Here is a 72,089-nt window from a genome sequence, read left to right as displayed (position 1 = left end):
TTTAAAGGTCTTACTCACATCGGCTGCGGAGAGCGTGATCACACAGTCATCCGGAACAGCTGATGCTCTCATGCATGTTTCATTGTGACTTGCCTCAAAGTGAGCATAGAAGTAATTTAGCTCGTGTGGTAGGCTCCTGTCACTGACGAGCTCTATCTGTGCTTCCCTTTGTAGTCTTTAATCGTTTTCAAGCCCTGCCACATTCGACGAGCATCGTAGCCGGTGTAATACGATTCGATCTTAGTCCTGTATTGACGCTTTGCCTGTTTGATGGTTCGCCAGAGGGCATAGCGGGATTTTTTATAGGCTTCCAGGTTAGAGTCCTGCTCCTTGAAAGTGGCAGCTCTACCCTTTAGCTCAGTGCGGATTTTGCCTGTAATTCATGGCTTCTGGTTGGAGTATGTACGTACAGTCACTGTGGGGACGATGTCATCGATGCAGTTATTGATGAAGCCAGTGACTGATGTGGTGTACTCCTCAATGCCATCGGAAGAATCCAGAAACATTTTCCAGTCTGTGCTAGCAAAATAGTCCTGTAGTTTAGCATCTGCTTCATCTGACCACTTTTTTTATTGACCGAGTCACTGGTGCTTCATGCTTGAATTTTTGCTTGTAAGCAGGAATCAGGAGGATAGAATTATGGTCATATTTTCCAAATGGAGGGTGAGGGAGAGATTTGTACGCGTCTCTGTGTGTGGAGTAAATGTGGTCTAGAGTTTTTTTGTTTTTGTTGTTTTCCCTTGGGTTGCAGATTTAATATGCTGGTAGAAATTTGGTAAAACGGATTCAAGTTTCCCTGCATTAAAGTTCACGGCCACTAGGAGCGCCGCCTCTGGATGAGCATTTTCCTGTTTGCTTATGGCGGTATACAGCTCATTGAGTGAGGTCTTAGTGCATGTTAGCTAACTCAAAATGTTTATACAGCATTCAGAAAGTATTCAGACCCTTTGACTTTTTCCACATTTTGTTACATTACAGCCTTACTCTGAAATGTATTAAATAGTTTTTTTCCCCCTCATCATTCTACACACAATACCCAATAATGAGAAAGCATTTTTGCAAATGTATAAAAAATGTAAAACTGAAATATCACAGTTACATACAGTTGAAGTCGGAAGTTTGTTTTTCAACCACTCCAAAAATGTCTTGTTAATTAACAAACTATAGTTTTGGCAAGTCTGTTAGGACATCTACTTTGTGCATGGTGTGGTTCATACAGTCCCACTCTGCATGTAAACTTCTGTGTCAGAGTCGTGTGTATAGGTGGCAGGGAAGTCAGGCGCAGGAGAATCAAACTGAGTGCAATGGAGTATTTAATAACAAATAAACAAAACATCCTCCAAACATTAAATGTAACAATAAATAAAGTGGGTACGAGGACCCGTCTCGCACCAATACAAAACACAACACTGAATAACAAACCATCTCTGACAAAGACATGAGGGGAAACAGAGGGTTAAATACACAACAGGTAATGAATGGGATTGAAACCAGGTGTGTAGGAAGACAAGACAAAACCAATGGAAAATGAAAAATGGATCAATGATGGCTAGAAGACTGGTGACGTCGACCGCCGAGCACCGCCCGAACAAGGAGAGGCTTTGACTTCGGTAGAAGTCGTGACATTCTCACCCACTAAGAATGTGATAAAATGAATAAAAGCTTAAATAAATCACTCTCTCTACTATTATTCTGACATTTCACATTCTTAAAAAAAGTGGTGATCCTAACTGACCTAAGACAGGGAATTGTTACTCTGATTAAATGTCAGGAGTTGTGAAAAACTGAGATGAAATGTATTTTGCTAAGGTGTATGTAAACTTCCGACTTCAACTGTAAGTATTCAGACTCTTTACTCAGTACTTTTTTGAAGGACCTTTGGCAATGATTACAGCATCAAGTCTTCTTGGGTATGATGCTACAAGCTTTGCACACCTGTATTTGGGGAGTTTATCCCATTTTCCTCTGCAGATCCTCTCAAGCTCTGTCAGGTTGGATGGGGAGCGTCGCTGCACAGCTATTTTCAGGTCTCTCCAGAGATGTTCGATAAGGATTCAAGTCCGGGCTCTGGCTGGACCACTTAGAGACTTGTGTCAAATCCATTCCTGCGTTGTCTTGGCTGTGTGCTTAGGGTCGTCGTCCAGACGCCACTCCTGCAAGTCAAGTACTGCCTACGAGATTCAGGGAGCATTTACTCCTGAGTCCCTTAGTCTCTCAGAGCACTCACACCCGGTTGACGCTCTGAGACAGAAGTACAGACACTTTATAGGTTAGCCGCTACAGAAGCTGAACCAGGTGGTCCATCTGCCATCAAGACCAGGCTGGACTCGACACTATAGGGACCAGCACAGGTAATACAGGAGCCTCCCCACTCAGCAGTGCCTTTTTACATCCGCGCCTTCCCCATTTCCGCAGCTGCAAGGTGAAGCACGACAGTAAAGCCAGCTTCATTCCTTCCTGGTGGAGGAGGGAAGTAGACACCAACCATCTGCGGCCACTCTGCTCCTCCTAGTTCTCCTTTACCAGGTACCAGCACTACAAAATCTCTGGTAAGAGTTCGGGAGCAACCACCCAGTTTCTCCACGGGCGGCGAGACAGCCGACATCACAGCTCTATTTGATGTGACCCCTAGCAACATCCTCATGGGGAGGCCCAACTCGCCTCTGTCCCTGGTATAGTGCACCCACCTTTTTAATCATATTGTATGCTGTTGGGGATAAAGTAATGCATCTGTTATTATTGAGTTAATTGCTTATGCATTGTCATTGATAGCTACTAGCCAGCTAGCAAGGCTAACTACTTCCAGCTAGTTTTTATGCATAGAAGTATTAGAATGTTCATGCCCTTGTCATAGAAGTGACATTCTATCAGTTTTGTTCTATTGTACAGCCTACTCGCTACTGCAGCAACTTAATAGAGACTCATCTTGACAGTTTGAGTTGTATTAGTGAGCGCTCACCCTTTGTCTGCCATTTCGTGGTTAGTTATGCAGTTTATAACACCTTTGCCGTCGTCATGTGTACCCGCGGGCCACTTTGTAGTTAACAGTCATTGTGAGCAGTGTCAAACTATACTGTGCAGTAGTGTATTGGCTGCAGTTGTATTCATATGTAATTCATGCTATCCTATTACGGCATGATCATTCAGTCCAGTTATGTAATAGTCAGGGTTATATTCATATCTATGCAAAGCCGTGTTTATTATCCTTTACATTGTATGTTGTGAAGTAACAACACTGAAGTCTATCCGTCTGTGGGTTAATGGTGCCAGTTAAGACTGCATCTCTACTGCAGCCTTGTGATGATTCTGCTCTCCAACACAGAAACCTAGCTTAGCTATCAGAACACAGGTTCTAACCTGTCCTATTCTACAACCTCGGGACCCATGGGGAAAAAAGAGCACCAGCTGCACAGTGTCACAGATGTGAAAGGTGCAAAAGGAGGGAGGGAGTGACAGACAGATAGACAGACAGACAGACAGGGTTAATCACAAACAGCTCTATTCCCTTTGGTGCATCCAGGATAGACCTCCACAAGCACGTTGATGTTACAAAAAAAATGACAGGTGTGTTCTGTTCTTCCATCTGTCTTCTTCCCCTCACCTTCTAGAATCACCCATCTCCATTTCGCACTCTGTTTGTCCTAGGGTTAGAGTTGTTTCAACATCGTCTTGAGCGCATGTCTGATGAATAATTGACACAGGGTCTGTGTGTGTGTGCGTGGGTGGGTGAATGAGAACATCCTCCTTTTTGATTGGCTGATCAATGTCATTCTATGATCCTCCATGAGAAAACAGAAATGTCCCTGCTACAGACATCTAAAGAAAATTACCCAGAGGTCCTCTCCACACATCCTGCTATAATTGGCCTCTTTGTTTATGAAGCAGTCTTAATAAACAAAGAGGCCAATAATAACAGGATATGAAACCTCAGATTTGACTTTTTAGTCATTTTATTGTTCTAAACAAATTTGACATTTTCTTGGACAGCTGAGTTCGTGGGAGGGTTACCACCTACCCACTGTGACATTGTAAAAAGGACCCCAGAACCCTTGTTTGCATGCAGCCAGACAGAGGACTGGAGAGGAGCCATTGATATGACATTTGATGGAACTATGGTGAGAAGGTTCCTCTGCTCAGATTGATGCTCTGGGGTCTGGCCTCAGCTGTATGAGCCTTGCTGTAATTCACCCTGGGCCCAGGGGGTAGGGATGTCTGCACAACGCATCACCGGGGGCAAACTGCCTGCCCTCCAGGACACCTACACCACCCGATGTCACAGGAAGGCCATAAAGATCATCATGGACAACAACCACCCGAGCCACTGCCTGTTCACCCCGCTACGATCCAGAAGGCGAGGTCAGTACAGGTGCATCAAAGCTGGGACCGAGAGACTGAAAAACAGCTTCTATCTCAAGGCCATCAGACTGTTAAACAGCCACCACTAACATTGAGTGGCTGCTGCCAACATACTGACTCAACTCCAGCCACTTTAATAATGGAAATTGATGTAAAAAATGTATCACTAGCCATTATATTATATTAAGTGGCAATGTGAAAGACTGGTGGAGAGCATGCCAAGACGCATGAAAGATGTGATTGAAAATCATGGTTATTCCACCAAATATGGATTCCTAAGTTAAAACATTAGTATTGTGTTGTTTAAAAAAATGAATATGAACTTATTTTCTTTGCATTATCCGAGGTCTGACAACATTGTATATTTTTTGTTATTTTGACCAGTTGTCATTTTCTGCAAATAAATGCTCTAAATGACACCATTTTTTACTTGGGAGAAATGTTGTCAGTAGTTTATAGAATAAAACAAAACATGTTAATTTTACCTAAACATACCTAGAAGTAGTAAAAACCAGAGAAACGGGTCATTTTGCAGTGCTCTCTTCAGTTTGTCCAGAGCTGTACTGTATTATATGCTAAAATACACCACCATATTTCACAGTAGGTATGGGGTTCTTTTCTGCTCATGCATTCTCATTTCGACTCCAAACCCCCCGGTGTGCAGGGCCAAAGAGCTCAGAGTAGCGGTTCCAATCGAAGTGCCAATCCCGTTTAGCAAACTCCAGGTGTTAACATCTGTTGTGCTCTTTGGGTTTGGTGTCGAAATGAGAAGGCATGAGCAGAAAATAACCCCATACCTACTGTAAATGTGGTGGTGGATCTTTGATGTTATGGGGATATTTGGCATCCGCTGGTCCTGGGACTCTTGTTAAGGTCAACGGCATCATGTACTTTACCCAGTACCAGGACATTTTAGCCAAACACCTGGTTCCTCTGCCAGGAGGCTGAAACTTGGCCGCAAGTGGATCTTCCAGCAAGACAATAACCCCAAGCACACATCAAAATCTACAAAGAAATGGTTAATTGGCCACAAAATCAACCTTTTGCAGTGGCCATCTCTGTCACGGACTTGAAACCTCGCAAGGTGAGGTATTGAAAGGTATTGAAAACAGGGGTATCAATTTTGACCCCAACCTTTTGGAAAAAGTATTACTTGTTAAACAAAATCTCTTTCTCTGAGCAATTGTATTCGTTAAAAATCATTTCCCAATTGTTTGAGCATTTTGATGTATTTTATACAATCATTTTTGCTCATCTTTATCAAGGGTGTCAATAAGAGCTGTTCCCTTCCGCACAACACAGCATCTCTGCACAACACAGCATCTCTGCACAACACAGCATCTCTGTCTCTCTCGCTGTCACTGTACTTTAAAAGCTGTGACACATGCTGTTACTGTTTGTACTTCACACAATTGAGTCTCTCTCTTCCCTTCCCTCTCCCTCTGTCTCTAATTACCATACCCTTGATTATCATATCACGCAACAGGACCTTAGATACAGGTAGTAAGCAGTGAGGTTCTTCACATTACAGACGCAGCAGCTTTAAAGTTCCAATGAGATATTATCAGAGCACGACTCAGGCAATTAAGGTAGCCTATTATGAGCGGGCATCAACTGAGATGAATCTGCAAATTACAGCGCCTGTGCTTTTAAGAGCTAATCAAAGTGGTTAATTATGTGTTACTCATTAATATTGTTGAAGGAGCAAACAGTGTATCTATTGCAGTATTATATATAGGCTCCTCAGAGGCATTGTGGAGAGACATGGGTTGGGAAGCCTTTGTTCCAGCACAATAGGTTGCACACACGAGGAGCACCACCATCCCATCCTGGTTAATTCTGTACAGTGGAAGAGCTACACAGTTCATGGAGATGTGATAGTGGGCTCAACATGGTCCTCTCACAGCAGAACAGGCACGAAGAAAGCACTACAATGCCTCTTCTCCCTTTTAGGAGGATGAATCGATTTGGCCTAATTGTATCACTGTTTGGTATGGCAACTGCACCACTCGCGACTGGAAGGCACTACAGAGTGTGGTGCGCACGGCCCAGTGCATCACTGGGGGTGAGCTCCCAGCCATCCAGGACATACATGCCATCCGGTGTCTGAGAGAGGTCTGAAAATTTGCCAAAGACTCCAGCCACCCGAGACATGGACTGTTCTCCATGCTCCTGTCCGGCAGGCGGTACCGGTGCATCAAGGCTCCGGCGAACACACTCTATCAGCTTCTTTCCCCTGGCCATAAGACTAATAAGTGGCTAACAACTACTCCCTCTCCCACAGACTATTCACACTGCCGCTATGCCCATCCACTCAGACACAACCTATGCTGCTGAAATTATCATTGCTTATATTTATCACTCCATTATGCTGCTGTCCATCGATTATTGATTACCATGAGTATTTCAATATTTATCCTGCTACTGGTCACTATTACTCCTATTTACATGTATATATTACCATTAGTATATTACCATGAGTATTTCAATATTTATCCTGCTACTGGTCACTATTACTCCTATTTACATGTATATATTACCATTAGTATATTACCATGAGTATTTATATATTCCTGCTACCAGTCACTTTCAGCCCTGTTTACATGTACAGTGCCTTCAGAAAGTATTCATACCCCTTGACTCATTCCAAATGTTGTTGTGTTACAGCCTGAATTCAAAATGAATACATTGATTTTGTGTCACTGGCCTACACACAAAACCCCTTAATATCAAAGTGGAATAATGTTTTTAGTGTAGACAAGAATAGATAATTGAGTAGTAATAAGTAGGCTATTGTTAATAAAGCATCATTTCAGGGGATCTACTGGGTGAGCCCAGCAATAGCACACTTGATTTTCAATTCATTCGATTTGATAAGTTGAATCATGTCTGTTATTGCTGGGCTGAAGCAGAACACTGCACATCCAGCAGACCTCTAGCAGAGTTGGCCTGCTCCAATTGTAATATGTTGATACATTCTGTGTGATGTTTAACTGCTCAGCATCTGACCGTAAGGCGCTACTTACATTGACCCCCCTCTCCCCCCCCTGAACACTGCTGCTACTCGCTGTTTGTTTGCTACTTATGCATAGTCACTTCGTCCACACCTACATGTACAGATTACCTCAACTAGGCTGTACCCCTGCACACTGACTCGGTACCGGTGCCCCCTGTATATAGCCTCCTTATTGTTATTCTTATTGTGTTACTTTTTATTATTACTATTTATTGTAGCCTACTTGGTAAATATGTTCTTCTTCTTGAACTTCACTGTTGGTTAAGGGCTTGTAGGTAAGCATTTCACAGTAAATTCTACACTTGTTGTATTTGGCATATGTGGCAAATAAAGTTTGATTTGATTAACTGTATTTTTTGTATACAACATTTTCTAACATAGGTAGGCTTCCACTTATAACCCATAGCATATAAGATATACCCTTAGTCTCTTGGGGCATTCAATGGGACCTCTATCTTCATCTGCAAACATGCTTTCACGGCTTTCCATATCTGAGGACAGAAAACATCACAAAGAAAAAGGCTTCATTATACTCAAATTAGACAGCACTAAATATTATGTTGCTCTCATCTCTCTGTCCTCAATGTTTTCCCATCTAGGGACTGGAACTGGAGAATCTTTTCATAATGTCCTCCCACAAAATGACCTGCCCTATCCAGTAGCTAGCCTAGGCAGCTGATTGTGCAGATCGGCTGCATAGGCCATCCAGTAGACTACACTCTCCCTTTACTGACAGCTGGAGCTGCAATTTCAACCCTCTTCCATTGCTGTTATCTACGCATTACATCAAGATAGCAAGCTAATAGGAAGTTAGCTAACTAGCTGACAACATTTAATTCACTTAGCTAAACAGTGTGTAAAGTTAGCGAGCTAGCTAGCAGCTCAGTTGAGTTGTGGCCTACTATAGCCAGCTAGCTAGCTAATAATACATTTACATTTAAAATATGGATTAATTTATTTGAATAAGTACTTCATTTGATACGTTTTTTGGTCCTTACAAAAACCATACAATGGGCAATCTTCACAACCTTTTTGGTGGTAGCAAAGCGCAGCCATGTGGACAAATGCAGACAAGGAAAAAAGTTTGTTTGTCACCAGAGCGGTTTAGAACGTGTTGTGACATTTGACTTCAATTTCAATAAATATAAATCGCAGACTGTCAGTCACACTTGATAACTTGAAAACTAGCATAGGCAATAACTACCAAGACGGAAAACAGTGACGCACATAACACACAGCACCCCTTGTATGGGCATGTGAGGGGGGGGTTTCTTGAAATGTAACATCCAATCAAAATCTTGCTGCTGTGGTTCATTCAAACTGTTTTTGCAATACGAAATTCTCCATACCTCCAAGCGACAGTTGTGAGAGGAACACTGCCAGTTTCTTGTATGTACGTGACAGGGGAAAAAACACAAACACTTGAATTTGCAATAAATGTGATGAGTGGGCTGTGGACCATGTGGGCAGTCTCCATGGTGTGGATCTTCATGTTGAAGCTCTGCTTCTATGGCTGTCTGTTCGGTCCACAGAGCATATCTCCGTGCTGCTGCTGGTGGTGGATGAGTGGGCAGATGACTGCCTGTACACCTCTGACCATGCTGGAGGGTTTTTCCCCCGAGGGTCCCATATCCAGCCCACAAGGCCCAGAGCGTGGCTGTTCCTTTAGGCACTGTGGGAACAGAACAGAAAACTGATGATGTGGTTCATACAGTCCCACTCTGAAGCCAACTGTATGACAGCCAATGGAACAGAACTCATCCTAATTAACCTTCTCACATAGAAGAAAATGGCTTGAAGAAATTAGGAATTTCACCTTTATAGGTGCGGATGGCTGCTGATGGGTATAATAATCCTGGGCTGTATGTTGGTGGATGGTTGTTGTTGTTGTTTTTTACAGAGGGATATGCGAGTGTACTCTGTGCTCCAGCTTCCTGTGCAGATGAAATTAGATTTCAAATCCTTATTAATGTCCTGATTAGAGCTATTTAATGTGGATTGTCTCTGTAATCCTGTTTTCATGTGGCATGGATTGAGCGAGATCAGGGATTCATAAATTACAACATCAGCAAATAGCAGAGGGCTATAAACAAAGAGAAAACAAGGAGATAAGAGGAGAGGAGATGAGAGGAGAGGAAATGAGAGAAGAGATAAGAGGAGAGGAGATCAGCAGAGAGGAAATGAGAGGAGAAGAAAGAAGAGGAGAGGAGGGAAGAGAAGAACCAATCCTTCCTACGGAGGAAGGGTGGAGATCTTGAAGAAATGAACGGTAGGAGATTTCGAAAACACATCTGGTATAATAAGGCTGGAGAACCTGGACCAAATTTAAAGAAGACAGATTAGAAAGGATTGTACTATTTCTGATTAAATGAACAGGATGGTCTTCTCTAATCTGGATGTGTTTTATTTTCAATTCCTAGTACCTTTTCCCTCGTTCCATGGCAGTCATGGGCTTGAATACATGAATATATCAGCACTGGGGACAAATGGTGCCAAATTGCACACCCACTCTCCAACCACCTCTCAGAAGGGATTAAGTTGTGCCAGCCTTGGTTATGCTACCCTTAGGCTAAGCATTAGCATGACCACAGTGTTGTCTTTGATTTTTTTCTAAATAAACAGCCTTATGAAACAGGTTATTTAGATCCTTGATGCTGATTGGTTGACAGCAGGGAGTCATAGCACCACAATCCTCACATTCTCTGGGTAATGCTTGCAGCAGTTCCATTAGATTTATCAAAGCACATCCACTGTCCCATAGCCCAGCCAGTCCATGTATTAACTTCATCTAGACAATATTTCCCCATGCTACTGGTCTTAGGCTTTCATTTGGGAGCCACATGAGAGCCACATGAACTCATCATGAGGGGCTGCAGTGACTCTTGGGTCTGCGTACACACATCCATACCCACCCCACACATTTTGCCACCTTGACAGCGGAGAGAAAAAATATGTTTTCAAGTTTTTTCCCTGCAATTCTACATATTTTGGGGTGTAGAGAAAATGTTGTGGTTTTAAAGAAAGTTTGCTGCAATTCTACACATTTTGCCATGGGAACAGAGAAGAATGAGCATTTGTATAACTAATTTCATGCAATTCTACTCATTTTGCCATGGGTCTAGAGACAAGTTAACAGTTCTACAGTACATTTTCTGCAGTTCTACACATCTTGCCATAGGTTGGAGAGAGATTTTTGTAGTTTTGCATATAATATCTGAGTGAGAGTGACTAACAAAATTAATGGGGGCCCCCCAGTCTGTAATGGGACCATGATTACTGCAAGTTTAGATCGCTGGCTAGACTAATTTACCAATATTTGTATATTTCTTGTTGTTGAAATGGGCTAATTGATTTAGAGAGAAAAACTGCTAAAGCTCAACCAAATTTCGAAATTGCACCTTGTGTATTCTACTATTCGAAGTCTCAACATTAAGTTGAGACCCCGACTGAGTTAATACAATGAACAATTTCAAAGATTTTGCTGAGTTACAGTTCATATAAGGAAATCAGTCAATTGAAATCAATTCATTTGTCCCTAATCTATGGATTTGTCATGACTGGGCAGGGGCTGTCCTGGGAGGGTCATAGGCCCACCCACTGGGGAACCAGGCCCAGACAATCAGAATGAGTTTTTCCCCACAAAAAGGGCTTTATTACAGACAGAAATACGCCTCAGAAGTTGTTCTATTGTGATCTCTACCGTGCCATGCATATGAACGTGATGAGACTGACAACTTCTCTGAGCCAGGCGAATTCATTGATCAGGATCATTAGAGTGCCAGATACTTCAAATGAGTCTTGATGGACAGCATTGTGAAACATCGCACTTGCCTTGATCTGACAATGCTGAAAAGAGTGGACAGGAAGGAAAAACATCAATGCCAATCAAACTCTAGACATGAATTCATGTTAACAATGCACAAGCCCTGGACACGAGGGCACGGCTACACCAATAGAAGCACGAGCTTCACTGCCAAAATAAGTGATTCAAGCTGTGAACACTGGGATGAGACTGACAGCCTGACTGAGTGAATTGGGTCTGGGAGAGCTCTACTCCAGAGGTTTACATCTACTACTCAGGGTACATGGTACATACATCCCGCCTGCACAGCTGGCTGCAGACCCCAGTGGGGATGACGGTAAGCTCCACTTTTACCAGCTCTCCGACTGAATCTACCCTGCTTCAGCCACCAGACAGACAGTTTGTCAGCCAACCCTCATATGGACCTGCTGGAGAAAGGGAGGGAGGCGTGGATATGGGGAAAGAGCAGCAGGGTGAGGGCTTCAGCTTTGAGAGTGATTGGAGTGTATGTGGTATTGAAAAGAGAAATGTTTGTGTTGGTAATTAAGTTGAGAAAACAGAGGAGTCTGTTGGGGATAATGAGGGGATGCCCAGCCTCTGAGAAAGCTGTTGGAGGTTTGAGCTCATTGATTCGTATGCAATTGAATTGAATTGCTGACAGTTCAACTGCAAGATGCACACAAAAGCGTATTACACAAATGTACACCCACTCTAAGGCGCACACTCCTCATTTAAATCCCAGTCTTACGTCAATCTTCTGGACAGTGAATGTATTGTCATGTGTTTCTGTACCATCCTTCGAGTGAATGTAACCAAATCCCTCAGTGCTATAAACACTAAGACACTGATGGCTTTATTTGCAATGCTGAGAAAGAACATTACTTCAGGTGCAGACTGTCTCATGAGGGGGAAGAGACACACAACTCAATGTGATGTATAATCAGGCTATTACTTTTTGAGCAATCATTTTAGGGGCTGCTTCCATTTTCTACATTGAATTCCACTGGATTGAACTAGAAACAAACAGACGAGTTCAAACAAGGTAAGAGCAAGGCCAGTCTTGACAAGAGGTAGAGGAACAGGTGCAGGAGAGTGGATGGGTAAGAGAGAGTAGTGCTGCTGAATACGGGGCTGATAAATGCAAAACGAATGTCGGCAGAGCTGCTGAGTAAATAAGCAGGATTAAAGAGACGCTCAGCTGGATAAACAATTTGAATTGATCAATGGGAAAATGAAAGGAATTACAAAGGAGTTCTTCAGTCATTTGACGTTTGTAATAATTGCTAATGGTGTTTGGAGGAGCTGAGGTTGGGGGCCAAAGGGACAAATCGTGAAGGGAGCCATCAGAGTGACCCACTTGCAATAAGTTTGACACTCACACGAGGCAGCTGCTGTGTGTCAGATCAAGAGCTTTGACTGATGTGATGTCCACACACACAGGGGGGGGGGGGGGGGGGGGGAATCAGACAGACAGAGACCGACAACCACAGAATTGTCACAACCAGTCTCCAAGGATTCTCAGCGACAGTCGCCAGTACCATCATCACCATCATCCTGTATGTGTGTGTGTGTGTGGGGGGGGGGGGGGGCAGGCAACTACAGAGAATAAAATAATTGACCGGAGAAAGAGAGAGAGAGAGAAAGAGAGAGGGGGGGGGGAGAGACAGAGAGCCTCTTAAAGGGCCTCTGGCCTCTGGGCCACTCCAGCCGGTGAGTGGGGTGCTTTTGGAGCATCATCACAAAGTGAAAAAAGCTCTGAACACAATGCCCAGAGAAGCGGAGAACAACAGGGAACGACAGAGAACAACAGGGCGATTCCACACCGTCGTAGCCCTAATTTTTGTTGTGGTATCTCAGATTGTTCTGGCAATTCTCACATAAAAACGTCATTGTAGACTAGTGCCAATCCTCAAAAAGGGCTTTCATTTTTTAGCAGTGGAGGCTGCTGAGGGGAGGGCGGTTCATAATACTGGCTGGAAAGGCGCTCATGGAATGGCATCAAACACATGTAACCCATATGTTTTTGATACCATTCCACTGATTCTGCTCCAGTCGTTACCACGAGCCTGTTCTCCCCAACTAAGATGCCACCAACCTCCTTGAGAGACCCCTACCCGAGGTATAACAAAGCACAACCATGTTTGTCCATATCTCTAAGGCCTCCCATATGTGAAATGGATGGTTGTATACACATATTTTAGAAATTGTTAAATTGATATTGTGACACCCCCTAAACTCAAAAGTGCAGAATAATGCCTGGCTGTAGGGGGGGATGGTCCACCGAAGCTCATGTTATCCAAAGTTGCAAGCTCGGATAATGCACAAAAGTTGGATACAAGTAGTAAAATGTCTAGCTTACATACACAAATAAGCAACATCAGGATATCTTCATGCATCTTGGAAAAATAGAACTATAAACACATAGACACAATAGTTGGAAATATCAACTATGAACATTGATGAACTTCACTTTTTGGTAGCTGTTCAATAGACACATTTCCAACTCAGATTTGTTGTCATTCAGTGCTGTGTGGTCCTGGCTGACAAACATGCATACAGTTACACATGGTTTTTTTTTATGTCGTGGCTATTGTAATCGTCTCAAAGGCAAGTGGGCTCAGACATGGAAAAGTTATTTTTTCAGTCAAGGGTTCCCCTGTGGATTGTATATGTTTAGCTCCTACCCTTGTAATTACGTTAGCCCCCCCCACTCTTATAATTACATCAAAACTATGAAATAACACAAATGGAATCATGTGGTACCAAAAATCAAGAGTGTGCAAAGCTGTCATCAAGGCAAAAGGTGGCTACTTTGAAGAATCTCAAATATAAAATACATTTTGATTTGTTTAACACTTTTTTTGCTTACGGCATGATTCCATATGTGTTATTTCATAGTTTTAATGTATTCACTATTATTCTACAAATAAATTTAGAAAAACGCTAGAATGAGTAGGTGTGTCCAAACTTAACTGGTACTGTATATGTGTGTGGAGCCCTGCCATGTACGTCACCACCAACACTTCTTAGTCATAGTCTATGACCTAGCTACACTCTAACTAAACTCTACATAACCTGACTGTCACCCTTACAGGTTCTGTCACTCTCCACAACTGCTGCTGGGCGTGCCCCAGTCCGTAATCAATGCCAACCACATAGTGTATAAAATGGGCCATACCATTAAATGTATCAGAAAGTCCACTCTGACATATTTGAAGAGTATATTGTTCCAAACCAGGGTTCTCCAACCCTGTTCCTGGAGAGCTACCGTCCTGTAGGTTTTCGCTGCAATCCCAATCTACCGCACTTGATTTGAACAATTAGCTGGCTTTTTCTTAGTTGAATCAGGTTAGTTAAAACTGATGTCGGATCAAAAACGTACAAGAGGGTAGCTCTCCAGGACCAAGGTTGGAGACTCCTTTTCCAAACAATATTTAAAGAAAAATAAGAATCTAGACATACTCCATATGTTAGAGTACACTATAGGTAGTATAATGACACCAAGATGTTGTCTGTATCACGTACGATTAACAGATCATTATGTCTCAAAGGAGACATGTATAGGTCTAAAATGGGACTACAATGGCCACTTTCATCATAATTGTCTCAAAGATGGTTTGTGATACAAATGTAAAAAGAATGTCAAACATCCTTCCTCCCAATGAAGTTTCTATATGAGAATTGCCAGAACAATCTGAGCTACCCACATTTTTCCCCGACTACGTGGAATCGCCCAACAGTGTTCATGATCACCACTATTAGCATGCATCACACTTTCCCAGCCCTTCCTCTGACTACTAAGGGCCTCAACGCAAGCCTTCATTATTTCTACTTTTCAGACAAATAACACTTTGAGATTTGAGATAAATGACACACAAGCATGCTAACTCTTCTTGCTAACTGTTCTTGACCGCTATTACGACCTTCCCTGTCTATCCCTCAGGATTGGTTGGTCTTTTCTATTCCCTGATCTGATTTGCTACTCCCTCCTCCTCCCTCCCTCCCTTTCTCTGCCACATCAAATGTCTGTCCCCCGGGTGGTTTGGAACATTTAGCGTTTGATAGGTAGGCCGGTCACAAGATCTGTTGTTTATTTCATGCAAATCTTCTCGCTTGTCTCTAAAACCACTAAAATGCAGAATGAATGAGGTCTGGAAAAGTCAATTCAGCTCATTAGGTGCGTCATGTCCCCTTGCCCACTTTCACCTCCTGATTCCACCACACACACACACCTTTTCCTCCTGCCAAAACAAAATATAGAGACACAGAGAGAGAAACAGATAGACAGAGAAAAAGAAAGACACACACAGGCTTTGGAACACCCGCTGTCTGCTGCATCTCTTATAGGAGTTCCAGACAGGAAAAAAGCACAGAAGCATCAAATAGCAAGTGCCACCTCTTCTCTCTCCTCCTCCAGTCCTCTCCACACACGCCATGGGAAATGATGAAAATGACAGCAGCCAGCTGGATTGACTGGCCTATAGTCTATCACTTATTTATCATGTCTCTGTGATAGAACTACCCCATCTTCTCCTTTCTCATCCATGTGTCATCAACTCGCACTCAGTTTGGTGGAGCGATAGAACCTCACCAGTTGCATCGATAAACCTGTCCTGGTGCACTTGATGGCTTCAGACAGGAGTTAGAACTGCAGAGAGATGGAAAACACAAACTCACACAGGCAAGGCGTTTTTCGTTCGAGGGGCTATTTGTCTGTAATAAACGCCTGTTGATAACTCATCGGCCCTCCGATGGCAACAAGGCCACAGTTTTTGTTCACCCCTGGATATGCTCTTTTGCTTTGTTGGACTCGTAAAACACCATTCTTATGAATGAATCAATGAATATACTTGTCGCCAGTTGCCGACAAGTGGTTACAGGCACAAATAAAATTCAATTGCACAGAAAGAAGATATAACAAAACAGATAGCTAAGCCTTTTATTCAGTCCTACGTTGTGCTGTTCATCAGAGCAGTGAAGCGATTCTCCAATGCCAAGGAGAGAGAAAAGACCTCTCTAGCTCAAGGTGTAGGCCAACTGGCCAACTGCTGCCATGTGAATCACAAACCTAATGGTGTATTGTGTGTGCTCATCCGCTGTATGTCTGCGTATAAATAATTACTGCTAATAAGCATTTATCATTATGTATTTCAATGTTTACGGGTTGATGGCACAACACTGATAAGATGTGCTTGGGCATAAAAAATTGGAATAAGGCTGTTGTTGTTTGCTGTGGACGAGGCGTACGAGGACTGTAGCCTAGAGCTTTTTGTTTTCCACTGGGGATGTTCTCTCTCCCTCTCCCCACTCTCCTGCTGAGATAAACACACAGACAGATTGGACGATTAGAACGGGTTTAATTGTTAGATTACCCACCAGGCTTCTATCAGTCACTCTGACAGGGGGTACCTTTTCATTCCCCTTCCCCTCCAAACCACAGATGTATAGCACCCATTTCCCCCCACCAGAATCACACAGCAGTGCAGTTAAAGGCCCAGTACAGTCACAATTCCCTGTGTTTTATATCATATTGTACAACAGCTGATGAAAGTAGTTGCTGTTGAAAATACAATCTACACAGGACCTTCTAATCAGCCTGTTTAAATGGGCGGGAGTTTCGGCTTGCCTGGTGACACCACCAGCACTCCCCCTCAGACGATCCCACATGGTGAAGAAGCCAGATGTGGAGGTCCTGGGCTGGTGTGGTTACACATGGTCTGCGGTTGTGAGGCCGGTTGAACGTACAGCCAAATTCTCTAAAACAACATTGGAGGCATCTTATGTTAGAAAAATTTACATAAAATATTGTTGCAACAGGTCTGGTGGACATTCCTGCAGTCAGCATGCAAATTGCATGCTCCCTCAAAACGTGATACATCTGTGGCATTGTGTTGTGTGACAAAACTGCACATTTTAAAGTTGTTGTTTTTTGTCCACAGCACAAGGTGCACCTGTGTAATGATCATGCGTAATGATCTGTGTAATGATCTCGACAACATTCCGCTGAAAAGGCAGCGTGCGAAATTCAAAAATATTTTTTTGAAATATGTAACTTTCACATATGAACAAGTCCAATACAGCAATTGAAAGATAAACATCTTGTTAATCTACCCATCGTGTCCGATTTCAGAAATGCTTTACAGCGAAAGCACAACATATGATTATGTTAGGTCATAGCCAAGTCAAAAAAACACAGCCCTTTTTCCAGCCAAAGATAGGAGTCACAAAAAGCAGAAATATAGATAAAATTAATCACTAACCTTTGATGATCTTCATCAGATGACTCATAGGACATCATGTTACACAATACATGTATGTTTTGTTCGATAATGTGCATATTTATATCCAAAAATCTCAGTTTACATTGGTGCCTTACTTGCAGTAATGTTTTGATTCCAAAACATTCAGTGATATAAATATTAATAATAATCATTGATAAAAGATACAAGTGTTATTCACAGAATTAAAGATAGACTTCTCCTTAATGTAACCGCTGTGTCAGATTTTAAAAACTCTTTATCCATATCCCACTGTGTATTCATAAAGGCCAAGCTTTAAAAAAATACAAACCTCAGATGTCCCACTTCCTGGTTGGATTTGTCTCAGGTTTTTGCCTGCCATGAGTTCTGTTATACTCACAGACATCATTCAAACAGTTTTAGAAACTTCAGAGTGTTTTCTATCCAATACTAATAATAATATGCATATATTAGCATCTGGGACAGAGTACGAGGCAGTTCACTCTGGGCACGCTATTCATCCAAAAGTGAAAATGCTGCCCCCTATCCCAAAAAGGTTTAATCAGCTTCTTGATATGCCACACCTGTCAGGTGGATGGATTATCTTGGCAAAGGAGAAATGCTAAGGCACTGCACTGCATCTCATCTCAGGTAAAAGGCACTGAATCTCAGTGCAAGAGGCGTCACTGCAGTACTGGGTTCAAATCCAGGCTGCATCGCATCTGGCCGTGATTGGGAGTCCCATAGGGCGGCGCACAATTGGCCCAGCGTCATCCGGGTTTGGCCAGGGTAGGCTGTCATTGTAAATAAGAATTTGTTCTTAACTGACTTGCCTAGTTAAATAAAGGTTACACACAAGCCCAGTAACAGGGATGTAAACAAATTTGTGCACAACATTTGAGAGAAATAAGCTTTTTGTACATATGGACAATTTCAGGGATTTCTTATTTCAGCTCATGAAACATGGGACCATCACTTTACATGTTGTGTTTATATTTTTGTTCAGCGTAGTTTGTTTTCCCCTCCCACATTTTTTTGTCAATTTTAATGTAAACTATTAAGGTACTTGATTGTTAATCAGAAATTTGATATTGATAAACACCTGCGTTGGGCTTTTAATGTCTGTGTTCACTCAGTCACTGATAGGTTACTGAGTTTGTGTGAGAAATGGCGGGGAAACAAGATGAAACACCATTCCACCCACTTAACTTTTCCAGTGTAGTTACGGCTTTAAGTGGTAGTTATGATTTCAAGTCAAACACTCCAATGTACTGTAGCACTGCTGAATGACAATAGGGAAAAAGCCTGTCTGTGTGTTGATGCTTTCAGTGACTGAAGTGATCAGATTGATTCCAATTTGTTTGGGATTGGTTGTATAATAAAGGCACATTGCTACTTCTTAAACTGGTAACAGCCCATTTCAGACATCAGTTTTAAATGCTGTCAGTAGGTCAATTATTACCTTCAGAGCCATTCTAAAACAGACTTCCACCCACAGCCCGTTTTAACAAATACAAACTGTAATAGCTGAAGTGGCTAGATTAAATGCAGCCATCATTTTGTGGGCCGGGCAGCACCGAAATGTCAATCAACAATTGACATTACGTAACGTCATATTCAAATGAACGGTAATCGCCACTATTACTGCATGACATCAATATTAACGTATAAGAGTATGATGGAAAGGTCTAGCTAGCTGCCCATCGCAAAACTCAAATGAACAATTAAGCAAAGATCAAACAAGATATCTGCTTCCTCTCGATGAAGTCCGATAGTCAAGGTCATACACATTTTTAATTGGCCGGAGTTGAGTTGGTCTGCCAGGACGATGTTGGAAAATAATGACATGTTAAAAGAAATCTACAAGTTGAACGAGAACGTCCAACTAGCATTTGTTCATGGCTCCCACTATAAGGAATATCCCATTTCATGGTCAGCTATTCTTAGAAGCAGATAGGTAACAAAATGAAAGAAACTTTTTTTTTAAAGTTGTTTTACAAATAAAATATACTTTATTATCCCAAGACAAAATTACAATGACTTGTCAGATACTCTGTGCACTCCCTTTTTCTTTTACAGAACACCATCAGTTAGTATGCAGACTAAATGACAACAACCTCTGCACCATAAAAATAGGGACTTGGGGGGGGGGGGCATGCAAATAAGGTCATGCAGATGTGACTTCTCAAAAGCAGAGTTTATTACAGAAAGAAACCAATGAATGATATCACAACCTGAAGTACCACCTCATTATTAGCTTTGAAAAAAGGTGCTAGCCCCATCCACCCTCTCGCTCAGAACAAAAGAGCACCCAAAGTCATCCATGTCATGAGACCTCAAATTCTTTCCACACACACACAGGGGAGTGCTCTGGCAGAAAACATGGTCATACTTTTTTTAAATGTAGATTGTTGATACTCTAGCCATCATAGTTATGTACCACTGATATGGTGCTGGTTGTTACCGAGACATCAGCAGAGATATACATGTGGAAATGCACAACTTGCACAAGAACACAGAGCAAGTGAGATAGGGCAAGTAGTGATATGACATGTAGTGATATGACATGGACTTAAATTATTATTTCTCCTAATCATATAGAATCCTGTTGGAACCTTGAAGGGGAAGAGGCTGGATAAGCAGATCACTTCCTTGGCTGGGCAGCTATGTAGAGAGCCATCAGGCAGTAGAGGGTCCCTCCAATGGTCAGGCCCATGGTGGTCCTGTAGAGCATCTTGTCCATCAGGCCTCTCTTCAGGTGCACAGGGATACCGTCAGACTTCTGCAATGTAGACAGAATAAAGAGAATGAGATGTGAATGCAGTCGCCAACTCCCCACTGAGTCACAGGGGAGAATCCTCATATTTTATTAAAGTCCAAACTTTATCATTGCTCAACTTCTCTGCGGGGACAGAGGAGTGTATAACTTTCTAGAAAACTAGTCGGAACTTAGTAGGAATTTTGGCAGTGAAAGTTCATGGTCGAAGTAAATTACCACAGGAGTAGATGGCGTTATCGTCTAACAAACCAAGGTCAAGTAGGAAAACCTCCTACACAAGCTTCCTGGGTTATTGGGGTTCTGTGATTATCACAGAACACCAATGACCCTAGGAAGCCAAGCAGTGTGTGGGTCGAACAAAAGGTTAGTGCAGTGTCTGTACCTGGAAGAGTTTCTGTAGGTCAGGGACTTTGTTGTGTCCCAGGTACTCCACTGTGTTCCCTGCCTCCGACACATATTTGGTGGGGGTGGCAAAGATCATTGGAGGGGCCTCCATGGGCACGGTTACCCTCAACCCCTAGAGAGACAACAAAACTTTAGACTGTGGAAACCACATGACCCGAACACAGTTGGTCCTATCAGTGTTTGCCCTTTATGCATTTAGCAGCGGGTGCATTGCCATTGCTAAATCGTGGCCACAACTGAAAAAATAAATACATAATGTAGATGTATGCCCTAGGAAGACCCCCTCCTGCGAATTCATCTCAAAATGACTGACTTATGTTAAAAAAATACTTTGGGATTGTTGCAATGAAGCCCCTTATTTACGTTCCAAGAGTCAGATGAACTCATGGATATCAAATTGTATTTCTCGGTGTCCAGTATGAAGGAAGTTAGAGGTCGTTTTACAAGCCAATGCTAAGTAAAAGCATGCTAGCTGTTACCATAGACCTCCAGTCATTGTGCTAACGCTAGTTACCAATTGTGCTAACGCTAGTTAGCAACTTCTCTCAAACTGCACGCAGAGACATAAAAATGGTCTACATGAGTTCATCGGACTATGGGGAAGTAGATAAAGGGCCTCATTGCCAAAATCACAACGTATCCCTAGACACCTGTAGTAAGGATTAGAAGAAGGTCTGCTGTTTACACGTGCAAAGGTGATTGCTTTGCTAACACTATATGCCTTGCGAATAATTGTATTTCCCAAACTAGTTATGGAAAAGAGATGCATGTTTCTGAACAAAACATCATGCCCCGTTTACAACATGACCGACTGGTGCAGATTACTGTTGGATTTGAGAAGGGCACTCCTCCCTCACCGATAAGGTCAACAGGGTCAAAAGTGGTGTGGTTGTGGCTCACTCAACATAGCTAGGACTTTCATAGGTAGCGTTTTCTAGCTAGCTAGATCCCTTATTAGGGTACATAACTAACGGATGAGCTATCTATGCATCGTTGGTAGTTTATGTAACATTACTAGCAGCATCTTCAAGGACCGCCACCCCCACACCTCAGCCACGAGCTGTTACCTTCTGCCCAACTAAGGGAGTTATTGGAGCATGAGCCTCCAGGGGCTAAATCGAGCTATGACCCGCATCGCCATGCGCCTTCCAAATTTGGTAACATTGCGGAGGGCTCTCCATAGCGCCGCATTGATATGATTGGTTGATTAGGGGGGGGGGGGGGGGGGGTACATCCTGTATAAATACAAACTCACTTCCTTGGCAACAGCTCTATATTATTCCGAAAAGCACAAGAAGTATGAACGCCCTGACTTCTGCTGAGGCCATATCACCCTAAATGCTGCATGGCCAATGGAGACGTCGGATTGACCATGCAACCAGATGCACAATGCACTTCGCTCTCCAGAATGCACTCTCCCCTACCAAATTGTGCACATTCATTGTTTCATAACTTAAATTGAGTGATTTTCTAGTGTTTTATTGTTAGAGTCTATCAATACCCCCCTTACATTTACCGCTAATTCCTAATCTACAACGTTTGTTACGGTCATATATGTGAATGCATTCAATAGTATTGCAGTCTTCCCATTATCTGAGTGGACACATTGTCTGCAGTGCACAACCTATGCTACACTTGGAATGAAATAAACCAAAACGTGTTTCTCACATTCCATTTAAGAGTTGTCAATTGTGTTTTGTTTGAAGCGCTCCTATCAATGTGGAGTAAGGACGCACACACATAGAAGTAGACCTATCGGCTACCTGGCCTGCGCGCAAATGTAGGCATATAAAAATGGGCCCATTTTGGGATCTGATAGTTTTTCTGATTGGCTTAACGCACCACCACTAATGACCTGTGGAGCTTCTCAAGGTCATGTTTTCACCTCAAAACAGCAAGCAAAGTCTGTCTCTACATCCATTGAGAATTACAATAGTTCCTCAATGTATTTGAAAAAATATTTACAGCTCTCCCGCTTTCGATAACCACTCAGTGTGAAATGGAAAAATGGCATGCTCGGATCCAGTGGAAACATCATAAAATAGGCCTACCTGATTACTTCTTATCAGTGCTAGACTTGGATTGAAATAGGTTCTCATTGAAATAGGTACTCATTTTGGGTGCTGATACAGTTCATATTTAAGTGCAGGAGCACCACAATACTTCTGAGCTGATATTCTATAAGAGGAATAGGAACTCAAGCAGTTGAACATTTGAGGTGCTGGTACTCAGCTTTGGTGAGCTCCTGTCCAAGTCAAGCACTGTTTCTTATCCCTTGTGCAAATAGCCTACAGCTGTGTCTGTCCCAAGACCACTGGCATGGGAAACTGAGGGCCCAGAATATTTTATACAATGTTGCATTCGGGCTGGACCCAAGTTAATACAATGTTTAAAGTTTGTGGTAGACAGGCCATGTGTATGTATGTAGCCAATGTGATTTATAGGATATTTCCTTTTGAATCAGGATATTTTCTACCTGCAACCTTTTATTTGTTGGCAACTTTTAAATAGTTGGTAATGACAATAGAAGTTACTTTTTAGGCTTGTATCATTTTCATTTAGATAGAATTGATTAACCACATGACAATGATTTTGAGATATGAAAAAGTTATTATAAATTAATCTGCTTCACAAAAATGTGCATCTGAAAACAATAGCTACCACGCAGATCGGTAGAAATGGTAAGATACATTTGCATTCAACATGAGAAAGGTTGCAGACTCCTCGTGTTGTCTATTACTGACAACTTCATGAGTAATGGCAGAATCTGAAAAGGCCTGCAGGAGAATAGTTGGGTCAGGTTAAGTTCTGGTTATCTAGATCTCTGGCGCCCTCGAAGCAGTTGTCTTATTTCATCAAATCGTAAGCTAAAAGCCTCAGACAAGCTCAATGCATATAGTCGATTTTATTCAAACACATGGGGTGTGTCTATATGGAGAAAAAAAAACGTTTAACATTTTCAACCAATCGATTGGTCGAAAGAACAACTTTCGGTCGGCCAAGATTTGTTTTAGTCGGGGAAAGCCCTAGAACGGTCACCCAACTTGGTATTCCAAGTCAGAAACTCTGCCATCTTTCTAGAGTTCCAACTTCCCAACCTGAAGATCACTGACCTCATGAGAAGTTGGTAATAACCACAACTTTTGGACAGAGGTGCAATGACGCGAAAGCGCAAGAATGGTGCTGTTAAGATCAGAGATTTGTCTGAGTACACCTTCGTTCGAGGTGTACATACCTACGTCTCCTGATTGACTTATAGGTCTCCGTGCTCTTGAGAAACTTGATGATCTACAAATGGTGTCAGATGGCAGCGGTGAGGATTCTGGGGTTGAGCCAGTCCAGGAGGAAGTGGACCTACCTGCGGCGACAGGTGTAGTGGAGACTTTCAACGGTTTCCCTGATAATCCTACCAGATCATTTTTGGATTTTTGGAAAGAGTGGATTCCTGCTTTTGGTCCGACCCATTCATTGTATCGGGCTGGGTAAAGGACAAACTGGCAATGGTTACATCTGTGAAAGTTTGAAGAACAGGAATTGTTTTGATTTTATGTGCATCTGCCTGAAAGAATGAGAGAGGTAAAATGTTTCATATACTGAGGCAATGAAGAGGGTAGAGCCAAAGGGTGAGAGAGTCAACTGGGAGCCCTCCAGTGAGTCAGCCTTAAGAGAGAGAGCCAGAGGATGAGTTTTAGTAAGGTTGGATTTCTTGCGTGTATAGCCAGAATATAGCTGTATTAGTCGCAGCAGCAGCAAAATATTTGCTGATTTTACTGGAGAAGATCTAAAGAAAGTTGTGAGAAGGAGTTCCATCCTCCCAGGCCGACAGCCTGGTGTAGGATCGTTTAGGGCCAAGTAGTGGGATAGGGTGGTAGGTTTTTGGGGGATAGTGTAAATCAAATCAAATTTTCTTTGTCACATGCGCCAAATACAAACAGGTATATCTTACCATAAAATGCATACTTAGCCCTTAATCTTTTTTTCTTTTTTTAACTCTGCATTGTTGGCCAAAAAAGTTTTGTAAAAAGTAACACAAAAGGCTCCTTAATAACAGAGTCAACCTCCAAGCCATAAAACTGCTAAACAGTTAATCAAATTGATACCTGGACTATCTGCATCAACCCCTTTTTTACGCTGCTGCTGCTACTTTCTGTTTATTAACTATGCAGAGTCCCTTTACCACTACCTATATGTCACAGGAGATTGGTGGCACCTCAATTGGGAGGGACGGGCTCATGGTAATGGCTGGAGCAGAATAGGTGGAATGGTATCACATTTGCACAGTTCCATCCAGGCTGTATCACAATTGGCCCAGCGTCGTCCGGTGTGGGCCGTCATTGTAAATAATTTGTTCTTAACAGACTTGCTTAGTTAAAATAAAATAAAAAACCTAGACAAGTACATATTACATGTACATATTACCTCAATTAACCCTGCACATTGATTCTGTACCGGTACCCCCTGGTATAAAGATCCTGGATGGCAGGAAGCTTCGCCCCAGTGATGTACTGGGCCGTATGCACTACCCTCTGTAGTGCCTTGCAGTTGGTGCAGGGTTACGCCTAGATCACACCGACAGTGTCTTTGCATTTTGGTACATCAGAAGTACATTCATTTTAAAATGGAATGCTGCATTTGCCTTGCGTTGCAAAGGCAGTTGCATTGCGTTCTGTGTGGTGCATACATTTATCGAAAGTATGTTTCAAACTGTATACGTCGTCAGATTGACAGAAATGGTTGCAGAAGGTGAATGTTTAACTTTTGTTGCACACATATCCAAATGATGCTGCGTACCATTTTGCACATTAAAGCCAACAGTGTTATCTAGGCGTTAAAGGCGCTGTATGGTCATTACACCATCTGCATTGCCCATGCAGCATTTAGGGTGATATGGCCTCTGCAGAAATCAGGGCATACTTATTGGCTTCACCAAGCAGCACAGAGCTGTTGTGAAGGAAATTGTCAAGGAAGTGAGCGCAAAGCACTACAGAGGGTAGTGCATACGGCACAGTACATCACTGTGGCCAGAACCTCCCGCCAACCAATCATGTCAATGCGGAGCCCTCCACATTGTTACAAAATTTGAGAGGTGAATGGGATGCAGTGGGAGCTCCGCAATTGCGTCACACCATGGATGGTGTAACCCACTGTTCCTAGGCCGTCATTGAAAATAAGAATTTGTTAACCGACTTGCCTAGTTAAATAAAGGTCAAATAAAATCAAACAAATATGGCGCATCCGACCACATTTTCAGATCAAGCATACATTTGATATTTTTTATTTAAACTTTATTTCACTAGGCAAGTCAGTTAAGAACAGATTCTTATTTACAATGATGGCCTACCGGGGAACAGTGGGTCAACGGTCTTGTTCAGGGGCAGAACGACAGATTTACCCGGGGATTTGATTATGCAACCTTTCGGTTACTAGTCCAACGCTCTAACCACTAGGCTACCTGCCGATCCGGCACATAGGAAAAATGTATTGCACCACCATCTATTACTCTTCTTTTTTTTCTTCACAATGTGGAATCCGAAATAAGAATGGTAGCAATACGACAAAAATCGTCTAGTCCGGAAATTCAGACTAATCCGGAATGTCTCTGCAACAAAACGCTGCTAGCTAACCGGCACCAACTTGCCAGCTAGGGCTAATGTGTTTGCTAGCTTTTTCGGTCGAGCCACCTTAGCCAAACACAACATTAACTAGCAAATCAACTGTTATAAAACAAATATATAATGTGGCGAGATTTCTTAGCCATGTTGTGTAAATCAATACATGTGTTTGTTGTGCTCAATTGAAACCAACCTTATTAGCTAACGTTAGCTAGCTAACAATGTGAAGGTCATTAGTGCATTTTTACATATTTGACTGCCTGCTGGACATGCTTTCTGTACCTACCTGAGGGCTGTACGCACTCGGTGCCGATCCAGCAAGTCTTTGTGTAACTCCATTTAACTTGTAGTACATTTTACTTGGTTGCAAAACAAAAACAACAGTTACGAATGAGGTCGGATCACGGATGTCCCCTTGTTGGCCAAACATGCAGAGGATGGACCCAGCATTAACGACACAGCAGGTTGGCTCAGTGGTGCCTGATTAGAATAGAGTGATAATGGCGGCTTTTTGTAGGCACTATTAAACGGTCCAGCTTTTGTCAAATGAACGTCAAAAGTGTAATATGTTTTCTTCATTTAAATGAACCCTTTCCTAACCTGAACCGAATTACCCCAACCTGCTGCGTAAATGATCCTAAACTGCTACGAAAAGTAAAATCTGACGTTAATTTGACAAAAACTGGAGTCCATCTAGCCATAACCCTATTAAACAGAGGCCAACTCCATGACTCGGTGACCAAGGCCAATGTGGAAATGAATGCTAATGTCACATTTTGTGAATTTTGATGCATTTATTTAATCAAAACAAGTAAAAAAGCAAGCAATATGCTAACATGGACCCAAAGTCTCCTCTGAACATAGTTCGGGAACCGATAAAACAAGCACTATCCCGCTGAAGAGATATGGGGTTGCATGCCTGGAGCAAAACAATATACTATAAATGTGTTTTCGTTTGAGCCGTTAAGCAGAAAGCTAACTAACTCGCTTTTTGGCGAAAAGTAGCGTAGACTAGTTTTTACAATTTTATTTGACTCTTATTGTAATATATCCTGATGGCTAGTCACTTTACTCTAACGTCATGTACAAATCTCCCTCAAATACCATGTACTTCTGCACATTAATCTGGTACTCCCTGTATATAGCGCCATTCTTGTCGATGTAATTTTATTCCTCTTGTGTTACTATTTTTGTTGAGAAGGGCTCGTAAGCGAGCAACTCACGGTCAAGTCTATACCAGTTGTATACCGCGCATGTGACAAATAACATTTGATTTGATTTTGATTTGATGGTTGGCGTAGTGAGGCAAAAAATGTTGCGGCTAATGTTGTAGTTACATTTCTTACATATTTTGAGCACATAAAGGCTTCATAATTCATAAAGGCCATGTTAACTGACACCTTATCTCTTAGAGAAAAAACGTATAAAATCTCCTAAACCTGTGTTAATCTCAGACCTTATTTTCGGTGTCCATCCCAAAACCTAAATATTTTCCCCATTCATTCCCCCAATAGAATGCACACAAAAAATGCTAACTAATTTCCAGTTTTTAGAACCATAAATTGGCGAGCTCAATTATGAAACAGATTGTTTGGATGCTGATTGGTTGATAGCAGGGAGATATTCACCACAATCCCTGGGTAATGCCTCTTAACAATACCATTTGAATTATCAATGCACATCCACTGTCCCACTGCCCGGGCATCCAATTAATAACCTTCATCTCTGGACAAAAGTGTCTAGACATACACTACCGTTCAAAAGTTTGGGGTCACTTAGAAATTCCTTGTTTTTGAAAGAAAAGCTATTTTTGGGGGGCTATTAAAATAACATCAAATTGATCAGAAATAGCATGGACTTTGTTAATGTTGTAAATGACTATTGTAGCTGGAAACAATTTTTTATGGAATATCTACATGGGCGTACAGAGGCCCATTATCAGCAACCATCACAACTGTGTCCCAATGGCACGTTGTGTTAGCTAATTGAAGTTTATAATTTTAAAAGGGGAACTGATCATTAGAAAACCCTTTTGCAATTATGTTAGTGCAGCTGAAAACTTTTGTTTTGATTTAACAAGCAATAAAATTGGCCTTTAGACAAGTTGAGTATCTGGAGCATCAGCATTTGTGGGTTCGATTACAGGCTCAAAATGGGCAGAAACAAAACACTTTCTTCTGAAACTCGTCGGTCTTATTGTTCTGAGAAATGAAGGCTATACCATGTGAGAAATTGCCAAGAAACTGAAGATCTCGTACAACGCTGTGTACTACTCCCATTCACAGCGCAAACTGTCTCTAACCAGAATTGAAAGAGGAGTGGGAGGCCCCGGTGCACAACTGAGAAAGAGGACAAGTACATTAGAGTGTCTAGTTTGAGAAACAGACTTCTCACATGTCCTCAACTTGCAGCTTCATTAAATAGTACCCGCAAAACACCAGTCTCAACGTCAACAGTGAAGAGGCGATTCCGGGATGCTGGCCTTCAAGGCAGATTTCCTCTGTCCAGTGTCTGTGTTCTTATGCCCATCTTAATCTTTAATTTTTATTGGCCAGTCTGAGATATGTATTTTTTTTGCAACTCTTGAACTTTTACTTGAGTCATTTTCTATTAAGGTTTCTTTACTTTTACTCAAGTATGACAATTGGGGACTTTTTTCACCACTGGTCGTCGGTGATCAGGCCTAGCTCCTTCGTGTCGTCTACAAACTTTATGATGGTTTTGGAGTCGTGCGCAGCCATGCAGTCATGGGTCAACAGGGAGTACAGGCGGGGACTAAGCACCCACCCAAGGGGCCCCCGGGTTGAGAGTCAGCATGGCGGATGTATTGTTGCCTACCTTCACCACCTGGGGGCGTCCTGTCAGGAAGTCCAGGATCCAGTTGCAGAGGGCAGTGTTTCAGTCCCGGATCCTTAGCTTAGTGATGAGCTTCGAAGGCACTATGGTGTTGAACACTGATTCACTGTAGTGAATTAACAGCATTCAATCAATCAAATGTATTTATAAAGCCCTTATTTACATCAGCCGATGTCACAAAGTGCTATACAGAAACCCAGCCTAAAACCCCAAACAGCAAGCAATGCAGATGGAGAAGCACGGTGGCTAGGAAAAACTCCCTAGAAAGGCAGGAACCTAGGAAGAAACCTAGAGAGGAACCAGGCTCTGAGGGGTGGCCAGTCCTCTTCTGGCTTTGCCGGGTGGATATTATAGCAGGAGAGACCAGAGAAGGCTCCGCCTCTAATTCCGACTCGTTGCTTAAATGGGGAGAACCGGTTGAAAGTTTGTCGGCTGAATGAGCGACAGCGGTTGAGCATTCTGACAGCATTTCCCTCCAGAAGCCATGAGAAAATTGTCAGGCTGCGGGTACTGTGCGAGGGGATTTATACTATCTGTACTTATTGGTGGCACAGACGCTGTTTCATCCTTTCCTACACTTAAATTAGCATTGCCTAACGATTGCGTCTGCAGCTGGGCTTGCAGCACGGCTATCCTCACCATAAGGCGATCGTTCTCCTGTATATTATGAGTACAGCGACTGCAATTAGATGGCATAATGTTAATGTTAGTACTTAGCTCCGGCTGGTGGAGGTGCTGTAGAAGCATGTCCAGATAAAGCATCCAGGGTGAAAAAGTAAAATGTAAAATGGTTATTAAAAATGTTAAAGTACAAACCGTAACGTTGGCAGGTAGCAAAGTAATGTTAGCAACAAAGTAGCAACAAACCGCACAGCAGCACGGAAACAAGTCTGGAAGTTGTGACCAGAAATGACAACACAAATCAATCACACAGCATTCTCACATAGCTGTTCCTTTTGTCCAGGTGGGAAAGGGCAGTGTGGAGTGCATTAGAGATTGTGTCATCTGTGGATGTGTTGGGGCGGCATGCGAATTGGAGAGAGTCCAGGGTATCTGGGATGATGGTGTTGGTGTGAGTCATGACCAGCCTTTCAAAACATTTCATGGCTTCAAATGTGAGTGATACGGGGCAATAGTAATTTAGACAGGATACCTTGGTGTTCTTGGGCACAGGGACTATGGTGGTCTGCTTGAAACATGTAGGTATTACAGACTGGGTCAGGGAGAGATTGAAAATGTCAGTGAAGACACTTGCCAGCTGGTTTGCGTATACTGTGAGTATGCGTCCTGGTAGTCCATCTGGACCTGTGGCTTTGTGAATGTTAACCTGTTTAAAGGTCTTACTCACATCAGCTACACATCAGCTACGAAGAGGGTGGTCAAGCGAGCATAGAATGCATTTAGCTCAATTGGTAGGCTCGAGTCACTGGGCAGCTCTCGGCTGGATTTCCCTTTGTAATCCGTGATAGTTTGCAAGCCCTGCCACATCTGATGAGCATCAGAGCCGGTGTAGTAGGAGTCAATCTTACTCCTGTATTGACGCTTTGCCTGGTTGATGATTCATAGCAGGATTTCTTATAAGCGTCCGGGTTAGTGTCCCGCTCCTTTAAACATGCAAAGTCACTCACCCATCATTGCTGCTAAGTCACACACCCACCATTGCTGCTAAGTCACTCACCCACCATTGCATGTTGTACCAAATGGTGGGTTGGACCCAGCTTTATATGCGCAGACAGCTACATTGGTACGTGTTCATTTACAAAGGCATTCTGGGTAAACTCCCTCTCTACCTCTAGCCTGCTCGCCTTCACCACTAGTAGTTACCAGATGTGGTCTACTAGGTGGTTGCTGTTTAAATTCCCCAGGGCTTTTACGAAGTTAGGCAAGACTGCCTTCTCCTATGTGCACCAGAGGCATGGAACAGGAAACCATCTATTGCTTCACCTAGATTTATTAGTGCTCCTCAATGCAAGACTGTGTGTTTCTGTAGACGGGATTGTGTTGTTGTTGTGCTGATTGTATCGTACGCATTATTTTGTTGTTGTTGTAATGTTGTATTGATTGCTGCTGCCTTCTTGGCCAGGTATCCCTTGCTTCTCAATGGACGTTTCCTGGTTAAATAAATGCATGTGTACAGTCATGTAAGCCCTAAATGTACTCAGACAGACATGCAGATTAGACTTAGATTTTCTTTATTTAAAAACAACAAGTCTATCTGTAAACAACATAAGCTCTATACAAAATAGCTGGTTCCATAAAAAATAAGGGAAAAAAACTATGGCTTGCAGAAACACAACCATTTCTTCAAGAGATATATGCACGGTTGCACTTGTACATTCTATTGAAGCAGCAATAAGCTAGAGATGCCCACATAAGGTGTTTGGGTGCGACAAAGTACAGTATCCAGAAGTAGCAGGTCCTCTATTTATGTGAGTATAAGTCATATTTTAAGTCTTGTAGAAAATGTACAAACTTTTCAAATAATAATTAGGTATTTTTCTCTTGAACTATTTCCATTGTAACAAATGTGGGCCCACTTTTGCCCCAACTACATCCACTGTGAGCATAGAAAACTGTCCTAAAGTGTTTAAGAGCAGTGAAAATATTCTGCACTTATTCTGAAAAACTGATTTAAGAAATACAACATTTGTTCCAAACAACATCCAATTGCCTTATTCCTGATCCTCAACACAACAGTAACTTTTCCAGAACAGTTCATTTTCAGTTTCAGTCCTTTGTCAAAATACATATTCTGAAGAAAACAGAGATACTCACATAATATTGTCCTGGTCAAAATATCAAGATTGCACTGAGTGGGGCATGGACTATTTTAGTATTTCATTGAGAAGAGCGATGTCACAAGTGACAGGGTGTCAGTCAGACAGACATTAAATAGGTCACACAATGATTTCATAACCAGTGAACAATGTTTAATCTTCTCAAAAGTAGTTTTTATTGCCTGATTTATAATCCCCTTTTTGTGTGTCAATTGATTTATTCATAATGTCATTTATGATGACCTTTCTGACGTTTCATTATACATATGTGCAGTTTGGATTGGCAAAATAAAAGTCAAATCCACTCTCTTGTTTACCCATGTTATTAAAATGGAGCTCTCCAAGAGAAAAACCACTCACAAAACGCTCACCTATGTGTGTGTGTGAGAGAGAGTGTGTGTGTGTGTGTGTGTGTGTGTATGTGAGAGAGAGGGAAAGAAAAAAAAGAGCCAGGCAGACAGAAAGATAGACGAAGAAGAAGAGGGACAGAATATGGTTAGAGAATCTCCAGCTTGTGGTCCCATCGATGGTGTTAAGAGTCTCAGTTACCCCTGTAGCAGTTAGAATCCCTGATGAATGTGGTGGACATTTTTCACTAAATTGGAGTAGAATCCAGGGAGATCTGATTGATGTGGATTTATGTTAAGGAAACGTAGGCTGGTCAGATATACAAGTCCTAATTGCTGTGGAGCAATGTGACTTTCTATGAGTTTATAAACCAGAGCAGAGATAATATACCATGTTTGTCGTGTGAAGGATGACAAGAGTAAGTGATAGGAAATTATTTCTGTTGGTAAGGAGGCTCTTACAGAGATAGGCGACATGTTGCTGCTAGCTCCCTTCTCGTTCAAAACTCATTGTTTGCTCACATACTCAAAGTGAAAACTCAAGTTGTTTACTCTCAGGCTCTTTGGTGTGATATTGCACCTGTTGGTTTGAGTTCATCGTCGGCATTGAGATATTAGGGCCGTTGGAATTGCAAACTCCCCCTGTTGGGAGTTGTTGAAGTTTTAATGAAATTGGTTTTCCTCCAGGGAAGTTGTAGTGAGAATAGGAAGGAATGCTTAGATGACAGGCTCTTGCAATACAATTCTTCCAATACCTCTGAACAACACCATCCTGCATACTAATATAAATGCAAATCTAACATTTTCAAAGTCGATTAAGTCTAGTCAAGCCTTCTCTTCTTCCAAGACCCTGATGCCCAAAGTTCTGAAATAACAGTTTTAATCAATCGTATCCTATCAGCATTCCACACAGTTAAAGCATTGTGACTACTGGGTTTGGAAAACAGCCAAGTGAAAGCGGGGGTAGATCAGAGAGAGCAGATGGGGCTGTCTGCAGCTAGTGGAAACTATAACACTGAGGACAAAGCAAAGGAACTAAATCTGTGTCAAAAGAACCAGCGTCACTAGTACAATTAGACTGTGAGTCCCGGCAGTCAATATCTATCACATCAAATAGAGCACTCTGACAATAACACTCATATACATTAATCGTTACCTTGATGAACTTTCATTTTCTGCTCCTACTATAAAAAGTGCTTCTGGAAGATATAAAACTGCTTTGGTTGAAAATAGAATTCAGATAAAATGAGGTCAAGAACAGATTGGGTTTTTTTCAGAGAGCAAACCCTTTACAATATTACATTTACAGATTCTGTTAGCGAACATGAAAACCCAGTCCTAGAGCAAACACATCTATGCACAATCTGGGAAAAACAGAGATGGTGCTTGTTAGTGATAACAGGTAGTGTAGCCTGAACCCGGCTGATATGAAGAGAACACACGATGACCCCATTCCCAATTCCCCACGAAAGAAATTAGTGAAGGCATGATAAAAGCTTTTCAGAGACACCCAAATTCACTCTGGCAGGAAAGGAGGCCGAATGCGTCACACAAGCCACCCAAACATGGCGTCGACAGAGTGTCAAGGAGAAGCGGGTGGGCCAGACAACAACATTGAGAGGAGTGCCTACCAAGGCTGTGGTGGTTGTGCCGAGTGCCTTTGTTGTGACAGGAAGAGGCTACCAAGGTTTTGACACCAGCCACAAATGGTTCCACTCCTCCAGTCAGAAGACCCGCAGCGCTCACGAGGCTGAGGCAGACATGCCCTCTCCTTACTGCACTGTGTGATGTCAGCCGAACCACCAGTTTCTCCATGACACACTCTCGCTCTGTGGCTCCGTGTTCCACATTAAAGACCTGCCTACACAGCTGAGCTGACAGACCCATACGGTACTGTACTCTTTCTTGTTCAACCCCTCCCACCCCCTCTCTTGGTTTCTGCGAAAAAAATACCTTTCAAAACCACTTTGCATTGGTTTGGCTTTCAGGTGGAATGGTTAATAGGTTTAGAATGTGACCTTGTTTGAGTTGTAAATGGGCTCATTCAAATTCACAGTGTGTGTTGTGTTTTTATATTTGTCAGGTTTGCCTACGCAAAATAAAAGGGGAAGCGCGAGCGTTGAAGTAAAAGATTAAAGGGAACAGTGTTCACTGTACTCATACGCTTTGGTTCTTGGTTATGCATTGTTGTTCACTGACTGGCCACAGGAACACTAGAAATAAATGATTGATGAAAGAGAAGAGAAATGTTACCTTCCATCCTCACACTGTGACATTGCCAGAAGTGTGGGATTGAAAATTGCATTAAAACTCAAATCTCTTTTGTGGCATGTCGCCATGTGAGAAGAAGGTTGTACTGTGAGACTGGCTAAATTCTGTATAATCCACAGTAATATGAAGGCCTCTGTCTGGTTTGACACCATCCAGCTGCCCTCCAACGATGACATCCTGTCAGGGACATCTGCCCCGAACACCACTGTCACCATGGCAGCCGTGGAAACAGTCCTTGTCCCCATCGGGTTCCGTTACTTCCTATTTGGAATTGACTATTGAAGAAGGCTGTGCTATATGCAATCCTCAAAACACATAACCCCTCATACTGATGTTCCAAGATGAGGGATAAATCAACAAAATACGTTAAATAAAGTGTGAGACCAATGATAGAGGCCATGTTTCCGATCGATGCACACTTCCAGGGTGGATGGAGGTCTCTGAAGAGTTGTCAGGGGGGGTAGCGACATCAGGGATCCCTCAGTCGAGAAACTCTGCGGACAGGCTCCGCGTGCAGCGGGCCGAGCGGAACTTGAGCTCATGGTAGCACTGCACGAAGCTGTGGTAGATGAAGGTGATGGGCAGTGCCAGGAGCACGATGCCGCTCACCACGCACAGGCCACCCAGCACTCGCCCAGGCACAGTGATGGGGTACATGTCTCCATAGCCCACAGTGGTCATGGAGATAATAACCCACCAACAGGCGGCTGGAATGCTGGCGTAGTCCTCATTCGGCGACTCCAGGTCCAGGCCATGCTCCAGCAGCTGGGCTAGAGCACTGAAGATGGCCATAGGCACGCAGATAAACAGCAGCAGCATCACCATTTCCCGGTAGCAGCGACTCAGCGTTAGCCCCAGAGTCTGCAGGCCCAGGAAGTGTCGGGCCAGCTTGATCACCCAGAAGATGCGCATCATGCGCAGAACACGCAGGGTGACGCCCGCCCGCTGAAGCTGGGAGTTCTCCCCTGTCAGCATCGTCATGGAGATGGAGATGTAGTAGGGTGTAATGGCCAGTAGGTCGATGATGTTGAGGGGCCGTTTGACAAACTCACACTTGTCCCGCGACACGATGAAGCGCACAATGCACTCAGCGGTGAACCAGCCGATACACACAGCCTCGATGATCCTGTGGGAGGGAGAACCAGGCAGAGTTACCGCGAGCATGAGAGCTGGAAATTCCACTATGGGTCTACACACTACTGTATATCTACAAGCAATGGACTGCAGACATTACACTCTTACAAAAAAAAGTTGCTACGTAGAATCAATTTTGGTTTCCGGTAGAACCTTTTCACTGAAGGGTTCTTAAATGGTTTCTTGAGGGTTAGGGCCTATTCGTTGGGTGAAAGTGTTTAGAAACAAAAAAAAGGGTTAGCCTACAGCAGTGTTTCCCAACTCCTGTCCTTGGATACCCCCAACAGCACACATTTTTGTTGTAGCCCCAGACAAACTCACTTGATTCAACTCATCGAGGGCTTGATGATTAGTTGACAAGTTGAATCAGGTGTGCTTGTCTGGGGCTTTAACAAAAATGTGTGCTGTACTCGAGGACTGGAGTTGGGAAACACTGGTCCACTGGGAAAGCCTTTATTAACCCTTTTTTTCTGGTTGAATCAACCTTGTTTCCATGTAATTTCAACCAAAAACAAATCATGTGATGACGTTGAATCAACGTGGAAAACTGATTGGAGTTGCAAAAAGTAATTAACAAAAGGGCATTTTGTCTTTTTTTCACCCAACTTTGAACCTAAATCTAAAGACATGGTGCCATTTTCTTTGCTGATTTCACATTGAATTGACAATGGTTGACAACTCAACCAAATGTAAATCAAAACTAGACGTTGAATTGACGTCTGTGCCCAGTGGGATATGACTTATGGACGCTCTTACATTTTGATGCAATAAATTGATTCTTGGTATTCTAGCATTTTCACATCGTAATCCTGGTCATGTTGACATCGTAATCCTGTTGTAATTTACCAACCTGACCACCTGAATTTCTTTATGCCAGAACCTGCAGAAGATATTCTGCGTTTTTAAGTGAGGTTGTAATTTACGGTATTATATTTTCGCTGCCATACTTTACCTTATTAACTAAGCCACATAGTGAGAAACAACCCTCAGACTGACATAATCACATGATAATTTACAATGTTCTCAAGTAAACTCATTTGACAACATATAACAGCAGCAAATGTCAAATCAAAGTAGCATGTACATTTTTGACTTTCATTTGATTCTGAGACCATTCCTGGGCCTGGACATTATAAACAAATGTATTGCAGCTCTGTGTGTACAGAATACTCCAGGCAAGAATATGGTAGAGGCATACTGATTAGGGATTTTAGAGGCTTCTTTTCCACCTTAATTATAGCATGGATTAAAGGCAAGTTAGACTTGGTTGAGACTGAGCCCTGAGTATGCCTATTAGGTGTAGAGCGCGTGAGGACAGACTGCCACAAATGACCAGAGTAGAGGTAGGGCTGTAATGAGGGATTGCAGTCAGCTAGTCAAAAGCCAGTTACAGTCTAGTCCATCAAAATATGCTGTTGTCAAATGCTGATACAGTGCCTTGCTAAAGTATTCATTCCCCTTGGTGTTTTTCCTATTTTGTTGCATTAACCTGTAATTTAAATGGATTTTTATTTGGATTTCATGTAATAGACATACACAAAATAGTCCAAATCGGTGAAGTGAAATGAAAAAAATAACTTGTTTAAAAAAAAAGAGTGGTATGTGCATATGTATTCACCCCCTTTGCGTGGTGGTCGCAGCATCAGCTGTGGGGATGTATTTCATTGGCAGGGACTGGGAAACTGGTCAGAATTCAAGGAATGATGAATGGCGCTAAATCCAGGGAAATTCTTGAGGGAAACCTGTTTCAGTCTTCCAGAGATTTGAGACTGGGACGGAGGTTCACCTTCCAGCTGGACAATGACCCTAAGCATACTGCTAAAACAACACTTGAGTGGTTTAAGGGGAAACATTTACAGTGGGGCAAAAAAGTATTTAGTCAGCCACCAATTGTGCAAGTTCTCCCACTTAAAAAGATGAGAGGCCTGTAATTTTCATCATAGGTACACTTCAACTATGACAGACAAAATGAGGGGAAAAAATCCAGAAAATCACATTGTAGGATTTTTAATGAATTTATTTGCAAATTTTGGTGGAAGATAAGTATTTGGTCAATAACAAAAGTTTATCTCAATACTTTGTTATATACCATTTGTTGGCAATGACGTTGTTGGCAAACGTTTTCTGCAATGACGTTGTTGGCAAACATTTTCTGTAAGTCTTCACAAGGTTTTCACACACTGTTGCTGGCATTTTGGCCCATTGCTCCATGCAGATCTCCTCTAGAGCAGTGATATTTTGGGGCTGTTGCTGGGCAACACGGACTTTCAACTCCCTCCAAAGATTTTCTATGGGGTTGAGATCTGGAGACTGGCTAGGCCACTCCAGGACCTTGAAATGCTTCTTACGAAGCCACTCCTTCATTGCCCGTGCGGTGTGTTTGGTATCATTGTCATGCTGAAAGACCCAGCCATGTTTCATCTTCAATGCCCTTGCTGATGGAATGAGGTTTTCACTATAAATCTCACTATACATGGCCCCATTCATTCTTTCCTTTACACGGATCGGTCGTCCTGGTCCCTTTGCAGAAAAACAGCCCCAAAGCATGATGTTTCCACCCCCATGCTTCACAGTAGGTATGGTGTTCTTTGGATGCAACTCAGCATTCTTTGTCCTCCAAACACGACGAGTTGAGTTTTTACCAAAAAGTTATATTTTGGTTTCATCTGACCATATGACATTCTCCTAATCTTCTTCTGGATCATCCAAATGCTCTCTAGCAAACTTCAGACGGGCCTGGACATGTACTGGCTTAAGCAGGGGGACACGTCTGGCACTGCAGGATTTGAGTCCCTGGCGGCGTAGTGTGTTACTGATGGTAGGCTTTGTTACTTTGGTCCCAGCTCTCTGCAGGTCATTCACTAGGTCCCCCCGTGTGGTTCTGGGATTTTTACTCACCGTTCTTGTGATCATTTTGACCCCACGGGGTGAGATCTTGCGTGGAGCCCCAGATCGAGGGAGATTATCAGTGGTCTTGTATGTCTTCCATTTCCTAATAATTGCTCCCACAGTTGATTTCTTCAAACCAAGCTGCTTACCTATTGCAGATTCAGTCTTCCCAGCCTGGTGCAGGTCTACAATTTTGTTTCTGGTGTCCTTTGACAGCTCTTTGGTCTTGGCCATAGTGGAGTTTGGAGTGTTACTGTTTGAGGTTGTGGACAGGTGTCTTTTATACTGATAACAGGTTCAAACAAGTGCCATTAATACAGGCAACGAGTGGAGGACAGAGGAGCATCTTAAAGAAGAAGTTACAGGTCTGTGAGAGCCAGAAATCTTGCTTGTTTGTAAGTGACCAAATACCTATTTTCCTCCATAATTAGCAAATAAATTCATAAAAAATCCTACAATGTGATTTTGGGGATTTTTTTTCTCCTTTTGTCTGTCATAGTTCAAGTGTACCTTGAACTATGAAAATTACAGGCCTCTTTCATCTTTTTAAGTGGGAGAACTTGCACAATTGGTGGCTGACTAAATACTTTTTTACCCCACTGTAAATGTCTTGAAATGGCCTAGTCAAAGCCCAGACCTCAATCCAATTAAGAATCTGTGGTATGACTTACAGATTGCTGTACACCAGCAGAACCCATTCAACTTGAAGGAGCTGGAACAGTTTTGCCTTGAAGAATGGGCAAAAATCCCAGTGTCTAGATGTGCCAAGCTTATCGAGACATACCCCAACAGAATAGTAGTCTAAAATGTGGCTTTACAAAGTATTGACTTTTTTTTTGGGGGGGGGGGGGGGGTGAATAGTTATGCATGCTCAAGTTCAGATTTTTTTGTCTTATTTCTTAAAAAAGATTTTGTATCTTGAAAGTGGTAGGCATGTTGTGTGAATCAAATGATATACAACCCCCCCCAAAAGTAATTTTAATTTAGTGCATCCTAAGTTGCTTGAGTAGAATGTGAGTACCCTTTACTGTATTACCTTGGGACAACTGGCATTTGTGACATCATGCTCACTTAAAAACATTTGCCCATTGAAAAGGGAAACAAATCAGATACAACCATAACCTCCCCCCACTGGCTTAGAACAATACCTACCTGCATTGCCTACAACTACACTCACACACACACACACACACACACACACACACACACACACACACACACACACACACACACACACACACACACACACACACACACACAATCACACACACACATACACACACACACATACATACACATACACACTCACACACACACACACACACACACACACACACACACACACTCACATACACACACACACACACAGATAGTGTTGGGTGCCTTTCAGGTACCAATACCTTGAGAGCGGTCCGCGTGGCAGTCATGGATACAAGACAGACACACAGGTTAAAGAGCAGAGTGAGGGCAGACAAGAAAGGGATGACAAACAGCTCTGTAGACAAATGGACAGAAGTATTGGCTGACACAGTTATATGTATTGATACATGGCTAAATTTGATTGATTCATGTTCTGATCTCCTTCAAAACATCAAAAGTAAAGAGTCTTTAAAAAAAGTAGACATGAAACTGAGTGTATTACACCAAGAAACAGCAATACATAATTATTTGTACCTGTCTCCTTGACAGTCTCCTATGATTAAAAGGTAGGCGTACTCTACCTGAAATCAGCACATTGGACAGATTACTGCAGGCTACCACTAAAAATCAGCACTGTAGACAGGTCCTGAGTATTATAGTAGTCTACCATTAAAAATCAGCACTCTAGACAGGACCTGAGTATTAGAGTAGTCTACCAATAAAAATCAGCACTGTAGACAGGACCTGAGTATTATAGTAGTCTACCACTAAAAATCACCACTATAGACAGGTCCTAAGTATTATAGTAGTCTACCACTAAAAATCACCACTGTAGACAGGTCATAAGTATTATAGTAGTCTACCACTAAAAATCAGCACTGTAGACAGGACCCGAGTATTATAGTAGTCTACCACTAAAATCAGTGCCTTGAAGAGGTACTGTCAGATGCCACTATAATCATCAACTTGGACAGTTACCGATACATACGCTCTCATCCAAAAAGGGAGCCGAGACAGTCACAACTCATTTACATTTACTGCCTTAATCTAAATTGATCACTGTAAACATGTGTTGTCTGTAACAAGAGAGGCAACGCTCCAACTTGTTAAGTTCCTCAGCCTCTCTTGTGTTAAAGACTATGACGACTTAGTGCTGAAAGATTAAAATGCATGACAAAAACAACAATAGTGCAAGGGACAGTGGTGCTTCTGGCAATGAACATTTAGGTTGAACACCTTTAAGTGTCCTCATAGTATAATATGTCATATTGTAATGACAATTGGCCAACATACAAAATGGAGACTTTGGCACATGAAATGTGTTGTTCACTTGGTAGGATCAGACCAGAAGCTCCCTTGACATTTAACTTTAATAAACATTCAGCTCCTCCTCTGCCCCCTTCCCCACAGGGATTCTTACAATCTGTTGCCAGGAGACCATGTGGTCGGGGACCAGGGCCGTTTCCAGCATTTTGGGGGCCCTAAGCGAGATTTGGTTGCCCTCCCCCCACCTCATGGCCAAAACATTTTAGTAGCCCCCCTCTTGGTGGTAGAGAGAATGTGCAGCTCTACACACTTTGCCATGGTATGGAGATAAAATGTAGCAGTTTTAATGCTCATTTCCTGCAGCAAGATGAAATAATAATACATTTTAAAAAATAGTTCTATAATAAGACCTTGAGAAGATTTAGCAGTTTTAAAGCTAATTTCCTGTAATTCTACACAGTTTGCCATGACTTATTCCATGTTCATATGATACTCTATCTGAGTGAGAATAACTAACAAAATCAATGAGTACTCCCTGGTGGTTAGGGCCCCTGGCTACATCAGTAATTCGGCCACGATTACTACAAGGTTTAGATTGCTAGGTAAATTGGTCTAGCCAGCTATCTATAAAATATAAGCTGACATGGGCTAATTGAGTGACTGTCAGTGAATTACATAACAAGAGGACAGCTGCTGATGCACTACCAAATTCTGATAAAGGCACAGGATTCTACTATCCTTAACCAACAGTAAGTTGAGACTGGCTTCTAAAAATAGTAATAATAATAGTATATAATATATACATACACTTTATTTCCTAACATTTGGTTGGGGCCGCCCTAGGTGCCATTTATGTTGCTTAGAAATGGCACTGTCGGGGACTACTAAATAGTAGACCCAGTGGTGTAGTTGAGGGAAAACCCACCGTTTGCAGGAAAATGCATTGAAAGTAGGCCTATAGAGAGTGTTACTTGTTTTCACAAAGACAGGCAATAACAGTTTACACACCTATTTTTTTCCAGATTGATGTTGAAATTGGACATCTATCCATGTCCTGAAGACATCGGGAAATGCCTTCAAAACTAGCCATATAGGGGCAACAGTGTGTAATGGCATTGTGGATGGGTGTAATCCCATGACTCTGGATCAGAAGGTTGCATGTTTGACCCCAACCATGGACATAGGTTTGAAATGTTTGGTGTTAACCCTATCCCAAACCTTAACCCTTAGCTTATTCATTTGGAATGAGTGCCTAAACTAAATGTTTTAACCCTATCCCAAACCTTAACCATTCAGAATGAATGCTAAACTTAAAGCTGCAATATTTATCTTTTTGGGAGATCAGATCTGTTCTATGTACGCTATTTCTATGCTTCCCGTCCTTAAGTTTCGTTTTTGCATCTTTTACTTTCGGTTTTGTACACCAGCTTCAAACAGCTGAAAATAAAATATTTTTGGTAACGGAAAATATATTTTGCAGCGGTTTAGATGGTACAATGATTCTCTATTATGATTATAATTATAATTGCTTGTTTTGTCACAAACTGAAATTAGGCGAACTATTCAAATTTTAGCAACCAGGAAATGGCGGAGTGATTTCTGAATAGTGCATCTTTAAGGTGTGATGTTTAATGTGCTTTAACTTATTTTAATGCTAAAACTTAATGTAATGTTTTAACTCCATTGCCAAACCTTAACCCACACCTTAACCATTCAGAATGAGTGCCTTCACTTAACCCTTAACTTGGATCCATTCCAGCCATTACAATGAGCCCGTCCTCCTATAGCTCATCCCACCAGCCTCCACTGTATTATATGCAGAATACAACAATATACATTCTAAATTAGTGCTGGTAGGCCTATGTCACAGCAGCTGAAATAAAACGTTGTGCAGTCTTGTGGTCCTTACAAGTTACAAGTCCATTGAGAAGTAGATTATTGATCCTATGTAATGTATCAACATCGCAGGCAATCAAATAACGGAGAAATCTGGAAATATTTAATAAAAGATAGAACATAGATACCCGGATGGATGCTCTAAAGAGTCTGGATTGTACCGGTGTTCCTCCACGCTGTTGTTCTCAGCGGTTTTCCAATCTGGCAAAGTACTCACACAAAGCATCACCATGGACACTAAAACAAATATAACGGACACGGAGGCCAGGATTTGTGCTGCGACTGATGAAGTCGGCTCCTCAAAAGTACTTCTCATTCTCTCCAGCCACTTGGACTCCTCTCTCTCCGTGACCACGCGAGTCACCAAATTCTCGCCCTTCAACTCTTCCTCGAGTTTGACTTCCTCCTCGGAGAAATGAATATACGAGTCGGACATCTTATTGTCCAGTCTCCGCTGGCAGCAAAACTCCAAGTGTGAGCTCTCCAGCCCCCAGTAAATCATTTCGTTATAGAATGATAGCTCGCACATCTGCGGGACGAACCGTAGCTTTCCATACTTCACGTACAGCATGATGAAACAAAAAGCCTCGGAGTGCCTATCGAAGAAAAACTCATTCCGTTCCCGATCATAGTCGTCACACACTTCCAGTACTTCTTTCTCCGATGCGCATTTGTGCAAACGGCTCACTCTGCTCAGAGGGAAATCCTTTATCACATCCTTAGGGAACGCATATTTTGTGCCACCCACATTAAGGATACAGATGCTCTTCCCAAACTTCATCTTCCAATTGTTGACAGGTGTTTGTAAAGTACTGAAAAAGGCACCTTCTGTGATTTATACAGCGCCAAAAGGCACCCGTTCCTTATACAACCATCATGCTTTATCCCTCTCTAAGTCCAATATAGGAGTCAATACGTCGTCAAAGTGTTTGGCCGCTATTATTAGCTTTCTTTTGTTATTATCCTTCTGAGAGAGATCTAACCGACTGGAGTTATCGTGAAGACCATGCAACCGAGCGCACTCGCCGTTTGCACCTGACTCCTTGCGCACGTCATGGTGTTCTGAGCGCCTGTAACTCAAGTGTCCAAACCAACTAGTCCTCCGTGTGCAGATCCGAGTAGTGTTACACGGGTCTCTCGCTCACACACACACGCACACACGCACGCACACACGCACGCACACACGCACACACACACACACACACACACACACACACACACACACACACACACACACACACACACACACACACACACACACACACACACACACACACACAGCTTGTACGGCTCCGTGGGCGTACCTCCCCCTCCCCTTAATTTGGAACACAAATAAATAATCATAACATTTAAAACTATATAAATATAAAAATATACACAACAACAAAAAATAATACTCATAAATATAAAAAATAAGTGACTAAGACAAATAGAAACAAATGTGTTGATTTGGCACTCAAGCATCAATACATTACCCAGCCCCCAACACTGTCAACCAAGAGTCAAGACTAAACCAATTCACCTTGGTGGTAATGCAGACTGGTTTTATATTATTCTTATCGATTTCGCACACACCAGAAAAAATGCAACAATATGTCTGTGAAACTATATAGTCAAAGTATTATAAACATTATTATTTTTGTATTTTTTTGTAGCATTTCGTATTGTGACTGATTTCACTAATTGCTACTGTAAAACATTGAACTGGAATCCCACAATACCAATACACGGACTGGATTATGGTATAGGGATAGATTTCTCTAAACTTTTATAGTATTCAGTTTTATTGGTAAAAATATTATAAATATAGGCCTAATCACAGTAGGCCCTGGTGCCTTTATGTGCTGTGTGACAAATTACTTATCATTAAATTGTCGTATAACTTGATCCTTTTGTCAATGGGTTTTATGCAGCGCCACATTATCACAATGTATCGGGTAAGGAATCTAGGGCCACATAAAAAAAAGAATCTGTAGACTTATTATTGGATGATTGCTTTCTTCTTCAGATCCCTGAGATATTCATCTTTAACGGTATCACAGCAAGAGGGAGGGAGCCTGTTGCCATAGTTGAGGAGGTATCCTGGAAAAAAATACAGTGTGAGAAACAGATTTGTAGGCACTCAAGCCACAGGGCACTCGGAGATTCAGCACCATAAGTGAACAGAGTCGGCACCTGTTCCAGGGAGAATCCTATTTAATAGACCTGAACAGAAAGACAAATTCTGGTAGGGGAATCTAGAAATTGTTCCTATTGAACAGGGACCCTGTAGCCAAAGACAGTAGGCTACAGTATGAAGAGAGGCTTCTACTGTTTCTCCAATATAAATACCCAATCACACTTCTAGCTAAACTCATGCGTAGAAACACCTCATCGGGTCTGTTTCGCGCAGAACTGCGCATGTGCAGGCCGTCAAATCAAAGGCACTGCTTCGATATAAAGTAGTTTTTCGACGAAAATGAAGATGTCAGTTTGTCACGTTCAGGAGGTTGGAGTAAAATCGTGTTCAACTACTTAACACATTGGCTCGAGTCTAGGTTTTGCCTTTAGATTTTGAGAAAATGAACAACTATAAGAAAAAAATTAGCTGTTCTCTGATTGACTTCTCAAACCCCAATTCCCGGTCTGGGCTGTTTCGCAAGCGTTTCCGAAAGTCTCGTGGTGTTGCGCATCTGGGTTTATAAACTCTGTGTTGTAGCAATGGTAAGGGCTGAAATGTTGCAGAAGGCAGGTAGGATCAGGTGCAAATTGTGCTTTTATCTACAGATGACGATGGTGATCCAGACATTCAATTGAGATATTTGCAAATAATCCCAAGTATATATTTACAAACTTCTCAATAATACTTCCAATTTGTCTTGTATGTTTCCAAGTCAACCAGCGGTTTTCCCATTCTCCTGCTATTTACATTCTCCCTTTTTCTAGTCCTACCAGTTTTGACCCTTACCTGTTTCTGGGCTTTGTACCTGCCTACTTGACCATTCTGCCTGCCTTGACCATGAGCCTGTCTGCCACTCTCTACCTCCTAGACTCTGATGTAGTTTTGACCTTTTTGCCTGTCCACGACCGTTCTCTCACCCCGGTTTAATAAACATTGTAAGACTCCAACCATCTACATCTGGGTCTTGTCTTGTGTCATGATAGTACGAACTGGCCATGACAGACCCAGCAGACTTGGACCAGCTCAGCCACGCTGTCTCCCTGCAGGGAGCCACCATTGGGAGACATCAGGAGTTGTTACATGGCCTTTTGGAAGGGCTCAGTTAATTGACGGAACGCCATGACCATGGGTTAAAGGCTATTATGGAACAAATCAGGGAGTTAGCTCGGACTGTCTGCCACCTCTGAAAAACCCCAATCACCCAGTTATTTTTTCCCTATCTGTGGTGAGTTTGTACAGCCTATCCAGACTCCCCGTGAACAACCTCCAGAGCGATATTGTGCCTCCTGGGATTTTCTTTCTAAGTGCTTGCTTATTGTTGAGCTACAGCTATCTTCGTTTTATTCAGACGCTAATGTCGGGAAGGGCGCTCTCCTGGGATACAGCAGCTTGGGAACAAAAATCTACCATTTGCGGTCATTTGGAGGAATTCATGGCAGAGGTGAGAAAAGTTTGAGTCTCCGGTATCTGGGCTAAAGGCGGCCAGCAAACTACTTGACTTACGTCAAAACTCCCGTTGTGCGGCAGACTATGCGGTGGACTTTCGCACATTGGCCGCCAAGAGTGCCTGGAATCCGGAGTCTCTTTTCGAGACTTTTCTGCACGGATTATCTGAGCAGGTAAAGGATGAGCTAGCTGCTCGGGAACTGCTGGTGGACCTCGACTCTCTTATCACCTTAACCATTAACATTGATGGACGCCTAAGGGAACGCAAGAGTGAGAGGAGGTCTGGTCTCGAACGCACCCGATATGGCGCGTTCACCTCCTATGGAATCCGGAGGTTTCCGAAGGCAGCTCTTCCAAGAGGAGTTGAAGTCACCCGAGCTCTCTCGTGAATCTACGACGGGTGAGTTGGATACTCCTGAGCCTATGCAGTTGGGAAGAACTAGGCTATCAGTTTGGGAGTGCTCACAGAGGATGAATAATAATTGTTGTCTGTACTGTGGCGGGGCTGGACATATTATAGCTACCTGGTGATACAGCCTGGTATTGAACCAGGGTCTGTAGTGATGCCTCTAGCACTGTACCCGCCTGCCTGTAATTGACTAAAACAAGCAAACAAGAAAATTGCGTTTGAAAAAGGTTAAGTTTTTGCTGTTAGCTAATGGGGTAACCATGGCTTGTTTCCCCCACAGTAGGGTGGTGGGGCTAACGTTCTATCACCAATGGCACCAGCTCAATGTCATTCAATCATGTACATTTAAAAAATGATATACTGGACTTGTTTCATTTGGAAAATGCAAACACTGCTGTTTTCACTCTTCCTGTCCATAATTGGTTTTGAGTGGCTTGTGTGAAGTATACATTTACATCAATCCTTTGTATATTTGAGAAAACATTCATCACCAATAAACTGTCCAGTGAGTCAGTCGGGTGTGTGTTTGTTCACATTGGGTGAGGAGCATTGAGGATGTAAACGCTACTGCTAGTGATGCACTCATGGCCATTTCTATAGTAAGAGCCTAACAGCAGTGCGTACATCACCAGCCCCTCAAATCTCCCCATCAACAACTCTTCCTCCATCTCCCCATCCCTACAAGGCCCACTCACCTCATCATTGATTATAGCAAGACCTGATTTGCCTGATTTACGCTACATACTGCAGTAGATTAAGAAATAGATTTGTCCTTCCTCATTCAATTGAGCCACTCACTTTGCCCAGTCAATTGAAACTGTTCACAGAACATAAAGTAACCTGATTTAATTCCATTCCTATGTTCCATGAATGAAGCGGTGGGTGGAGATTAGCTAATCAGGTTAAGGACCGTATTCTTCTTTGTGATGTACTCTTTCTGAGAAATTATGTCACACTAAGGCCCTGCTCTCAAGTGTAGAATTTAATTTACTGGGAAATGGAAAGGGACAGGGGGAAAAGATGGTCCAACATTTTTTTTCCTGGTGAAGTTGGTAAATGGATATATCTGCCATACAGAGAGGGGCACAGGGATTCCTTGCAGAATCTCATACAGCTTGGTGCAAATAGTTTTTCTTCGATCGAACACTACGACATACACACGTGTTACGGTTTTCTTCCGTTGAAAGAGAGTCGGACCAAAATGCAGCGTGGTAATTTTGATACATGTTTAATAACGAATAAACACGACAATACAAAAACAACAAACGGAACGCGAAAACCTATACAGCCTATTTTTTTTTAAATAAAAAATAATTTATTACCTTCAATACCATTCATTCTTTACAACTCATAATTTTCATGCATACTCCAACAATGGTATTTTAATTTAACTAAACAAAACAAAAAACCCAAACAAAACCTCAGGGGAGCATCTTCCCTCCCCGTCACCCTACAAACTACCTTTCCCTATCTCCCCGTCCCTAATCTATCCCCTTACAAATCTAAATGACACCCAGCCCTAAACCCCCCTTCCACCTCTCCCGAGCAGCATGCTGCCCCCACTTCCTCTCCTCCCTCTTCATCCTCCCCCACAAATCTCCTTCCACCCTCCTCACTATTCCTTCCACCCCCCAATCTCTCCCTGTCTTCACCATGTTCTGCCTGGCTTCCCACAGCCCCGTTTAAAAGAGACTCATGAGAAGCCAGTGCAGAAACCTGTCTCTATCCGTCCCTCTCGCTCTCCCTACATCTCTCTCTAACCTGGCCCACGTCAATACAAAATCCCCCCTTACCAAACCTAACAACACCCGTGCCCTAGCCCATACTACTCCGGCAAAGGCACAGTCCCAAAAGACATGGCGCACAGTCTCCTCCCTGCCACAAGAGGATCTTGGACAGGTGGGGGATTGCACCAAACTATACCGGTACATGATGGAACGTACCGGCAAGCACTTATGGAGGCTCAACCAATTCAGGTCCTTGAGCCTGTTGTCCAGACCCCGCGCCTGCACTCCCTCCCAGACCACTTCCGAGATGCCCACTACAGGCGCCGGACTCCCAGCCTTTCTGACCTCCTCGTACAGGTGCCTGTGATCTAAACCTACTCGGGCAACTTCAACCTCAGGGTGCGCACGCAGCCACCTAGCCGCATGACCAAAGTGCCACGGCAGCTGTTCCGGCCGAGGACCTGTGTTAGACCACACCATTACGCTTCTCGCCTGATACGAGAAGAACACCCGCAGGAGGTAACCGGACGGGTGTATCACTGGATGAGCAAGCTCCGTTAACAAGAAAGAAACTGTGTCCAGCTTGAGGGGGAAATGTGGTACCCCCCTACCTCCCTCCTCGATGGGACAGATCATGCGTGCCCTGGCGACCCACTCACACCTGCCACTCCACATGAACTGAAACACAAGCCTCACTAGAGGCCTCCTCAGACAAGCCGGCAATGGGTAGATGTACGCCAAATACAAAAGAGACGGCAACACATCCACCTTTAGGGCCAGGACTTTGCCCATAAAAGAAAAATACCTAGCCTTCCACATTGCTAGCTTCCTCTGTACCACTGCGATACGCATGTTCCAGTTTAGCGTCGCTGAGCCGGAGGTCTCAAAATGGACCCCGAGAATCCTCAGGGCCCCCTCACAGAGAGAGAACCCCCCAGGCACATCCGTTCTACCGCGCCATCTTCCGAAAAACTTGACGGAAGACTTTGCATGGTTCAGAACCGCTCCCGACGCTCGGGTGAAATCCCCAAAGATGGCAAGGGACCTTGTCAGGCACGAGTCCTTGCACAGCAGCAAGGAAGTGTCGTCGGCGTACTGCGTCATCTTAACACGCAGCCCACCACTTCCAGGGATCAACAAGCCTTCCACCCCTGTGTCTGCCCTAATGGCAGCCCCCAGAGACTCCATGTACAGAACGAAGAGGAGAGCCGAGAGTGGGCACCCCTGCCTGACCCCAGACGAGAGGTCAAACACGTCACCCAAGTGACTATTTACACTAACTCGGCACCCCGCTCCGACATATAATGTACGAATCCATCCTATGAACTTCTCCCCAAATCCTAATCGACCTAACACTCTGAATAAAAAGGATCTATTCACGCGATCAAAGGCTTTCGCCTGATCTAGCGCTGCTACCATTAAAGGCAGTCCTCTATCTTCAACCCAAGCGATGGAGTCCCTGATTTAACTGTAGGTTCCATCTAATAGAGCGGCCCTCTACCCCGCACGTCTGATCCTCATGGATGACGTAGGGAAGGGCTGTGCGTAACCGGTCTGCTAAAACCTTTGCAAGTAGCTTGTAATCTACACGCAGCATGGTCAACGGCCACCAGTTGCCAAGGTCTGTTACTTCCCCCTTCTTATATAAAAGTGACAGCACACCAACAGCCATTGATCCCCCCGGGAGCCCCGTCTCAAGGATGGCCTTCAAGACTTTGAGGACCACAGGTCCAAGTATACCCCAAAACTTGAGATAAAACTCAGCCGGCAGCCCATCCATCCCAGGCACCTTCCCTTTTCCCATCCTCCTAAGAGCGCTCTCAACCTCTTCTAGTGAGATCTGGGCCTCCATCACTTCTCTAATGTCCTCCGGCAACCGCCTGGACAAGTGTTCTAAAAACACATTTCCCTGCTCTACATCTATTTCCCTTTTCTTAAATAAACCTTGGAAATGATCAGTTGTCACCCTGACCATATCCTCTGGTTCTCTAACTATACTACCATTTTCTTCCCTAACGCCATGCATTACCTTCCTACTCTGTCTGGCCCTAACTGACTTAAAGAACATAGCAGAACAAGTCTCATTGTGTTCTAGAAAGCCACTATGCGCACGCTCCAGGAAAGCTCGAGCCTTCCGCTCCTGCAACTCCCTGAGCTGCGCCTTTAGGGTTGCGGATCTCTCCCAGTCAAACGACCCGCCGAGGTTGCCTGCCTCGTACTCGAGTTCAATTAACCTTTGGATACGATCCACCTCCCTCCTCTCCTCCCTTTTTTTCCTCTTGCAATACCCTATTATAAAAGCCCTAATCCTCACCTTAACTAATTCCCACCACTCTAACACCCCCTCGCACATGGATCGGAGGTCTTCAAGCCTCCAAAAGAAACCATAAAACCCGTCAACAAAAGCCTGCTCCTCCAGCACATCCCGATCTAACATCCAGTACCCCCTACCAAAGAGGCAGACTGGCGACCCCACCTGCAGGAGCACCCCGTCGCGATCCGAAAAGAAAACAGGCAACAGCCGCCCAGACAACTTACCCAAAGACCTGGGTACAAAAATATAGTCGAGCCTCCGCTCAACCCCCCTGGAGTTGCGCCATGTAGGACCGGCCATTTTCGGAGTAGTGTGCAGACCACCATCAACCAGACCATGGCAAGCCATTAGCCCGGTAATGGTGCCTGCACTGCTATCCCCCCCTATTCCTAAGTCTGTATTAAAATCCCCCCCTATCACTAATTTCCTATTTGTGACACACAGGGGCTTCAGACATTCCACCATCTCCCTCCTGTCTGCCACCACCTGTGGCCCATACACCACCACTAATCTAAATTTACAATCCCTTATCGTGACATCCACCCCTATAACCCTCCTCTGCATTACCACAAAAGAATCCTCCACTTTTACCTCCCTGTGCCCACACAAAATCCCTACCCCCGATGAGTGCACCCCCCCAATATCCCAAACTGACTCCCCCTTGTCCCACTCCCTCTTAAACCTACTAACATCCCCTCCATCCCTCAGGTGAACCTCCTGTAAAAAACAAAAATCAAACCCCACACCCTCCAAATAACTAAAAACCGCCCTCCTCTTAACAAAATCCCTTAAACCCCTTACATTTAAACTAACAAAAGTAAAATTAGACCGCATGAAAGAATAAAATAAAAACATGTAATACACTCAAATTCTAAACCCAGACAGAAAAAAAAAACAAAAAACAGGAGACTCACCCGATGCTCCCCTGCTCCATATCTACCGGTGAGAACATCATCCGTACTCCCGACATCCCCCCTCTTCCTCCATCTCACCAACCCAGGATGCAGGAATAGTGTTTGGCTCCGGGGTGCCCTGCACCCTGGGTCTACCCCCACACTCCTCCCCCTCCCCAGTGCTGCAGCTGGTTTGGAAAAAAATCAGGGAGGCTGAGTCCCCAAACAAAAAACTCCCCACCTCCTCCTGTACCCAGTCCTGAGTCTTGTTAGGTGTGTCCCCACCCAACAGAAGTTGAGGGCCTGGGGAAACCAGCAGCAACCCAGAGGTTTCTCCCACCCCCATCACTCTCTTGACCATCCCCTCCCTCTCACTGTCGGCCAATCGCACCCTCCTCTTCATTCTCTTCTTTAGTGATGGCGGCAGAGGAGAGATACCACCCCCCCCCCCGCCAGCTCCTCCACCATACCCCTCATCTCTTCCACCAGGGCACTTTCCCCCCACTCCACTTGCTCTTCCACCGTCTCCTTCTCCAACACTCCTCCCTCGCTTTCTTCTCTCTCATGCTCCTCCACTCGGTTGCCTTCTTCCGCCGCTTTTCCTGGTTCTCCTACTCCCGTGCCTTCTGTTTCCTTCTCTCTTCCATCCGCCGCTTCTTGCTCCTCCTCCTTCCTTGCGGCCTTCCCCTCTGGACCTGTACTCTGGTCATGAGGCGTGCTTCCTTCCCCTCCTCTTCTTCCCCCATCCCCCGTTCCTGCTCCCCCCCCAGCCGCAGACGCATATGACCTTTGACGAGCCAGGCACCCCCGCCACAGGAATGCTGACGAGCCACACCCGTGGCACGCCTTAGGCTTGTCACAATCCCTCGCCTCGTGTTCCTCAGATCCACAAAATCAGCATTTTCTTGTGCTGCACGAGGCGAATATGTGGCCATAGGCCATACAGCGCCTGCAAAATGGGGGCTGACGTGCATAAAACAACGTCCCCCTGTCAGCCCCTAGGGAGAACATAGCAGGAGGATGGAGGTAGCCACCATGTCCCTTTGGGTCCTCCCTGAGGATGGCCTGGAAGCCTCTCCTCCCATTCCAAAACCCAAGGCAGTCTTTGAGGTGCCTTGCTGAGGAGACGTTATCCATGTATCTCCCCAGAAAGGCCCTCACCTCTTCGTCCTTAACGTATGGGTTGTAAATATTGACAGTTACAACCCTAAAGTTGTTCTTCGCCAGGCTTGTTATTTCATAGTGGCTCATCGGCCTCTCACCTCCCACTGCTCTTGCCCTTCTCAGGATATCGTGTTTCTCCTCTGTATATAGTGCCACGTCGTATGCTCCCTCCAACGAGTTGCCTTGGAGACAAAACACGTCCTTCACCGTCAGCTTTAGAATCCCCATCAATATTATCCTTCCAAAAGTTTCCCGTCCTAAAGGCTTCAACTCCTTTTCCTTCCAAGCAAACCGAATCGTGTTGGCCAGCCCAATCCCAGGGACCGACCGTGTTGATGGATTTAGCACCATCTCGGCAAGGAGAATGGCGCTCGTTCTTTTCTCTTCCAAAACAATGAAAAAAGAAAAACCAAAGTGACTGAGCCTATTCTGGTGACAACTAACACAGAGACAGGAACAATCACCCACGAAACACTCAAAGAATATGGCTGCCTAAATATGGTTCCCAATCAGAGACAACGAGAATCACCTGCCTCTGATTGAGAACCGCCTCAGGCAACCATAGACTTTGCTAAGCCACAATCCCAAAACCTACGAAAAACCCCCATACATAAACACAACACAAAATAAACCCATGTCACACCCTGGCCTGGCCAAATAAAGAAAGAAAACACAAAATACTAAGACCAGGGCATGACAACACGCATACACACATCTGTGTGTACGTCTATCTGTAGGCCCAAACTCATTTAGTCTGCAAATTCAACAGCATGTTCTTGTCCAGGGATGGTCAACTTCGGTGAAAATGGGGGCCACAAACTCATCATGAGGGGTCGCAGTGACTCTTGGGTCTGAGTACCCACATCCATACCCACACATATTGCTGTTATTGTGACCGTGTGACCGCCGGTGTGGCGTTAATGAGTCATGAAGACAGTCTTATTCCACGTGAACGTTTAATCATGATAATTAGTCTTCTTCAAGTTCTGATGCTGCTGATGGTCATTACTAGCCTACCAAACTTGCTAACTCTCTGGCACTCAGCACTCTATTGTCCCTCTAATCACTCTGACATCAATGCAACAGTAATCGAAAATCGAATCAAACATTTCATGAGACCCCATGAGCTCATGTTGCGCAACATCTCTATAGGCTATGCAATTGCAAGAGAATACAGAGTGATGGCCTCTATTAAAAAGAGGAGGATCCCATCAGCTTTCTATAGGCTAGGCCTACTATATTTATTTCTCAACTTTCCAAATCTTAAGCACATTGCTTATCTTTACAACAGGAGTATAGCCTACCTGGATGGCATTAAAATGAAACAAGGGAAAGAGTCATCCATTCGCTATTTAAGTGCACAGATGACATGTATCTTTTTCTGCTGCCCCTGTTTCGAGACAGGTGCATGATAATGGTCCATTCTAAATCAAAACTAATTTCACACGCATATTATTTAGTGTATGTAAAGACAAGATTACATCAAGAATAGTGTGATAGGCTAATATTGTCACCTATCACTTGTGAATGATGTCCAGCATAAGGCAAGAAACATTGAACACTTTTTTTGTTGCAACTTTTTCAAATCATAGTCGCACATCTCATGTAGCCTAGCCCATAGGCCTATATGTTTTGATAAGATTTGTATCACAACCAAAGTGGCTAAATAACTTCTTTAAATTTAACACATTCATCCGCTTTACAACGTGTGTTGTGCCCAACTGGCATACATACACATCGCGTGAGTTTCAAGTTTGGAGAAAATATTTTCACCATAAAAATAAACATTTATTTTGGGGATTTTTTTACACCCCAATTTCGATGTCTCATCGCTGCAACTCCTCAATGGACTCGGGAGAGACGAAGGTGGAATCATGTGTCCTCCGAAACATGACCTGCCTAACCGCACTCCTTAACACAACCGCCAGCTTAACCTGGAGGCCAGCCGCACCAATGTGTTGGAGGAAACACCGTTCAAGGGAGTGATGAGCCAAGAAAAGCCAAGAAATTTATTTCTCGCACAGAATAGCTCAACTTTTGTACTATGGGGGACAATAGATTGACATAGGCTAGTGCTTTTGCTGTTTGTTAGGCCTACTCATCTTGTTGGCTGACGAAAAGTAAATGTGGACAGATCTCCCAATATCTTCAGTATGCGCCTCGGAATAGGATAAGGTCGAGCGCTGTTGTGTCCCCGATGTGTCTGTTTTCACTTGTAGCCTGTGAGAAAGACTTGATCACATGACGGAGAGCAATGTGAGTGAGAGGTGCTTCGGCATGTAGCTGGGAGAAGGGAATTATAATCATTATATTCAGCCCAAGGGCACAACACCCACTGGCCGCAAAAGGCGTGGGATTTTTTAGGGGCCATTACAACCACACAAAGGGGATGCCCCCAGGAAATTCAAGGCATAAATCATGGATTTATTGTGAAGGTGTAGATTATATTGCATGGATTTATTCAACTTTTTAGAAATGCTCCAAAGGTCTGCATCAGCGGCTTGTAGGCTATGCTTGGAAGCCAGGAGATGCTAAGTGTGTTTGTTGATTAATGGTAAGTTACCATGAGACTGGCAGTTATTTGCTTGACAATCACCGGCTGACAATTTCATAACCACAACAGCCCTACCCACCCTGACTTGCAGTCAGAGCCAGCTAATTACACGTTGTTCTCATTAGAATGTTATTTGATTTAAAGTTCTGAGACTTTTCACTCAGGCAGAGTTTGTGCACCTAGGCAAAGTTGCATCTACTCCGTTTGAATAGAGCTTGCTTGACTGACAGCTGACTTACCTGGAATACAGCAAAGGACATCCATTTTCTTTGGAGAAATTTCCTTCAACGTATTGCTTTTGAAATTTGCATTCTCTTACTGTTACCAAGAGAGGCATAAGGCACTTTGGAAAAAATAATGCAGTATTTCCATTTGAGGTTATTCAGGTCAGTGAATGTCACGTGAGTGTTGTTATAGGAGTGGAAACCAGACGTGTTGTGGTGTCAATCTCTTGCTGTCGTCTTCTCAAGCTGCATCGTCTTCTCTGTCAGCGCATGTGCAGACAATCTAACACACCAAAAGTCTTTGTCGTTGTTCATTCCAATGCTATGTGTTTCTGCGTGTAACAATGTTCCACTTTGTTTGTGTACCTGATTGATTCTTGGTATCGTCGCCTGCTAAACGTGTGTATTGTCTGAGGGACATTTAGCAGCTGTTGCGATTTCAAAGGAGAGCTCCTGTTAGGCTTTGTTCTTGTGCCTCAGCACTCAGCAGAGGAGGACCTGTGGTTGGTAGGTCAGGCGGTAGGCGGGGGACGAGTGGCCTGAAAACGAATTAGGCCCCATAAAGGAAATTCATAAGGTCTCATCATGACTCTAATTACCTGGCTGGCCGGCTCGCTCGCCGGATCCCTGAGTCTTTCTCCCTACTGTCTGACATTAACAAGCAACATCTCAATACGAGCCATGGCAGTGCTCCCCATGAAGCTGATTAAAATGAGGGTAATCATGGGCTGATCTGTCACCCCTCTCTGCACTCTGCCCGGCTGCTGACTGGCTGAGATGGGGGGGCAAGGGGCCAGAGTGGGGCTTACCCTGCTGGGATGTTTTGACCCCACCCTTGTGTTAATAGGGTAGAGAGGTGAGGCCTTGACTCAATTGTCACTAATGCCTTTTTATCAAGGGCATCTTAAGAGGAAACGGGACCGCTTCTTTTAAATGGTAAAAATATCAAATTCATTGCAATGTCGTGGGTCATGACCTGCAGTAAGCTCTGAAGTGTAGAACCCCCTCCACCCACCAAATACAGCCTTCCCCTCTAACTCAGGGTAGTCAAACATACAGCCTGGTTTGAGTAAAAAAAAAGAAAAAAATATAACTCAATTTACTTTAAAATGACTAAAACCAAATCGAAACGGTATACCTACACTCATACAGTGTCAGCCAGGGAGCATTGAAAAAATATGCATACATTACTTTATTTTGTTATTTTGACGGCGCAGAAAAATGTAACAAATTCAGTGCAGCCATCCTGACCTCTTTGAAGACCGAATGTGGTCTCTGGGGAAAAATGGCTTTGACATCCCTGCTCTAACTCAAACACCCCCTTACAGTTTGAGTCTCCCCCCACGCACACTCTTTCCACTCATATTTTATGAGTAGCTATCTTTTAACCTGTCTAGAGGAACCCCTCGCCAACAACCAATGAAATTGCAGGGCCCCAAATACAAATCAACAGAAATCTCATAAATCAAATTTCTCAAACATACAAGTATTAAGCACCATTTTAAAGATAAAATTCTATTTAATCCAGCCACAGTGTCTGATTTCAAAAATGCTTTACAGCGAAAGCTCCACAAACGATTATGTTAGGTCACCACCAACTCACAGAAAAACCGACATTATTCCAGCCAAAGAGAGTCACAAAAAGCACAAATAAAGATCAAATTCATCACTAACCTTTGATGATCTTCATCAGATGACACTCAGGACTTCATGTTACACAATACATGTATGTTTTGTTTGGTAAAGTTCATATTTATATCCAAAAATCTTATTTCACATTGGCGTGTTATGTTCAGTAGTTCCAAAACATGCAGTGATATTGCAGAGAGCCACATGAATTCACAGAAATACTCATTATAAATGTTGATGAAAATTAAAGTGTTATGCATGGAACTTTAGATACACTTCTCCTTAACTTCTCCGATATAGGGGGCGCTCTTTTAATTTTTGGATAAAAAAACGTTCCCGTTTTAAACAAGATATTTTGTCACGAAAAGATGCTCGATAATTGACAGCTTTGGAAAGAAAACACTCTGATGTTTCCAAAACGGCAAAGATATTATCTGGGAGTGCCACAGAACTGATGCTACAGGCGAAACCAAGATGAAATTTCAAACAGGAAATGCCCCAGATTTTGAAGGCGCTGTGTTCCAATGTCTCCTTATATGGCTGTGAATGCGCCAGGAATGAGCTTACACTTTCTGTCGTTTCCCCAAGGTGTCTGCAGCATTGTGACGTATTTGTAGGCATATCATTGGAAGATTGACCATAAGATACTACATTTACCAGGTGCTCGCTTGGTGTCCTCCGTCGAAATTATTGCGTAATCTCCAGCTGCGTGTATTTTTCCATTTGCTTCAGAGGAGAAACTAAACTGCCACAAATGATTTATCATCGAATAGATATGTGAAAAACACCTTGAGGATTTATTCTAAACAACGTTTGCCATGTTTCTGTCGATATTATGGAGTTCATTTGGAAAAAAGTTTGGCGTTGTAATGACTGAATTTTCATTTTTTTTTCTTAGCCAAACGTGATGAACAAAATGGAGCGATTTCTCCTACACAAATAATATTTTTGGAAAAACTGAACATTTGCTATCTAACTGAGAGTCTCCTCATTGAAAACATCTGAAGTTCTTCAAAGGTAAATGATTTTATTTGAATGCTTTTCTTGTTTTTGTGAAAATGTTGCCTGCTGAATGCTAGGCTTAATGCTATGCTAGCTATCAATACTCTTACACAAATGCTTGTGTAGCTATGGTTGAAAAGCATATTTTGAAAATCTGAGATGACAGTGTTAACAAAAGGCTAAGCTTGTGAGTGAATATATTTCTTTCATTTCATTTGCGATTTTCATAAATAGTTAACATTGCGTTATGGTAATAACGAGGCTATGATCACGCTCCCGGATACGGGATTGCTCAACGCAAGAAGTTAATGCAACCGCTGTGTCAGATTATTTTTTTAAATTACAGAAAAAGCATAATCTGAGAACGGCTCTGTGCCCAAACCAGCCAAAATAAGTATCCGCCATGTTGCGCAGTCAACATTAGTCATACATAGCATTATAAATATTCACTTACCTTTGATGATCTTCATCAGAATGCACTCCCAGGAATCAGTTTCACAATAAATGCTTGTTTTGTTCGATAATGTCCATCATTTATGTCCATTTATGTCCAAATAGCTTCTTTTGTTAGGGCGTTTGGTAAACAAATCTAAAAGCGCGTTCAGGTCCAGTCGGACAAAAAGTTCAAAAAGTTATATTACAGGTCGAAGAAACTTGTCAAACTAAGTATAGAATCAATCTTTAGGATGTTTTTATCATAAACGTTCAATAATGTTCCAACCGGAGAATTCCATTGTCTGTAGAAAAGCAATGGAACGAGAAATACCTCTCATGTGAAATGCGCGTGACTGAGAACGAGGCTGCTGGCAGACCCCGTAGTCAAACAGCTCCCATCCGGCCCCCCTTCACACGAGAAGCCTGAAACAACGTTCTAAAGACGGTTGACATCTAGTGGAAGCCCTGGGGAGTGAAATAACTTCTATATCCCACTGTGAATTTGATAGGGGCTGAGTTCAAAAACTACAAACCTCACATTTCCCACTTCCTGTTTGGATTTTTCTCAGGTTTTTGCCTGCCATATGAGTTCTGTTATACTCACAGACATAATTCAAACAGTTTTAGAAACTTCAGAGTGTTTTCTATCCAATAATAATAATAATATGCATATATTAGCATCTGGGACTAAGTAGGAGGCAGTTCACTCTGGGCACGCTATTCATCCAAAAGTGAAAATTCTGCCCCCTATCCCAAAGAAGTTTTAACCACTATGGGACGGTTGAGCTAACGTGCGCTAATGTGATTAGCATTTAAGTAACAAGAACATTTCCCAGGACATAGACATATCTGATATGGTCAGAAAGCTTACATCCTTGATAATCTAACTGCACTGTCCAATTTACAGTAGCTATTACAGTGAAAGAATACCACGCTATTTTTTGAGGAGAGTGCAAAGTTATGTACTTGAAAATGTATCAATAAACCAATTAGGCACATTTGGGCTGACTTGACATAACATTTTGAACAGAAATGGAATGGTTCATTGGATCAGTCTAAAACTTTGCACATACACTGCTGGCATCTAGTGGCCAAAATCTAAATTGTGCCTAAATTCCTAAGTCATATATTGGCCTTTCTCTTGCATTTCAAAGATGATTTAACAAAAAACAAAAACCTGTTTTCTTTGTATTATCTTTTACCCGATCTAATTTGTTATATTCTTCTACATTCATTTCACATTTCCACAAACTTCAAAGTGATTCCTTCCAAATGGTATCAATAATATCCATAACCTTGCTTCAGGTCCTGAGCTACAGGCAGTCAGATTTGGGTTTGTCATTTTAGGCGTAAATTGAAAAAAGGGTCCGATCCTTAAGAGGTTTTAAAGTCCATCACAACTGACTGTTCCTTTGGTGCAGAGCCTCAAAGCTGTCCATTCCCCGCTGCCATAATGCAGACTGATTGATGTGTGTGGGGTAGTCATTAAATGCACTGGACTGGGGCTTAATGCAGAGCCCAGACAGTTTAAAGGGGCATTAAGAGGATACACGCCAGTGGGAATGGAGCTGGAGAAAGGGAGAGAGGCAGTGACAGATGTATGCGCTGAGGAGGAGTAGCAGTGTGCCAGGCAGAGAGAAGAAAGGGAGAGATTGATGGCTGAGTTGTACAGGGAGGAGAGAACGGGGCTGAGAAAGTAGAACGTTACAATCTGTCGACATAAACCCGTCTTGAAAGCCCCGTCCGTCCCCTTCTGTCTTTTTGCTCATGCCCCTTTCATTTATTGGTCTCTGTTTCTACTCTGCTCTTTTCAATAAACTGAGGTCATTCAGGCTGTCAGGGAAGGCAGAATGAATTCCATAATGCAATGAGTCAGTCCACCATATTGTACGGATGTAAGATCTTATTTTGAGCCATGCTATAGCAGGAAAATAATCCTGCAGCTACAGGAAAATTGAATTATTACAGTATGTGGATTTTAATTAATGGACATTTTTGTAGGGGTTGATACTTTTGTTGCGTTAGGGCAAATAAAGTCTGCATTTTTAAAGTTAAACTTGACAATCTTTTTAAAACTCAAATATACTAAAAGTTTGCATTTCCTCCTGTGCATGAAAATTGTCAGCCACAAAAGCGATCAAATTAAGATCCTACATCTGTAATTGGATAATTCCATAGGGAAAGTTAGTTATTTCCAAATGAAACCACAACATACCGCTTTATGTTGGAGTTCAGGCTTTATTTGAAAATATTTAGTAGGAGATTGCATGAATTTTGGCCATGTTGGAGTTGGCCAAGTCTCAGGCTTTTCACTCAATCTTGTAAATATAGAGCATCGGATCATCTTGAAACTTTCTCTGTAAAATCAAGGTTTTATATGGTCTATAATGTAATGGCGTTTTTCGTTTGTAGAAAGAGAGTCGGACCGAAATGCAGCGTGGTGGTTACTCATGTCTTTAATGGAAAAAGTGACGATACATGAAATAACTAAATAAATACAAAAACAACAAATGGAACGTGAAACTTATTACAGCCTATCTGGTGAACACTACACAGAGACAGGAACAATAACCCACGAAAGACAAAGCGAAACTCAGGCTACCTAAATACGGTTCCCAATCAGAGGCAACGAGAATCACCTGACTGCTGATTGAGAACCGCCTCAGGCAGCCAAGCCTATACAACACCCCTAATCAGCCGCGATCCCAAATACTACAAACCCCAATACGAAATACAATAACATAAACCCCTGTCACACCCTGGCCTGACCAAATATATAACGAAAACACAAAATACAATGACCAAGGCGTGACATATAATGTATTTATCTCTTTTCAGATATCTTAGCTTGTGAAATTCACTACATTTTGTTTACTTTTTCTGAGATGTTATTCTTCAGACTTTTTACAGAAGCAATTGTTATCTTGAAAAGTAGATGTTCTAGCTTAGATTATCTTGGAAAATATACGTTGAAATGGATTTCTCATACATGGCACTACTTTAATAGAAAGAGGAGAAGAGTGTTTTATAAACAATCTGTGAATAGCTCCCAGAGGTGTATCCTTCAAATCAGGTTAGAGGAGTTAGCAAGGTAACTTTGATCAACTGCGTTCAACTCAGGATAACCAGCAATACGAATGTGGCTCACCTTTAAGTCAGATACATTTCTGGCAACCTTAAGGACTAACCTGCTCCGGGGCAGGCTAACTCGGGGCTAACATTTGCACTGAATGAAGTGTCTGAGCCGCGAGTTGAGGACCAATTAAATCAGATTCCCTCCATCTTGCAAAGATTGCCTCATCATACCCTTAATTTGAGGAAGACTGATGAAATATTTAGTAATTTTTTTATTTTATAACACGTTATAAACCTATACCTATTACTTTATTTAATAATGACAGAGTGCATTTTAAACTTTGTGGACAGTAAAACTTTTATCACAAATTACAATTATTGTTATGATACAATTATTTGAACGATAGGAAAGGGGGGAAAGGTGCTCATGCATTGATAAGCAGACTTCTAAAAGCTTATTTCAAACCAAGGCCTGCTGAACTTGCAAGATAACTTTTTCTTCATTTTGATTTAGGCATAAATGAAAATGTGTCAGTGACTAGCCGATGGACGGATGTTTCAGCATTGTCTCAATGAAGAGTTCGACTAGCCACGTGCGGCATGCATGTACAGTTACAGTTAGCAGCAGGCGAACAAGCAATATCCGCTGTCGTAGTACAGATGAAGCCTGAGCAGGAATGTGAAGCTACCTTAATCTGGTTAACTTTAGAAAAGCCTGATTAGATCTAGCTTGCTTTGTAGGATATCCCACAGGAGTGTCTTTTCCAATGAAAATCCCGCAAAATATACCAGACTTCATCCAGTGTCTAGAAAAGTGGATTAGCAGTATAGAGACATGTATATTGTCTCATTTCCATATTTTGTTACAATATTTCAGAAAAGTACAAGTTTGGTCACACATACTCATTCAAAGGTTCTTTATTTTTTCTACTTTTCTACATCAAAACTATGAAATAACACATTTGCAATCATTTAGTAACCAAAATAGTGTTAAACAAATCAAAATCCATTTATATTTTAGATTCTTCAAAGTAACCACCCTTTACCTTGATGCTCTTGACATTCTCTCAACCAGCTTCACTAGGAATTATTTTCCAACAGTGTCGAAGGAGTTCCCACATATGCTGAGCACTTGTTGGCTGCTTTGACTTCACTCTGCGGTCCAACTCATCCCAAACCATCTCAATTGGGTTGAGGTCGGGTGATTGTGGAGGCCAGGTCATCTGATGCAGCACTCCATCACTCTTGGTCAAATAGCCATTACATAGCTTGGAGGTGTGTTGGGTCATTGTCCTGTTGAAAAACAAATGATAGTACTACTAAGCACAAAACCAGATGGGATGGCGAATCACTGCAGAATGCTGTGGTAGCCATGCTGGTTAAGAGTGCCTTGAATTCTAAATAAATTCTTGGCAGTGTCACCAACAAAGCACCCCCACACCATCACACCCCCTCCTTCATGCTTCACGGTGGGAACCACACATGCTGAGATCATCTGTTCACCTACTCTTTTAGGCAGTTAACCCACTGTTCCTAGGCCGTCATTGAAAATACGATTTTGTTCTTAACTGACTTGCCTAGTTAAATAAAGGTAAAACAAATAAATAAATATATGTCTCACAAAGACACAGTAGTTGGAACCAAAAATCTCAAATTTAGACTCATCGTACCAAAGACAAATTTCCACTGGTCTAATGTCCATTGCTCATGTTTCTTGGCCCAAGCAAGTCTCTTGTTATTGGTGTCCTTTAATAGTGGTTTCTTTGCAGCAATTCGACCATGAAGGCCTTATTTACACACTCTCAGTTGCTGTTGAGATGTGTCTGTTGAACTCTGCAGCCCAAGTAAATGCTTCAATCTGAGGTGCTGGTAACTCTAATGAACATATCCTCTGCAGCAGAGGTAACTCTGGGTCTTCCTTTCCTGTGGCAGTCCTCATGACAGGCAATTTCATCATAGGGCTTGATGGTTTAAAAATTGACTGTCCTTCATGTCTTAAAGTAATGGACGGTCATTTCTCTTTGCTGATTTGAGCTGTTACTGCCCTAATATGGTCTTCTACCAAATAGGGCAATCTTCTGTATACCACCCATACCCTGTCACAACACAACTGATTGGCTCAAACGCATTAAGAAGGAAATCAATTCCACAAATTAACTTTCAACAAGGCACACCTGTTAATGGAAATGCATTCCAGGTGACTACCTCACGAAGCTGGTTGAGAGAATGCCAAGAGTGTGGAAAGGGTGGCTACTTTGAAGAATCTCAAATATAAAACTTTCTTGCTTACTATGTGTGCTTTTTTATAGTTTTGATGTCTTCACTAATATTCTACAATGTAGAAAATAGTAAAAAGAAAGAAAAACCCTGGAATGAGTAGGAGTGTCAACTTTTGACTGGTAAATTTCAAAAAACTTGTTTTGGTTTTGTCATTTTGGGGTATTGTGTGTAGATTGATGAGTATTTTCTATTTATTTAATACATTTTAGAATAAGGCTGTAACATAACAAAATATGGAAAAGGTCAAGGGGTCTGAATACTTTCAGAATGCACTGTACACTATATACAGTACCAGTCAAAGATTTGGACACACCTACTCATTCCAGGGTTTTTCTTTATTTTTACTATTTTGATTCCATATGTGTTATTTCATAGGTTTGATGTCTTCACTATTATTTTACAGTGTAGAAGATAGTAAAAATAAAGAAAAACCCTGGAATGAGTAGGAGTGTCTAAATCTTTGATTGGTACTGTATGTGTGTGTGTGTGTGTGTGTGTGTGTGTGTGTGTGTGTGTGTGTGTGTGTGTGTGAGCGGTTTCCTCTCTGACAACTGTGTTAGGAAGGACACCTGTATCTTTGTAGTGACTGGGTGTATTGATACACCATACAAAGTGTAATTATTGACTTCACCATGCTCATAGGGATATTCAGTGTCTGCCTTTTCTTAGTTTGACCCATTTACCAATAGGTGCCCTTCTTTGCGTGGCATTGGAAAACCTCCCTGGTCTTTGTGGTTGAATCTGTGGTTGAAATTCACTGCTCGACTGAAGAACCTTACATATACAGTGCCAGTATTCGGCCCCCTTGAACTTTGCGACCTTTTGCCACATTTCAGGCTTCAAACATAAAGATATAAAACTGTATTTTTTTGTGAAGAATCAACAACAAGTGGGACACAATCATGAAGTGGAACGACATTTATTGGATATTTCAAACTTTTTTAACAAATCAAAAACTGAAGAATTGGGCGTGCAAAATTATTCAGCCCCTTTACTTTCAGTGCAGCAAACTCTCTCCAGAAGTTCAGTGAGGATCTCTGAATGATCCAATGTTGACCTAAATGACTAATGATGATAAATACAATCCACCTGTGTGTAATCAAGTCTCCGTATAAATGCACCTGCACTGTGATAGTCTCAGAGGTCTGTTAAAAGCGCAGAGAGCATCATGAAGAACAAGGAACACACCAGGCCGGTCCGAGATACTGTTGTGAAGAAGTTTAAAGCCGGATTTGGATACAAAAAGATTTCCCAAGCTTTAAACATCCCAAGGAGCACTGTGCAAGCGATAATATTGAAATGGAAGGAGTATCAGACCACTGCAAATCTACCAAGACCTGGCCGTCCCTCTAAACTTTCAGCTCATACAAGGAGAAGACTGATCAGAGATGCAGCCAAGAGGCCCATGATCACTCTGGATGAACTGCAGAGATCTACAGCTGAGGTGGGAGACTCTGTCCATAGGACAACAATCAGTCGTATATTGCACAAATCTGGCCTTTATGGAAGAGTGGCAAGAAGAAAGCCATTTCTTAAAGATATCCATAAAAAGTGTTGTTTTAAAGTTTTCCACAAGCCACCTGGGAGACACACCAAACATCTGGAAGAAGGTGCTCTGGTCAGATGAAACCAAAATTGAACTTTTTGGCAACATTGCAAAACATTATGTTTGGCGTAAAAGCAACACAGCTCATCACCCTGAACACACCATCCCCACTGTCAAACATGGTGGTGGCAGCATGATGGTTTGGGCCTGCTTTTCTTCAGCAGGGACAGGGAAGATGGTTAAAATTGATGGGAAGATGGATGGAGCCAAATACAGGACCATTCTGGAAGAAAACCTGATGGAGTCTGCAAAACACCTGAGACTGGAACGGAGATTTGTCTTCCAACAAGACAATGATCCAAAACATAAAGCAAAATCTACAATGGAATGGTTCAAAAATAAACATATCCAGGTGTTAGAATGGCCAAGTCAAAGTCCAGACCTGAATCCAATCGAGAATCTGTGGAAAGAACTGAAAACTGCTGTTCACAAATGCTCTCCATCCAACCTCACTGAGCTCGAGTTGTTTTGCAAGGAGGAATGGGAAAAAATGTCAGTCTCTCGATGTGCAAAACTGATAGAGACATACCCCAAGTGACTTACAGCTGTAATCGCAGCAAAAGGTGGCGCTACAAAGTATTAACTTAAGGGGGCTGAATAATTTTGCACGCCCAATTTTTCAGTTTTTGATTTGTTAAAAAAGTTTGAAATATCCAATAAATGTCGTTCCACTTCATGATTGTGTCCCACTTGTTGTTGATTCTTCACAAAAAAATACAGTTTTATATCTTTATGTTTGAAGCCTGAAATGTGGCAAAAGGTCGCAAAGTTCAAGGGGGCCGAATACTTTCGCAAGGCACTGTAATTGTACTGTATGTGTGGGGTACAGAGATGAGGTAGTCATTCAAAAATCATGTTAAACAGTATTATTGCACACAGTCAGACCACGCAACTTATTATGTGACTTGTTAAGCACATTCTGACTTTAGTCAACGGGTGTGAATTCATTCTGAACTCTGTGTACTGTAGTCAGGCGTTGCAGATGGGTTATTAGCAATTTTGGGCAGGTGCAGGTGAACAAACAGCTGGCCCGCGCACCATTAATGTGTACATTCAACTGGCAAAGGTTAATTTTGATATATAAACAATTAGAACGTTAGAGTGTGGTGGCAGGCCTCATACTATTCAGGCTACTTGTAATTATGCTAAAGTGCTATGCCTTCCTCTGACCTTTTAAAAACATTTAAAATTACAACAAATGTTACGATCGATTTTGATCATGAAATCTTTAAGATTTGAATGTTTATTTCAGATTTTGTAACGTCCATGATGGTCGGTTTCCTCTCTAAAGTAATGATCTTTTAAACATTTTCACTTTTGTGTTCAGCCAAGCCTTTCCTTCGAAATGGCTATCCATGATTTGACTTAAGACTTACAAACAGACTTTTGCTAACATGTTGTTTCCCAAAAAAGCCTGTCCATTTCATGTAACATCCGTAACGCTTCTTATTTGCTTCATGTCTCCACTTTGAGTTCACTTCCCCAAGGGGAACTATTGACACATACATCAAAAGTTTAATTTATATTGTGTGTCCATTCTGTGAGATATTCAAGTTGTGATTTTGTGTGCAAATGTCCATAATGTCCATAATGTCCACAATGCTGGAATTGCCCAATTACAGCACTCATCATCATTGTAGATCATTGATTGGGCTCTGAAGCCTGGAAGTGTTCAACTCCTTAAGCTAGCAGACATGTTGTAATTGGATATGGCACACGCTACTCATTGCTTCTCGCTCATACCACAGTCTGTTTGAAAGGCCATTCTCCCAGGGACAGATCAAGTTATATTGCTGAAATTCCAGCTTCATGTTTTGACATGAAGCACAACTCTTCAGCGCATGTGTTTTTTATGTCTCGGATGAATAACTTGGGCTTAAGGGGGAGATGGAGTTTGTTAGTATGGGAGTGTGAAGGTACAAGTATGTAGAGACTGACACACTGCTGAATTGTCTTTTAAACTTTAATGATGGCTTTGATTTGTGGCCGCTGGAGCATCTCACCATCCAAACTCGACACATTAGTACCAGGCAAGGGGCAACCGGGCGTGAAATTACACCAGCATTCTCTAGGGACTAGAGTAAACTGTGTGTGGGGCACTTCACCCAAACCCCCTCTGCTACCACCGATGGGTGCCATCTACCGATTTGACCCCCCTTTGACCTTGGTTAGCCCCGCAGCTGACATTCGGCCTTCCTATTCTTAAGTAGCCTACTATTTTGGCAATTCCACGCCAGTTTGGCTCTAAGATAACGGTGTCGTTTTAGATCTTTCCCAAATGAAGTCCATAAAAACATCCTTAGGGGGAAGGATGTTTTGACATGCATTTGAAATCTGTATCCAAAATAATTATTGAGAAATAATACATTAAGTTTGGGCCATTTGACGTTTCATCCAACCCAGGCCTAGATGCTGCAAAGCCAGTCCTGGTGTCAAACCTTAAAGTGTGCTCTGTAATATGAGTTGACATTAAGAATAATATTTATTTACATACATTTATGGATCATTAAAAGTATAAACACACAGCCTTGGAGACATAGCTTTGTGCTGTGGAGACCTTCTCCCTTATTCTCCACCATGACCTTTCTTCATCATTTCAAGGACTTGTGTTCTGTCTGTACTCATTAACTTTATACGGTCTGTAAGAAGAAAAAAAGAACAGACAGTCTAGTCTGTGCCTTTTCTTTCTCTCTTTTTCGGTGTCCCTCTGCTCTCATATAGAGCCAAAAAATTTGATCATATTACTCCAGTGCTAGCCTCTCTACACTGGCTTCCTGTCAAAGCAAGGGCTGATTTCAAGGTTTTACTGCTAACCTACAAAGCATTACATGGGCTTGCTCCTACCTATCTCTCTGATTTGGTCCTGCCGTACATACCTATACGTACGCTACGGTCACAAGACGCAGGCCTCCTAATTGTCCCTAGAATTTCTAAGCAAACAGCTGGAGGCAGGGCTTTCTCCTATAGAGCTCCATTTTTATGGAACGGTCTGCCTACCCATGTCAGAGACGCAAACTCGGTCTCAACCTTTAAGTCTTTACTGAAGACTCATCTCTTCAGTGGGTCATATGATTGAGTGTAGTCTGGCCCAGGAGTGGGAAGGTGAACGGAAAGGCTCTGGAGCAACGAACCGCCCTTGCTGTCTCTGCCTGGCCGGTTCCCCTCTTTCCACTGGGATTCTCTGCCTCTAACCCTATTACAGGGGCTGAGTCACTGGCTTGCTGGGGCTCTCTCATGCCGTCCCTGGAGGGGGTGCGTCACCTGAGTGGGTTGATTCACTGTTGTGGTCATCCTGTCTGGGTTGGCGCCCCCCCCCTTGGGTTGTGCCGTGGCGGAGATCTTTGTGGGCTATACTCAGCCTTGTCTCAGGATGGTAAGTTGGTGGTTGAAGATATCCCTCTAGTGGTGTGGGGGCTGTGCTTTGGCAAAGTGGGTGGGGTTATATCCTTCCTGTTTGGCCCTGTCCGGGGGTGTCCTCGGATGGGGCCACAGTGTCTCCTGACCCCTCCTGTCTCAGCCTCCAGTATTTATGCTGCAGTAGTTTATGTGTCGGGGGGCTGGGGTCAGTTTGTTATATCTGGAGTACTTCTCCTGTCCTATTCGGTGTCCTGTGTGAATCTAAGTGTGCGTTCTCTAATTCTCTCCTTCTCTCTTTCTTTCTCTCTCTCTCTCGGAGGACCTGAGCCCTAGGACCATGCCCCAGGACTACATGACATGATGACTCCTTGCTGTCCCCAGTCCACCTGGCCATGCTGCTGTTCCAGTTTCAACTGACCTGAGCCCTAGGACCATGCCCCAGGACTACCTGACATGATGACTCCTTGCTGTCCCCAGTCTACCTGGCCATGCTGCTGCTCCAGTTTCAACTTCCACCTGACTGTGCTGCTGCTCTAGTTTCAACTGTTCTGCCTTATTATTATTCGACCATGCTGGTCATTTATGAACATTGAACATCTTGGCCATGTTCTGTTATAATCTCCACCCGGCACAGCCAGAAGAGGACTGGCCACCCCACATAGCCTGGTTCCTCTCTAGGTTTCTTCCTAGGTATTGGCCTTTCTAGGGAGTTTTTCCTAGCCACCGTGCTTCTACACCTGCATTGCTTGCTGTTTGGGGTTTTAGGCTGGGTTTCTGTACAGCACTTTGAGATATCAGCTGATGTACGAAGGGCTATATAAATACATTTGATTTGATTTGATTCATATGACAACTCAGGCACTTATCAAAAAAAAAAAGTCAACAGGAGCGTGTAACCTGTTTGGATGAGATGTACAGTATAGAATACTCGCCGTTCTTAGTCACCTTGACCTCCTCCAGAGAAGCACATCATATAGATGGTATGACTATATAGCCTGTGAGTTGTCTACGTAAGCTAGCCTTGGAACAAAACCAGTGACCTTACAGGCCCTTTCAGGGTGAGCTCCAGTTCCCTGCCTGCTTTGACTCATTATACACTGGGTAATGAGCACCACGGATGAGTAGGTGGAGGGAGAACACACTGGGAAGTTATTAGGTTGTGATAATAATAACTCAGCTCCTTGTCATTAAAAAGGAGTCTGTAAGAGCCGGGCTCCCTGATCAACGGTGATGTAGGCCGACTCCTCAATCCGTTGGCCTCCTGTTTTGCTTCACTATCCTTCTCTCTGCTCGGCCTCAGCAACCCCGCTTTTTCTGTCCTCATTTGTAATTAAAATCGCTCTTGTGTTTTTGGAAATTGGACAAAAAGTCCCCGTTCTCTTCTAACCGAAATGTAATGCTGTGATGCTAAAGGTGACCATGTGGGCTGCCCCGTCTGTTTAATCATTTCACTTTGCTTCAAAACGCTTTGACGGGGGTAGGCTGGTGTGGGAGGCTGTTGAATTGTAATGTCGTCTTCACATTTCAAGTATCAGATCTGCTATGAAAGAGTTGACCGGTTTTGGGTTTAGCTGTGTCTGCTTGTTGTTTCATGGACATTTAGCGGTGACTTGGTTGGGCTGTTTGAGGTGTGTACCTGTGAGTTTTTTTTTCTGTTGATCCACCCTGATCTTTTCATAATTTCCTGTGACCACTTTACTCCTTTAATTTCAACACTTTCCCTGACACTACAGTCCTGTCACCCCCTGACCTTAGAGAGACATTTTATTTGTTTATTTTGGTTAGGTCAGGGTGTGATGTGGGGTGGGCATTCTATGTATTGTTTTCTATGTTTCTTTATTTCTATGTTTTGGCCGGGTATGGTTCTCAATCAGGGACAGCTGTCTATTGTTGTTTCTGATTGGGAATCACCCTTTTCCCCCTCCTTTCATTGTGGGTAGTTGACTTTTGTTAGTGGCACTATAGCCCTGTAAGTGTCACGGTTGTTTCTTTGTTTGTTGGAGACATTTTAAATAAAAAGGAAAATGTACGCTCACCACGCTGCACTTTGGTCCACTTCTTTTGACGGCCAAGTGACAAGTCCTGATGGCCCATTTAAATTAAAAGCCCATGATACTGACACCTCACTATGTCATTCCTCTGTCCTTGCTACAGAGAGTGTGTAATTATACTGAACAAAAATACAAATGCAACGTTCAGAGATTTTACTGAGTTACAGTTCATAGAAGGGAATCAGTCAATTTAAATAAGTTCATTAGGCCCTAATTTATGGATTTCATATGACTGGGCAGGGGGCATAGGCCCACCCACTCGGGAGTCCGTTCCACCCACAGGGGAGCTAGGCCCAGCCAATCATAATTAGTTTCCCAGCTAAAGAGCTGTATTACAGACAGAAATACTTCTCAGCACCTACCCTCCCCCTCATCAGACAATCCCGCAGGTGAAGAAGCTGGATGTGGAGGTCCTGGGCTGGCATGGTTACACGTGGTCTGCAGTTGTGAGGCCCTTTGGATGTGCTGCCAGATTCTCTAAAATGATGTTGGAGGCAGCTTATGGTAGAGAAATAAACATTCAATTCTCTGGCAACAGTGCTGTTGAACATTCCTACATTCAGCATGCTAATTGCACGCTCCCTCAACTTGAGACATGTGTGGCATTGTGTTGTGTGACAAAACCGCACATTTTAGAGGGCCTTTTGTCCACAGCACAAGGTGCACCTGTGTAATTGTTATGCTGTTTAATCAACTTATTGATATGTCACACCTTTCAAGTGGATGGATTATCTTGGTAAAGGAGAAATGCTCACTAACAGGGATGTAAAAAATGTGTGCACAACATATGTGAGAAATAAGCTTTTTGTGCGTTTGGAAAATTTCTGGGATCTTTTATTTCAGCTCATGAAAAATGATACCAAAACATTGCATGTTGTGTTTATATTTTGTTCAGTATATTATAGGGGAAGTGACAGTTGACCTTTTGATTACCTTTCAAGCAACTGTATGATTGTGAGCATGCACACAGTGGCCTT

The 72,089-nt window shown here is 42.8% G+C and overlaps 2 protein-coding genes across 2 annotated transcripts; both read right to left on the bottom strand.

Annotated features, from left to right (window-relative positions):
* Nucleotides 1-19,402: 19,402 nt before the first annotated feature.
* LOC109889831 (cytochrome c oxidase subunit 7A-related protein, mitochondrial) lies at nucleotides 19,403-26,700 on the bottom strand. The gene is made up of 3 exons (XM_020481571.2): nucleotides 26,496-26,700; nucleotides 20,575-20,709; nucleotides 19,403-20,195 (listed from the first exon to the last, which is right to left on the bottom strand). The coding sequence occupies exons 1-3, from the start codon at nucleotides 26,637-26,639 to the stop codon at nucleotides 20,058-20,060; spliced, it is 417 nt and encodes a 138-aa protein (XP_020337160.1). The 5' UTR covers nucleotides 26,640-26,700; the 3' UTR covers nucleotides 19,403-20,057.
* A 4,540-nt stretch (nucleotides 26,701-31,240) lies between these two features.
* Nucleotides 31,241-43,961, bottom strand: LOC109889830 (potassium voltage-gated channel subfamily G member 3). Its single transcript, XM_020481570.2, has 2 exons — nucleotides 42,914-43,961; nucleotides 31,241-35,586 (listed from the first exon to the last, which is right to left on the bottom strand). Exons 1-2 carry the CDS (start codon nucleotides 43,564-43,566, stop codon nucleotides 34,941-34,943), a joined length of 1,299 nt encoding a protein of 432 aa, XP_020337159.1. The 5' UTR covers nucleotides 43,567-43,961; the 3' UTR covers nucleotides 31,241-34,940.
* Between the last annotated feature and the right edge of the window lie 28,128 nt (nucleotides 43,962-72,089).

The sequence above is a fragment of the Oncorhynchus kisutch genome, linkage group LG4 (genome assembly GCF_002021735.2).
Source record: "Oncorhynchus kisutch isolate 150728-3 linkage group LG4, Okis_V2, whole genome shotgun sequence".
NCBI lineage: Eukaryota > Metazoa > Chordata > Actinopteri > Salmoniformes > Salmonidae > Oncorhynchus > Oncorhynchus kisutch.
This window is presented reverse-complemented; position numbering and strand designations above follow the sequence as displayed.

Excerpts from the sequence above, each read along its gene's own strand:
- LOC109889831 (XM_020481571.2), bottom strand. The coding sequence starts at position 26,639 with ATGTTTGGCCAACAAGGGGACATCCGTGATCCGACCTCATTCGTAACT. Across the intron at positions 20,710-26,495 it reads CGAGTGCGTACAGCCCTCAG|GGGTTGAGGGTAACCGTGCC; the intron begins GTAGGTACAGAA and ends TTGTCTCTCTAG. Across the intron at positions 20,196-20,574 it reads ACCTACAGAAACTCTTCCAG|AAGTCTGACGGTATCCCTGT; the intron begins GTACAGACACTG and ends TCTACATTGCAG.
- LOC109889830 (XM_020481570.2), bottom strand. The coding sequence starts at position 43,566 with ATGAAGTTTGGGAAGAGCATCTGTATCCTTAATGTGGGTGGCACAAAA. Across the intron at positions 35,587-42,913 it reads TCTTTAGAGCATCCATCCGG|GATCATCGAGGCTGTGTGTA; the intron begins GTATCTATGTTC and ends TCCCTCCCACAG.